Source organism: Culicoides brevitarsis, chromosome 1 (genome assembly GCF_036172545.1).
Source record: "Culicoides brevitarsis isolate CSIRO-B50_1 chromosome 1, AGI_CSIRO_Cbre_v1, whole genome shotgun sequence".
Taxonomy (NCBI): Eukaryota; Metazoa; Arthropoda; class Insecta; order Diptera; family Ceratopogonidae; genus Culicoides; species Culicoides brevitarsis.
In genome coordinates, this window is record NC_087085.1 from 15032568 (window position 1) to 15104656 (window position 72089).

A 72089-nucleotide genomic window follows, 5' to 3' on the forward strand; every position below is an offset into this window, starting at 1 on the left:
TCAATGAAATTTATAAAATGTCAGTTACAACGTATTATGAGGATAATTTCAATTCAAATAAAAAGGACCTGAACTTAATATTCAGGCATGCGCATTGCAATTTATTATTTTTCCGTTTTTAAAAGCTTGTTATAAGATGGCATCAAATTTTCAACATATTTGTAAATCTCTTCTGTTAAGTTTATTTATGATTTTTAAAATTTGTGAAAAAATTAAAAGAAAAAAAAATGAGAAAAGATAAATGAAATGGAATTTTAAAAAATTTTTCAGTAATATAATTATTTTTTTTCGAAAATACTGAGAATTTAATATTTTTTGAGTTGAAAATTGTAAAAAAAAAGGTTTAAAATTGTTTTTATATTTAAAAAATATTTTTGTCTTGGACCATCAAATATAATTATTTCGTTTTATGTCTCTCCCTCCAATTTTGGCGAAAAAATTTAAGGGATACGATTTTAAAAAAATAGTAAAAAAGGAAATTTTTTGGTTCATTTTGATTGAAAAACGATAAAAATGGCAAATTTACATGAAAATGAACTTAACTTGCTTTTAAATAATAAATTTACGAGTAACTTGACTTAATTTTTTTTTTTACATTTTATTTCAATTTAGACTTTCAACTTGAAAACACAGAAAATTAATTTCAAATTATAACGTTCAAAAAGGTCAAAAAGTAGCATTTAAAAAAATTTTTTAAAAAATTTTAGGCTTTCGTTAAATAAATTTTTAAGTTTCAAAATATAATTAAAAGTAGATTGACTCAATTGTGACATGTTTATTTATTTAACATTAAAATAAAGAAAACTCACCATTAAAATCTCCTTTATCATTTATTAAATTTTTCTTACCTCTTTTGTTCAATAATTCATTAAAATAAAAATATTAAAAATGCATTTCAATTGGATACATATGGCACAAAATGTGTTTTTATTATTTTCATTTTTTATAATATTTCCATATTAACTTAAAATCTTCTTGTACATTATTTATCATTAGTAATAATAATAATTTTTATTTTTTCCGCAGTATTATTTTCTTTTTTTTTTACTTTAAGTTTAAAACTTAAATAATTATTTAATAATAATTATAATAATTTTTTGAAATACGATCCACATTTATTAAATTTTACCTTCTAATATTGGATTATACATTATTTTTTTCTGTATTATTTTTAGTCTCTAAAATTTTAATCTGTTCTTTTATATATTCTAACTTAATATTTTTCCATAGTTTATTTCAATTTTATTTCTTCATCGCATATTACTTCAATATAACTACATTTATTAAGAGTACAATTATATATAGTAAATAAATGTAATATTTTTTTTCTTCAATATTTCAATATAATTTCAGTCATTATCAGGGTTTTCTTAAAATTTTGACGACTGAGTATCTTACATTATGTGAAAGTATTTTTTCTGTTTTGTACATAAGTGCCTTTCGAGGCTGATTAAATTTTAAATTTACATTTCAAGATTTTTTTAAACGGGATTTGAGCTTTATAAAAAGTTATTTTCGAATTTTTTCGTTAAAACATGTAATTTAGACCATTCCTTTGGACATCATTCGTACGGTATTCTTCAAAGCTTGACGTTTGTTGCAAAACCATATCCGGATAACTTCGCGCTCGTAACCAAGTTGATGTGCTAGGCCAGTGATTTCCGTTCCTAAAATAAAAATATTAATTAAAAACTATTTTATCAAAGAAAAAAAAATTAAAATTTACCTGACGGATGTGTATTTCGCTCGAAATGGGCATTAAGCAACTCCAATGCTTGCGGCGTGAATGACGTACGACGTTTTCGCTTCTTGGATGGCTCCACACCAATAAAGTCCGTTAAGTGATTCTGTCCCGTTTTGTAACTAATTTTGATGGATGCGAAACGAATGAGTTCATAATGCAATTTACAAAAAAAAAAAGTTGACAGGCAAAACTTACCGTTCCTCGGCTTCCTTCATCCACTTTTCTAACACAGGTTTTATTTTCTGCGCACTTTTGGGAGTGATGTCCAGCTTTTCAAACCTAATAAATGTATGATTTAATTAATTACGAGAATTTAATGGAAAAATTGTTAATAGAACAAAAGCCAAAATCTACAAATCTACGTGGTCTCTAAAAATGCCAGGACATGTAAAAACTAAAAAATAAATGAGAAAACTTGCAAAAACGCTCTTTTTTCCATTGAAATTTAAATTTACTGCCCTGGCCTTTTTAGATGAAACATATTTATAATAAAGCGAGAGAGAGAGTGAGAGAGAAAGGAAAAATCAAATAATACTAAAATAATAAAAAATAATACAAATACAGTGATTGAGGGTGGTTAAAGGTTATTGCATGCAACTATAGAGGTTAAATATTTATTTTTTAGAGTTTTTGTCTCTCTAAAAAAAATAAATTGTTAGAAAAACCAAAAAAAAAATAAAATAATAACAAAAATCCACTACAAAAATGCATTTTGTTTATTAATTTATAATAAAAAAGATGAATTTACGTACATTTGTTGCTGTGATGAAATCTGTGCAGCTGCGTACATTTGAGCAGCGAGGGCACTTTTTTGTTGGATGCGCAAGTAATGACAAAATAATCGAATAGTTGTTAATATTTATCGAAATTTGCGAAAGAAAAAAGGTAAAAAAAAAATAAAATTAATTATCACTTGATTGACTGTGACGAGAAAGAAAACAAAAAATGTCCTGGCATCCTCTATCTATACGAACAATTTATTTAATATTTTTTTTTCGATGAAACAATTAAAAATATTTGAACGTCGAAAAATGCGAGGAACATTGCGCATAAAATTCATCAAGAAAAATTTAAATTTTTCGAAAAAAAAATCCGATCCTTACCTACAAATAGCACTTTGACTATAAGCGGGACCTTCAGTGACCGACAGCGCTTGTCCCACTTGCGTTTGCGTCAAGCCAAGCGAGAGACGACGGAGCTTGAATGCCTTGGCAAACTCTTTGATCTCGTCCAGGTCAATGCCATCAACTACATTACAATTTGTCTGATTGATTGTTAGTTCATCTGGAATAAGAGAAAAAAGTGATCTTTAGCACCCCCTTTTATTATTCTTATCCTTTTTTTATGCGATGACTTCATCATCATCATCATCGTCAAACAATTCTCGCAAACACTTGTTGCGCTTCTATGGCGCTCCTCACAAAAATAAAGTAAATTTGAACATTCAAAATAAAATATTTATACAAAAAAAGGGTCATGTGAATAAAATAATCTAGACACACACACACACACACTTTGGGATCCTTTTATACCGGAAAAAACAGTAAAAATTAAAGCTGAGACAAAAACAACAAAATCCAGTCCTCTTCTTGCTGTGTATGTAATACAAAAAACGACTGTGTGCCGTCGAAACAATTTTTGTTTACAACTGGTGCACATTCTTTGCACATTTATATGGAAATTGAGACACAAGGAGGTTGAGAACCCGTTTTTTCATGCACAAAATAAAAGTAAAGAATTGTGGGAAAATTTTTCGTGTACGAGACGTTACTCGGTTTTTCTCAACGTTTATGTGTGTCTGATGTGCGGCAAAAGAGAAAATTTATAAAAAAAAGGGAAAAATAAAGTAAAAGCAGCACATGGAAAAAGAAAAGAGGAAAATTTTATACTTTTGGGATAGGTTAGTGCTCTTTATGTTTTTTATCCATGCCTGTGTGTTTTTAAATTCTTCTACTAATTTATGCTTTTGTGCACAGATTTCTTTATTCTTCGGGTGTGCTTTTCACTTTCGCTTTCGTCTCAAGGTGATTGTTGACTTTTATTGCTTTGACTATTTTTATGTGTTTTTCATGAAAATATTATGATGAGTTAATTGAGTTAAGGGATTCGATGACAAAAAATAAAAAGTTAGTTTTATGAGATTTAAAAAAAATATTTTTGTTTAAAAATAAAATTAGTTTTCGGAAAAACTAACGTATTTTTTAATTTTCAATGATTTTTCCGTCAGTTAAATATATTTTTTGCTTATTTTTTTTAATTAAATATTTTATTAAAAATTTTAAAACTAAATTAAATTAAATAAAATTTTTTGAAATTTTTAGAATTTTAGATATCTTTAAAAGAAATTTTAAAAAATTTTTTAAAGATTAAAATTTTTAAAAATATATGTTAAAAAAATACTTTTCAACAAGTAGATGTTTTAAAATTTACATTTTAACAAATATTTTTTTAAATTAAGGCCGTTCCAAATTTTTCCGATGTTTTGTCTTAAAACATTTTTTTTAAATAAAAAATAAAAAAAAAGTTTTGAAATACTATTTCATACAAAATGACAAAATTTTAACAAATTTGGGCCCTTTATGAATATTTTAGTAGTTTTTGTGGTATTTACATTGAGATTTGATGATTTAAAATTGATCTGAAAGTAATTCAAGTTAAAAATTTTAACAAAAAAAAATTCATAAAAATAACCGTCAAAAATTTTTGAAAAATAATTTTTAGGAAATAAAAAGAAAATTATGTAAAATTTTTTTTCAACACAAAAAATTAAAGTAAAAAAATTTAAATAATTTTTTGAAAATTAAATTAAAATTGACCAAAAAATGGTCAATTTTATGAAATTTAAAAATTAATTTAATTTTCGGCTTTTAAAATTAGGGGAAATAAAAAAAAATTTGGAGCGGCCTAAATTAAATAAAGTCAGATAATAAAAATTAAATAAAAAAAATTAAAATTAAAACAAATTATTTTTTTAATAATAAAAAGAAATTAATTAAAATAAAATAATTAAAACTAAATATACCTTGTTTTACTGGGTTTTTTATTTTTAAAATATGTATTTTATAATTTTATATTTTTTAATTTTTTTTTTAATATTATTATTTTTCTGCAAATTTAATTAGTTCTTGCATTTTAATACTTCTAATAATTTTTTTCTTGTTTTATTTTCGATTTTTAACAATTATTATCGAATTATTATGCAAGTTGCATTTCAATCAGACTGAAAATTTTATTAAAATATTTGCAGGAAATCTTCAAATTTCCTCTTCATCAAAACTTTAAATGTCAACTCTGATAATTTTCCGCCAGTATCACGGATATGACTGAAAAATGTTTGCACATTTCACAAATTATCTCACTAACATACGCTAATTATCCAAAACTTGTTATAATTATATCAGTCTGTCGTCATGTGACAGAAGAACAAACACGTTCATACATAAAATTACGACAAAATTATGATAAAACCAACATTTAATAATAATAATATCACATGCACGCAAACATTTCCGAAAGAGAGAAGATGATGATTATAATTAGCATGAAGCGAAACATTATTAGCTTGATTTAAAAGTTTATTCACGAGGTTGGCAGCATCGTCGTCGTCGTGTGTGTTTTATCGGTAATGCGATACTTTATTATTTTAGCACATTAATCGAGAGGAGAAAATGAGTGTAACATGTAAAATTTTAGTGAATGAAAAACGTTTTTGTGTGTAGCGCTCTTTCTATTGTAGCGCCGTCGGCTGTTCTATGTCAGCATGGCACATTGGTTCGCAAAGCAAGGAAAGGTAGGAAAAAGTTTTGCAAGGTGTTAAACACATTTTTTAAAGGTTGTCTCGTGAAACACACACGTTGCCGCCGCATCATCATCGCACTTGGGGAAACGCGTTGTAACACAAAACTTTGACATGACTTGACTTTTGGTACTTACTCGGTGAGTCGGAAAGTAAATCACCGCCAGAATTATCAGATCCAGCCGGTGACAAAGGTGGTTTGTGACTGCTACTGTTTGTGGGACTCTTCGTCATCGAGCTCGGCAAATGGTAGTTGGAGATATTGTGATGCCCGGATTGCGGCGACGATTGCGAGGATCGACTTGGACCCGCATTGTTGCCCGATGACATGTGATGAGGATGACTTTTCGTTATAATTAGTTCGCCATTTGTCGTAGGCAATCTGTCAAAGCATGAAATTAAAAAAAAATCAAGAAAAAATATTTTTTCTACTTACCGATTCGAGAAATTTGGTGAATGCGAGTCGTCACGCGACGAGTTTTGATGCATTGGCGAGCTCTTTCGATGATGTTCGTCTCGTTCGTCGCTGCTGCGCTCCGCAATGGGTGTCAAACGTGCCGCGCCTCCGCTGGACTTGACATCGAACATCGACGACAAATTATTCGACAAGTTTGTCGGTTGCGGCGAATGGGACTTTGGTCGATTTTGATCCCGATGATGATGATGGTGGTTGAGTTTCGATTGATTTCCCGCATTTCCTGCTGCCAAGGGGCTGTGACGCGCTGATGACAGATGCTGCGATGACTTTGACACTAACGACGATTTGTTCGATTGTTGTGACTGCTGATGCTCGTGTTGTGATTGGGCGGCTGCTGCTTGTTGTTGAGCTGCTGTAATTTGAGGGATATTAGTAAGAAAGTTAAGTCGATACGAAATCAAAAATGTTCTCAATTTCATAAAATATAATTTTTAAAATATTATTTGAGAAGATTATCGAATATTAAGTATAAAAATGTCTAATTTTCCATTTTTGCTTTACAAATTTATGGAAGTTTGACTAAAAATTTGGCAAGTGAAAAAAAATTTAAAATTTTTTTAACAACTAAACTAAAATTTTAACCTTTTTACAGAAGTTGTAACAAAAACTCAAGCTCAAAAATTAATTTAAATTAAAAATGATTTAATTTTGCTATAAAAATAAAAATAAAAAAAATAATTGACTTTTGAATTCTTCTTAGTTTTGAAATATTTTCTTCAAAAAAATTTTAAAATAAAAAAAAAATGTACTTTCTGAGCCATTTTTATGAAATTTTGTACATAAAAGAATTTTTGCTCAAATGCACAACTTTAAAGGATTTTCCGTCAATTATATTTTTTAAGGAAATCGCACATTTCATACTAAAAATTTGAAGAAAGAAACAAAAATATCAGTTGAACTTATGTTTTGAATTTTTTAATAAGTTTTGGTAAAAAATATCCAAAAGTTCCAAATTTACGACTTTTAGATTTTTTTTTTAATTTTACAATTTTATATACCAACTAACTGTATATTTTTTTCGAAAAAAATTATAAAAAGTTCAAATTTTATAAGTTTTTTTTTGTTTTTAAATTTTAAGTTAAAAGTGAGCAATTTTGCTATGAAATAAGAAAAATTATAAATCAAATATTTAAAAAAAAGATCATTTTAAAGTATTAAAAATTTTCAGATTTCAGAAAACTTAAGATTTTTTATAAAATTTAAAAAGTAACTTCTTACCAGCAGCTGCTGCTAACGTGGGTAAAATATTCGGCGGTTGTATCGATGACAGTAATTGTTGAGCATTATTTGATAGGAAATGTGAGTTAAGTAAGTTTGAACCTTTAAAATTTTCATATGGAAAGAAAAAATCACAAAATTAATAAAATCCAAAAATCCCACGTTAAAGTTTTCTATGGAAGACACACAAACTTACTATTGATAATTTGTGATTGTGACAGAGGTAAATGCGGCGGCAATGGACTCGATAAACTATCGGCACGACTAATCAACTGCGTGATATTCTGGAAAATTTGTTCCTTTGTCACACTCGATGCAATTTGTTGGCTAACTGGTATCGTTAAAATCGTTTGTGTGGTAACGCCTGAAAAATTCCCAAAAATTAAATAAAAAAAAATTTAATTTATTTTCAGATCTTACCTTGCGACGTCGGTATCAACAACTGTGCACCCTGTATCCCTTGTATCAACTGCCCCGAAGCCAGTATCAGTTGCGGCAATTGCGGGCTTTCAGCCGCCGGCATATTCGAATGTCCTCCCAAACTCAAGTTCAGCGGAGAATTCAACAAATTTTGCTGACCACTGGTTAAATTCGACAATCCCGGCAACTGTTGCCCTAACTGCGGATGTTGAAAAATCGACAAATTTTGCAACTTTTGCAAGTTGATCAAGTCTTGCACTACAAAAAAAAGAAAAAAATTCCAAAATTAGTTCAACGGAATGACGGGAGGCACCATTGTTCGGTACGATAGTTACTCACTAGTTCCGTTCAGCGACGACATTTGCGACGAATTTGAGTTGTTTTTGCTGCTTGACAAACTACTTTTGTCCGAATTCTGGTAGTGTTCATTGAAGATGTGATGCTCCTTTGGCTCGGGCGAGTTCCGTTGCGATTGCGGCGTACTGGCGTTACTTCTGTCATCGTCGTCATTGTGTTCCTAATAAAAAAGAGGCAAAAAAAATCTGTTAACATCCGAAAAAACATGATTTCCGTCAACGGGCCCGTCAATTAAATCATATTTTCATAAATTTATGAAACATTTTATCTCGCAAATTGTTTTTTGTCAGTAATTATGTCGATTATTGTTAAGTATAATTGTTTTACACGACACTGCATGCACCAAATACGATGTCACGTTAAAATATTCTGTAATAATTTCAATTTTTTTGCTTCGTATGTAGATCATTAATTGATTGACTGACACAATAATTTGCAGTAATTTGAAATGAATTGTAATGAGGAGCGTTTTTATCGTTCCAATAATGTCCAACAAATGTAAATAAGTTTTCATTACTGGTTTTTTTTGTTTTAATTATTTAATTTTTACTGAATACGAGCTCATTATGTTTTGTTTTAATTTTTTTTGCATTCAATTTTGTGTCATGAACCAAATTTTTTATTCATAAGACTTTTCAACCATTCATTAAATATTCAATCTGGCGTGTGTGTTTTTCATATTTTATCGATTTCTGAATAGAATATGTTCAATCAACGTTCTAAGTTTGTGTGAACAAAAAAATAAATGATCAAATACACACGAGGAAGCCATACTGGAGAAACATGAAAAAAAAAATAAAAACATGAAAAACAACAAAAAAAAAGTTGTTTCATCAGTCAAATAAAAAATTCAATGATTTTTCACACCATTTTTCCTACACAACAACAAAAACAACAACAACAACAAGTTTTGTGTGGCATGGCGTGCGATGTAGGAAAAAAAAGTCCGATAGTGATAGACGATGAATGTCCGATGAAGATAGACGTGGATGGATCAATATACCAATTTTTGCTCGGAGATTCTTTTTGTGTTTGCTTTTTTATTGCATTTTTGTGTCGACACACCTGCGTTGGCAGCGTCTGAGACCGTTCAGCTGCAGCAACGAACAAAATGGCTAATCAAATAAAAAAATGTCGAGTAATAAGATCACGATGTTCATTTCATTTTTTGTGTGATGAGATGATTTTTTTAATTAAATTCCTTGTTGTTTGTCTTTGTGTTGCAGAAAAAAAGCTTTTATTGCATTTTTCTGGATTTAATTTTTTTTTTATAAATTTAATTAATTTTTTCATAAAAGCTTTTTCATCGTAAATTGAAGAAATTCTAGAAGGTTTCTCTCCATCGCCATCATTTAGTTCTTTCGCAAGGCTTTTTATCTATTTTTCACGTACAAGCGCACACAAAAAAAGTAGGCACACATGCGTGCCACTACATCGGTTTCGGAGGAATGAAAATGAAAAAAAAGCGCGATTGCGTTACGTTGTACGCCGACACGAACGAGACAAATACTTTTTCCAACTGGAAAGTCGGTGTGTCTCACTCACATTTTCCGCTGTGTGTGTGTATGCGGTATTGTGTGCGCCTTTTGACGGAGAAAAAATTTTTATTTTCCGTGCATACGGGAGACACAACTATTTAAAAAAAAGAAATGAAAAGAATGTGCGCGGTTAAATAGAAGCAAAATCTCTATTTTTATACGTGCGACAGACACACACATGACGCAAAAGACTGACTGGGTGGAAATCGAAGGCGCGGTTTTCTAAAGTTGTTGATTTTTTTTTCGGCAGCTAAATTATATTTGCAATTAATCGATTGATTTTTTGCAATAAAAAAAATGTTGTTGACTGAAAAACTAAAATTAATTCTAAAAAAAACGGAACACACACAAAAAATAAATGCGAAATGATGAATTAAGCAAACAGCTCCTTGGGGCATGCAATTAATTTTACATCATCAATCTGGTTGGCGAATGCGAGTGCGGAGAGTAGAATTGGGGGATACTACTTGCATTTTTTGCGTATTTGTTGTGTTAATGGCATCGTGTTGGGTGTTTTTGGCGATAATGTGCAAATCTAATCAACTCCCAGATTTTTACGTTTTATTTTATCAAATAATTTATGCATAAATTTTAATGCGGAACCCCTTTTTAATGGAGAGATTTTTTTGTATCGCGGATTTTGATGGTAAGAGATGAATAATTTTAAGAGCAACGATTTTAAGCAAATATTTTGCAATTTTTGTGACATCATTAAATTTTTTGATATTTGATGAAATTCATAAATTGATTAAAGATTTTAAATAATTCTCGATGATAAGTTTGTCTTGAAATGAATTTTTAAAGAATTTCAAATGAAAAAAAAAAAATAATGAATTTTTTTTTGAATTTATTTTTTAAAAATTTTTTGACATAATTGATTTTTTTAAATATTTTGTCATTTTTGTAAGAATTTTCATTAATTTCTTAAAATAAAATAAATTGCTTGAAATAATATTTTTTTAGATGCTTTTTTTTTCATTTGTTTTCATATTTTTATTTAAATATTTTTTTTACATAAAATTTAAATTGTTAAATTTAAAAAAATAAATTAAATTAATTTTGTTCGAATAAATGCTGTAATCTTTAATTGATGAAATTAATAAGAAAGTTAATTATTCTTGAAAAAAAAAAAATTTAAAAAAAATAAGAATTTTTATTTTCATTCTCTTTGGAGCTTAAATATACTGAATTTATTCATTTTTAAATTAATCTTTAATTGAACGAAAAAAATACTTAAAAAATTTTTAACTAAAGGATCATAATTTAATTTGAGTAATTAGGCTACAAAAAGTTTTAATATCTATTTTTGTCTTAATTTTTGATAAAAGAGAAAATTTTAGTATGATCTTCAAAAATCATCAAAAATTCTTCTCTTTTATGACTAAAAAAAAATACTTTAATAATTAAGAACTTGACTTGATGATGATTAAAAATCCCTAAGTTCTAAAAAAAATCGGAATTTGACCAGAATTTTCATCAAATATCCAAGTTTAGCACAAATGTTTACAAAAATCAACTTGAAACTCTCTTTCTGATTTGTTGTTTGCCCAGAGAATCCAATTTCTCAAATGGAAAAACATGCAATTCACTTAAAAACGCACATAACTTATTTTCAATGCACATTTATAAAAATTAATATCGCGCAAAACATTTTAAAAATATGAGAACAAATATTCCCAAACGTTCAATAGATCAACATTCTCCTCCATGCGGAGCATCAGAAAAGGTATTTGCTGCTCACGTTGAGCACGAAAAAAAGGCAGCAAAAAATACAAAACATTCCTTGTCCCGAAAGTTGTTGTTTATTTCCTCCGAACACATCCATAAAAGTTCCTTGCTTTTATTTCACGGAACAGCAGCAGCAGCAGCGACGACAAGAGCAGCAGTAGCAAAACAATGTACATTCGCGCACACACATAATTATAAAAAAAGGCAAGAAAAATTGCAATGTACACAAATGCTGCTGTTGTATATGCAAATAATAAAAATAATAGGACAAGGATGTGCAAAAAAAAAGAGTACATGAAAAAAATGACCAGTAGCCACCCAATACAATTACTCCTACTTCGGCTTGCCTTTCGTTAGAGACATTCGAATCTGCAGCGATACACTCATTTATTTAAAAAGTTTGCAGGAGAAAAAAAAATTGCAAACCCATTCCATGCCGCTTCGTCATCGTCGTTGTGTTGTTGTTGTTGTTGCCCGAAAAGCATCATGATCGATGCATATTTTGTTCATCATTGCCTGCAAATGTACGCGTTTGTACGGCGATTGCATTAAAATTTATATGAGAGTTCTTTTTTTTTTCTCTTGTTTTGGGCGCTTTTTTTCGCAGGCGAATGTCCGAACGTTCATGCAGAAAATAAAAATCGTCCTAACACCACCACCTTTTTTCATTGCCAATAAAAATTGCGTACATTACGTAGGGCGAAAATAAAAATGAACCAAAAAATATACTTATAACAGCCTCTAGCTGGTGGTTATTTTTCCTTCCCACCATGGTTGATCCATTTTTTTATTGCTTGCGTGCCACCCAACTTAAATAAATGCGATTTTTTCCTCTCTCTCGATGCATTGTCGTGCGAAGGGATTTTATGGAGGAAAATCAGTTCATTATTTTTTTTGAAAACAAATCTGAGGATCATTTTTCTTATCAGAAAAAATAAGAAAAAAAAAAAATAATAAAAAATTTTATGTAATTTAATTTAATTTTAATTTTGAAAAATTTTTTTTAATTTAATTTTATTTGTATTTTATTTTATTTTGTTTTATTTTTAACTAAATTAAATAATTTAATTTTTTATTTAAATTTTATTTAATTCAATTTTTGTTTAATTTAAATATAATTAAATTTAATTAATTTTTTATTTTATGTAAATTTAGTTTTAAAATAATTTTAATTTTATTTGAATTTATTTTTTTTTTATTTATGAAAATTTTATTTAAATTATTTATTTTTTTTAAATTTTTTATTTTATTTTAATTTTTATTAAATTTTATTTTTAATTTAATTTAATAATTAATTTATTAATTTTTAAAAAAATTTACAAGAATCTTTCATCGAAAAAAAATCCTAAAAATACAATTTCCAACATGAAACCCTTCTAAGATTAACTTCCGTTCAATAATTAAATTCCTGCTGATCTCGTAGTTGGTTCTCTGTTCTCGTAAAAGCTCTTTCCAATATTTTTTCCTGTACATACGTCCTTTTCACATATAAATTTTTGGTTATTTAGCATTTTTTCCGTTTCATTTTACAACTTTTTTCAACGTAAAAAAAATTTACGAATTGAATGGCTCAAGTCCAGGCACACATGCACACACAACATAAATCCGAGCGAAAATAGTGTGAGTAAGGAGATTGTCTCCAACACGTTTATAACTCAACTCTCAACTTGCGAGAGAACAATAGCCATCATTGACTAGCCCTTTTTATTTTTAATTCGTACCAATCGACCTGGTTGCATTAAAATCCGATCTGTGTGCATTACTTTTTTTTCTTTTTTTTTCACAGGCATCAACGTAGTAACGGTACAAAATAAAAAAAATTGGAAAAAAAAGTGTACATGCATTGTTCCAACGTTATAGGCAGCTTATGATGTGTCTTTTGCGCGCATTATTTTTTTTTCCTATCCTCTAAACATGGGAAATTGTAGTGAGTGAGTGTGTGTGTGTTGTTTTAACCAGGAATCGCCACATGAATGCTTCGGTCTTCTGGCACGCATTTGAAATTCAGGGAGGGAATATTGCCAGAGTTTATGATAATAATGCAATCTAGTGGCAGCAACGCGGAATAGAATGCGAGAAAAAAAATTGTAAATAAAATAAAGGAACAGAAGTCAGTCGTCCTAGCGTGGAGGAGGATATTTCATGTAATATTTTTTTTTTGTACATTTGTAATGACATGACACACACAAAAAAAATAAATGAACGAGTCATGAGAGAGAGGAAAAAAATTGAATTTACATCATTGCAGAAAAAAACAACAACAACAACGAAAGAGCGGTCAGCACACATCACGGCAATGATGAACTGTTGTCAAGCGAAATGTGTACGATGGCACACGATAAACCTTTGTTGCAACACTTTTGTGGCCTTTTAGTGGTAACGCAGTTAATTTTTCTTTTATCCGAAGTTTTGTTAGGCTCAAAAAGAATTTTTGACTTAAACTTTTTGCTTAAAATTTCTAAGGATACTTTGAATGAAAATTTTGATTTTTAGCCCAAAAGTTAATAATTTTTTAATTTTTCAAACATTTTGGGCAAAATTATTGATTTTTCTTTAAATAATTAAATAATAAATTTTTTTAGGTCAAAAAAATTTTTTTTCTTATTAAATTAAAATATTTATTCCCAAAAATCATTAAAAATTAACTAAAAATTAATTTAATGAACATTTTTTGAATTGACATTTACAAATTTTGACTTAAAATTGACATTATAAAAACATTTATTAAGAAAAAAAAATTGATTTTTTCAGTAAAATTAAAAAAAATCGTAAATTATCAATTAAAAAAATAAAAAGTCAATTTCCAAATTTTTAACGGTCAAAATTCAAACTGACATTTCCTAAAAAATTGTCAAAATTAATTTTAAAAATTTAATTATAAATAATTAATTTTTCATAAATTTTCCATAGAAAATTTTTTAGAAAAGAAAACAGTTAAGAAAAATCAATTAATTTTGAGAATTTTCTAATTTTAGATCCTGTTCTGTTCGTTCCAAAGATGGCAGTGACCCAAGCTTATCAATTATGCGACTTTGGCAAGAATTGCCTTGCAAATAAACATTCACAACGGACCATCACAAATCAACTTTATTTATAAATAAATTATGCTCACACTCGTACGCCACAAAAAGAGCAGAGAAATAGCAAGACCTGAACCGAGCTGAGCTGAGCAAAAGTTCTTTACATATTATTTACGTATGGTACACGTAACTCATCCTTAAAATAATAAATTCATCATGTGCACACACACACTCTCACATGAGACACGCAACAAACTAAAACTGATGGCAAAATATCCCATTTTCCTACACCTCCTCACACTATAAACGAAGGTTAGGTAGACTAAAGCCACTAAATAAGATAACTGTGTGTGCATGGCCTTTTTCTCATATTGCACGCCGCGCACATCGGCATATCGGAAAGCTACTCACTTGAGTTTTAGAGACACAACAACGGCAGCGCAAGTCGTCGTAGAGGAAAATTAGCATATTTTCTGTTTAACGTCGCACATCACATTGTATCTCGTCCTCCGCACATATTATATCAATATCTAATAAAACGATAAAATAGCAGCAGCCAGCCCGTGTGTGTGTGTGTGTGTCTGTACTAAAGGACATACGATCGAAAGAGGGATAAGTTCAGGGAAAATTTTCGAAAGGTAGTCGTAGTTATCGTTTTTACCCCCAAAAACGAACCCCGTTCGACATCTAGAGATATTTAGTTTTATAAATTGCAGAATTAATATACCACACAGATTGTATATAATGAAGTGATGTGTCTGCAGCAACAGAAGTCGTATTGATCTTTATTATTCCTTGCCTTGTACTACGGACAACAGAGACGAGTTTCCTACGTACAAAAGTGGTTCGATTTGATTAATAAATTATGGAATATTTAATATACATATCAAAATGAAATTTGCTTTTGAGTTGGATGTAAAATTTATTAGCTCCGTATTTTCTCAGATGCGAAGCAAAAATGGAAGATTTGAAGGAGGAGAAATGAAGGGCTTAAAAAAATAAATCGCATAACTGCATTTTTTAACAAATTGAGAAAAATATTTTGTTTAATTCTATTTTTAATTAAACATAAAATTTTTAATCAAAAAAAAAATAATAAAAATTCAACAAAAATTAATAAAAAAAATCATTAATTTTTTAAAAGTTTGTTCAATATTTTAATATTTTTGAGCTGTAAAAATGATTTTTAATTATTTCTTCATTTTTAAGCTCATAGAGTAAATATATAAATAAAGACAAAATTTGAAATTTTATCGTTAAAGGATAGTTTCATGAATTTTCTGTCGAGATTAAGAACATTGATCCAATTAAATATAAAAAAAAAACAAATTTTTTACAGATTTCCAATTTTAAGATTTTCCCAAATTGTTTACTTTAAATTGACTTTTTATGCAATAACAAAGCAGAAATAAACAAAAAATGATTTTGAAAAAATTTGAAATTTAGCTTGTCAACAATTTTTAAATTATTTCTCGTAAAATCATAAATTTAAAAAAATTAAAATTAATTTTTATTAAAATAATTCTCATTTAAAATATTTTAAAAAATCGAATTTTCGTTTAAAAGCTCAAATTTGTTAAATAAAAAAAATATTATTAAGTAAAAATGATAATAAAATTAATTTTAAATTAAATTAAATTAATTTTTATTTTCTGTCATATAAAGAATTTTTTTTATTTCCATAAAAATTTATCTACATTACGGTAACTCATTTTTTTATAAATTTTTGAAAATTTCTTTAAAAAACTCATCTTTATCTCATTCTTAATTAAATTCAAAAACTGCCGTTATGCGATTTATCCATCTGACCATTCAAAGGACTTGCCTTAATTGGCTCTTCTGGAAAACGGAATTTAGCGACAATCTTAATTAATTATTTTTTCTAATTGATAGTTTGAAGTATATATTTTCGAAGATGAAAAGCGATATTTTGTAAATTATTATTTTGACAACATTTCTCATCCCCCGAATTTATTTTGAGTTCAGAGAAAGAGAAGGAGCGAGAGAAATGCGATGCGTCTCATGTGTCATCTAGACAGCTTCCCATGCATTTTACGAAAGAATCATTTTCAGTGATAAATAGTCAGACATTAAATGTGCAATGTGCATATCTAATTGTTCAAATGTCCTTTTATTTTTACGTCTGTACCGAGCGCGCTGCACAAGAGACGAAAATATATGCACTTTTACTTATAATAGATGTCCTCTGTCTCTGTGTCTCTGGTCTCTAGCCCTGTTCTTATTATTATTATTATGATTATAAGCGATAGAAATGCATTTTGACTGTGTGTGTGTGTGTGTGCTTAAAATGTTTATGCTGTTTTAGTTTTGCATGTTTGCTTTGCATGTGTGTGCGTTAGAAAATGCCATCAAGAGAAATGGTAATGGCATTTCTCATATATTTGAGAGAAAACGACACATAACATCATTGGCTGGTTAAATATTGGGATCTCTTCGTCGTAGTCGTCGACGTTTCTCGTGTGATATTTGTTGTTTATAATAAAATGCAATTTAAGATATTGTCCCATGTTTGAGCCTTTTTGAATATGCATGATTTATACGGGCCGAACTGATGAACTGTGTTTGTGTGCGAAAAAGTGATACTTTCTATTCTTCTCCGAGCCAATATTCACCTGTCACGACGACGATGACGACGACGACACCGCTTATGATCTTTTCAATTATGGAAATCATCAGAGTGTGAGTTTGTTTTTCCATTAACGATAAAGTCCATTTGCCAGCTAATGCACATTGTTCGGTGCATGTGACACGAGCATCGAGCGACACAAAAGACAAGAAGATGAGGGAATAATTAATGAGACCTCACACTTTCTGTTGTTGTTGTTGTTGTTCGTGTGTCGGTCGAAATTGAAGAACGTCTTTTTTCAGTCGCTCTGCATGGCAAATTCAGTCACCCAAAAATATTGCACATATCTTGTGTGTTTTATTGCTTTTTCCGCCTAACCAGCTTTCGGTATATTATTCTCGGCAAACAACACAAAATGCATAGAAATACAATTAAATCCAAACACGGCACCGACCGAGCGAGCGAGAGAGAGAAGGAGAGAGACGTTCTTACTTATAATGATGATACATTTTAATAGAGGACCACTCTATCTTTTAGTCATAATTCTGCAAAGAATAATTAGTTCTTGCATTTCATTTAATTGCAGAATTATACAGGAAAGGACGAACACATGCACAAAACAAAAATAAAACCAATAAAGGAAAGAATAGGCTTTCTCCAGTTTAATTGTGCAACGGCAGCAGCAAATGCAGAAGCAGGAAGAAGAACAAAACACCTTTTCTAATAATCATCGTCAAAACACTCTAATGAATGCACAGTGAGTATATGATGCCATGCCGCAAAGATGCCAGAGCACCTTCTTTAGTTATGCACATGTTATAGTGCTTCACCTTATTTATATGCAAATGAACTTCATTTCACAAAATTAACTTGAAATGCTCTTATTAGGAGCGGAAAAAGTTTATTAGTAACTGTGTTTGCTGCTTTCACTGAGAAACAACAGACAGACTTAGAAAATACTTTAAGTTAATTTTTGTGTGACAAAATGATTAGTAGCTAATTAAAAATTAATTGAAATTTTTTTATTGAGCGGATTTTTTTAAGTGATTTTTCGATTTCATAAAATTATTTTAGGTTAAATTTTTGATCAATTATTTGAAATTAATTAAATTTTTATATAATTTTTTTTAATTTTTATTTAATATTTTTTTTTAATTTTATTTGTAAAATTTAGCTAACATAAGTTAATCCAATTTAATGTAATTTATACATATGATAATGATGATGATTATTCCAAAATAAAATTATAAAAAAATCTATAATGAGTATCTAATTAAAATTAATTATAATGTTTAAAATTAATTATTTTTTATTTAATTTTTCAATTTCATATTCTGGCAGCATCATTATTATTTATAATATATACTTTATGATACATTAAAACATATTTAACATTTAAAAATGCCAAATATAAATAAAACATAAAAAATAAAAAAATTATTATTATTTAAAAAAAAATTAAAATAAATTAAAAATAATGTTGAATAAAATTAATAATAGGTATTATTTTCTGAGAAAAATTGGAAAATCATCAGTTAATATTTTTATAAATTTTTGCAATAAAAAAAATAATATAAAAAAATATTTTTTAAAATTTATTTTTATTTGTTAAATTTTAATTAAATTGTTTAATGTTTAATATTTGTTAAAATTATTTCTAATTATTAAAATATTATTTTCTAATACTTAAAATATTTTTTTTTATTTAAAACTTTTTTTAATATGATAATTTTCAAATCCTTGCGCCAATATGAACTGAAACTGTTGTGAATGAAATGTACTATTGTCATGAAACAAAAAAAAAGAATTAAATAAGTTATTTTAAAACTAATTAAAAAATTAAATAACTAATTAAAATAAAAATATTCATTAATAAATTTTTTAAAAAATTTAATTTTTTTTTTCTTAGAAATTTGTAAAAAATTAATAATATAAAATTTTATTTAAAAAAATTAAAAAATTCGTTAAAATCGACAAACTTTAACAATTTTTTCAATAAAACACACATTTCAAAAGCAATTTTTAAACCATTTTTAATCATAGCTAATAATCTCTCATAATCGGCATAAAAGAGACACACTGACAAGCTTCAACAAATACACTGATTATTATGATAATCAGCAATGGATTGACGAGTTTTCATCATCCTCATCATCGTTCGAAATGATTCAATGGCAAAAATGAGAGATTGTGATTTTTAAATTTAGCGGATAATGTGATGTGATGACGATTTGCGTGAATCAATCTGCCGTGTGCGTTCAAAAATTGATAACTTTTCGACGTGCAACAACGACGAATAAATGACAAACTTTGTGCTCATTAGACTGACAACAAAACAAAATATTAAATAGCTCTTGTTCTTTTGGAGCGGTCGTCACATCGTCGTCGTGTTTTGTTTGGCAAACAACATGCGAGCGAGTCTCCGAGTAGTTTTGTAAATTTAATCAAGTCAATAAGTTTGCAAAAGTTTAGTGATGATGTCGAGAACAGTCGCGCGCATTTTGTGCGAAACACAACAATGCATCGGTGAAGGACATTCGAGGCAGTTATTTATGCGATAATTTAATGTTGATGATAGAGAGTGATAAATAAATTAACATAAAATAACTTGTTTGTTTGGCGTTTATGAATTATTCGATGATAGGTAGCTAATGACGTTTCCTTGCTTGTCCATTGCACTTTTCACGGAGCTGTAAATAATTAAGTTAAAATTAATCAGGATACACGGAACGACGCGCGATGCATCGAATAATCAACATCCCGAAATATCTATTTACCTTTGCTATTTTCCTTAAAACGAACGTTGTTGTCTGAATTGCCATTTGCATGTCTTTTCACATGCATAATTAAGACTCAAATTTTCTAGTTTTATTTGTACGGCACAGACGATATTGACGTTTAACTTAACTTTTTAGCAGTAGATACCATAAAATAAACATAAACTTTTGAGCGTAAATAATGCAAACGTTCATTAAAGCCATTAAGTACTCTATAATAATGTCGTGTACATGCACGAAGACCTCACACAGAAAATATACGAAAATTTGTTCAAACTACTTGTTATATTTGAAGTTTGACATTAGAAAATTATCACAATAATACTCTAATAATTAATGACATGTCTACGGCAAATACGGGCAAGACACGAGCAAAATGCAGCACTGATTACGAATTGACTTGTACCACGACCTCCCGCGTTTTTATCGTATTATCAACGTAATTTGCATGATTCATGCGAAAAAAAAATTTATGAAGAGTATGAGGAACCTCATAAAAAAAAAGAAAAAAAAAATTAAATCCCTAATTTATTTTGTCCAGTCAATATAAATACACACTCTGTCGTTCTGGGGAGACACACTCATTCACCCACAATGTACATTTACGATCCATTGTTTTTTGTTAATTAATGTTTAATCAGCGCTCGAATCCATTTCTACATCGTAGGTACCTATAACGAATATCTACATACATGTCCGGAGTAACACACGTGCAATTTGAAAATAAAAATATGTTTTTTTTTTGTTTATTTTTATTACTACTATTGTACATATGCCGCTTGCTATATTTTGATATGCGAGAGACGAAAGACAATGTTGCTGTATAGCGGAGCCATTTTTTATACTTCTTTTTATTTTTATTTTTATAATATTTTTTTCATACATATTTTTTTTTTAGTCAAAGTATGCGAGAATAGCGAACATAAGTGCTGCCGCTATACACTTCATAAAAAAAATAAAAATCAAAAAAAAAAATTGAATGTACAAAAAAAAGCTTTATAGCTTTCCCCATCATCATCATCACCATTGCCATCGTCGGTCCAGTGTCCAGTCATGCAAACAAAAATTATATATGTAGATTTTTTTATTTTGATTTTCTTTTAAAAAATAAAAAAAAAAGTTTAAAAAAAAGTATCACAAATAAATTGAGGGGGTAATATTGATATATGTACGACGGACAATGGAATTGTTAAAAAAAAAATTTTTTTTTTTGGCGAATTGTTCATTCACTCGGGGTGATTTGTGCAATTTGAGAAACCGTACAAGCTAAAGCTAAATAATGAGGGGGACCGTAGCTGGCTAATTTTAATTGCCGAGTTGACTTTGAAGTATTTAAAATATTTTGTAAAAGGTTGTTGTTGCATATCCACACCTCATAATTTAACATATATTCTTAAAGTTTTTTTGTACAAATGTACGCAAAATGATATGAAATTGCAATTCTCATTAAGTAATTGTACAATAATTTGTATATTAAAAGCAATAAATAATTAAAAATTATGCACGTACACCGCATTGAATAATATCGCGAAAAGTTGAAATGAAACATGAATATCGCTGTCAAAAAATATACAGCCAGTTCTGCCTCATATCGCCACGCCTTTTAAGGCATAAACACTTTTGATAATAATAATAAGTCGGTTTTGCCTTCAGAGTGACCGTTTTTTCTTTTAAATTCTTGCAGAAATTAAAAAGAAAAAGAAAAATACTAGACACCCTACTTTATTAATGTTATTCATTAAAATATGATATTTTTCACCTTTTAAAGTTATCTTATACGAAAAAACATACATTTATCCACAGACACACTCATTTAACAATTATTGCAATTTATAAGCTGTGAGATGATTTTTAATTATTATTACTCACTCATATACATGGAAAATATGTTACCTTTTATTTATGTTCGGACAACATATATGCACACACAGGTATGTAGGAAGAACCGAAGAACCGCTTGCATATCATAAGTCATCTAGTTATAGAGCCCCAACACACACTGGATACGTTTTAAAAGATAAGTTATTATTTATCAAATGAATGGAAATAAAATATATGTAAATATAAATTGTTATATCTATAATTTTCATATTTAAGTTGCATTGATACTACCGTGTGTTGTGGTGTATTTTTAAGTTATATATTATTGAAATTTAATTAAAAACATCGTAGATTGTGTTTCTTCCTTGTATTTCCTTGTGAATTTATTTTATTTTAATTATTTTCATCATCATCATCATTCAACATGTAAACTAGTAGTAGTAGTAAGCAATGCGGCGCGGCACTACGTCAAACATCGGAATATAAATATATTTTGCACCAAAAACTTATTATTTATATTATTATTATCATAAAAGACTGATATTTTGCGAACGTAATTTTATTTTAATGTAACTTTGTTTAACATATAATTGAATTAATTGAGTATGAATTATAAATGGAATAATAATTTTATAAGAAGTACCGATTTCTTCGTGTTTTGGGTATAATTTTACTCGTTTCTAGCAAAATATATAACTTAAAATGTAGTGAATAGATAAATAATGTTTGTGTATAAAATATGCAAAAACCTACTATTAATTTATTAGATTCAAAAGAACACCTAAATTATATTATTATTTGTAACTCTCTCTCGCACTATTTTACTTCTAAAAGCTGCGAGAAATTTTATTTAAAAAAATAATAAATTTTTATGAAAATTATATTTTATTTAATTATATTTTTTTTAGTTATGGATTACATTAAACTTAAAAATAAAAATAAAAAAATAAACCAAAATAGGATTTTTTTATAAGATGGTTTTAAAAAAACGGTTTTTGGTTTTAATTTTATAACTTCTATTTTAAATTTTAGAATTTTTTTTTTTTCAAAATATATTTAGAAATCATTTATTTACATTTCAAGTTTTTTTTTAAATCATAAATAAAATAAATCTTAAAAATCAAAATTTTATGTAAAATAATTATAAAAAAAACAATTTTTGCGTTTTTAAAAAATTTTACTTTAATTAAAAAATTAAAAATATTTGTTTGAGATTATTTATCTATTTAATCATATTTATAAATCATGGATTGAAATTATTTTTAAAATTATTTATATTAATTTTTAATTTTAACAAATTCTTTTCATTTAAGTTTTAGCAATTTTTTCGTAAAAATAATAAAAAAAATCATCTTATGAATATTTATTTATTTCTTTATATTATTATACATTTATATCATTATTCATTGTTTATATATCATGAAAAAATTTAATAAAACTTAATAAGTAAATAAATAAAAATGAATAAGAAATACAAAAGAAAAAATTCTATTTCCTATTAAAATTATCTATTTTTATTAAATTTCAGTTTATAAGTATATAAATATAAATATATATTTTTTTTAAATAAAATATATTAATGATAATTTTTTATAATTTATTAATTTTTATTCTATTTTTTGTTAATCAAATAAATAAAATAATTATAATTTTTTTTCTTAAAAATGTTTTGTATCATTATATAACTCAATATAATTCATAAAAAGCTTATTTTTACTACAAATTTTTGAATAAAAAATAAGATTTTACTTTCTATTTGTTTTATTTAAAATTTCCCGCAACTTCTAGGTAAATACATTAAATTATAATAATATCGCGTATCAAAATAAACTTCACGTTGTGTAATAATTGTAATATGAAACGGTAACTCTTGAGTTAGTATATTTTAATAATAATGTGATTCGCAATAAATAAGACAAATGTCAATAAACATCACGAAAGTTCATTTAAAGTTCAAAATCTCCTCTGAGAGGAGGTCAATTATATTACTACAATTATTATTCATCGAAGACAAAAATGTTGGAATTCCTCCCTTAATTGATGAATTACGGTGTTGTTATAATAAATGACTCTTAAAAAACATTCGCATTAATTTGAGATTTTTTTTTTTACATATTTTTAGGTAAAACCACAGAGAAAGAGAGATATAAAATATATGCATGTGGCCAATTATAAACTAAATAAATGATAAGATTACATTTTATTATTTCTGCATTTTTTGCATGAATTTTATTATAAAATTGCGTCTTGTATTACACACATTCTATAAATGTTTCATATTATTGCTACTGTTTCGACTCTCTCTCTCGCTCGCAATTTCTTACAATTCAGCACAAGAAGAAGCAGAAGGAACAAAGTTAAAAATATAGTATGCATTATTTAAATTTATTACATATTTATGTATGCAATAATCGAAATTATATATTTTACTGAATTCAATTTTAATATATTTTAAATGCATGTTGGCATACGGAACACACAGCGACTGCACAAATAGTTACACACATCCAAATCTTTTTGCCAATAAAAGTGTTTCAATGTTACATTCTTGTTGTTTGTCTTGATTTGTGAATGTGGCTTTTCGCATATCACCGAGGAGGCAGCAGCAGCACTCACTTTAAACGAAATTTCATGTGTCGACTACGAGATATTTATACTTTAGTAATTCCAACTACTACTGATGTTACATCGCTTTTACAAGCCCGATAGAGTGCTAAAACAACTGCTGTACAGTACGGAAGCCTACACATAATAATATTCATTTTGTTTTAACTTGATTGAATTAAATACACTTAATTAAAGAAATGAGAATTCAAAATGGTTGAATGAATTTGCTTGATCTAAATTGCAAGATTTATTTATCGATTAAATTTAAATTTTCCATTTACTGTCGTTTCGTTGTTGTTGCTGCACTTCTACACGGGGTCCAACATCTATTCTCTCCTCGCTCCTTGTGTACGACGTGTAACAGTATTTGCATTCTATGCACTCGGCACAATAACATGCAATTTTATGACGAAGATAAAATAACATAAATTTTGAGGAAAGGGTAGAGTACACTTCAGACTACTTGCATGCGCGCGGAGATATCCAACTCTCTTTTTGGCTTATCAAATTATGCATATTGACTTCGCTGCTGCTGCGGGGACACCTTCATTGAGTGACCCTTCAGTAGTGCTACATCGAGTGGTTTTCATACCACTTTCTCAATCTCTTGCAATTATACTGCATTTCTATTTGCACATCCTTCGTCGTCGTCGTTCGTCGTCCCTAATTTTAAAATATATACATGTATACAATTCCAGCAAATTTAGATTTACATATTTTGTGTATAGGTACGTGGGTATGATGAGGTAAAATCTACAACATTCATGCAGGGGAATCTAGATAGACGAGCAAGCACAATATAATAATAATCCTCATTTCTAATTAGGCTTGTGGATAGTTATGCAAACTACGGTTATTTTCGTCTATCTTACACATTGTTATAATGAAGGAATATTTTGTGCATGTACGTTATTATGGAGAAAAATTAGGGGATAATAAGATATTTTCTGTAAAATATTCCAGAACTTTGCATAAAATAATTCCAGACTTGCATTTTAGGTTGATACAATTATCGAAAATGTTTTAAATTTCTTTATTTTTGAAAATTTCAGAAAATTTTTTGGAAGAATATCTTATATCAAACTTATGAAATGCAAGAACTTTCAGATTTTTAATTATTTTTTTTTTATTTAAAATTTTTAAAAATTCTTAATTTAATTTTTTTTAATTAAAATATATGTTTAAATATTTTTTATTAATATTCTAATTAATCATTTCATATTTTAAATTATTTAATATTTTCTTGAAATTCTTAAAAATTAAAAAAAAAATATTAGATTATAAAAATTATGTTTTTGTCAAAAATTTTTTTTTTATCGAATTAATGTAACTTTTGAACAAAATAGACATTATGATATAATATACAATGAATATCGAAAAATATTTTTATTATTTTTTAAGTTTTTCCAAATAGTTAATCTTGTCACATTTTTGAAAATTCTAAAAAAAAATTAAACAAAAAATTTAAGATAAGCGTTATAAAAATTATATTTAAGTTAAATTTTATGTGAATTTTGTAAACTTTTTTTTATCTTAGTACAATTTTCTCTTAATTTTTAACTTTTTCTCTTAATTAAATTTTTTGAATTAAAAAGTGAAGCAAAGTCTAAATAATACAATCGATATACTTTCTTCCTAATTTTAACAAAATCTGTACAACCTTAAATATTTTCAAAAATTGTATCGTCTTTAAACATTTATTTTTATACCAAGAGAAAAAAAATTCTTGCATGCAAAACAAGTTAATAAAATACAATAATAATGATTGATTTATTTAAATTCAATCTGCCAAATTATTTTTGGATGTTAACTTGCATTTTACAAATTCTTACGTTTTTTTCCTTCCTTATTGCATTAAATTTAAAATAAAATCATTTCATTACATATTCAATGACGAAACTATCGAATTCCTTGAATTTCGATCTTGGCAAAATACATTTAATAATAATAATATTTAAATCACAATTTATATTTATGAGTATTGAACTTTTACGTAATTTATTCGGAAAGATGAGTTTTTTGGTACGAAAAAAGGATTGATCCTGTTGTGTATTTATTTACTTTTCTCATGGCATCCGAGCCTGATGGTCAAAACTATTTATTTATAATTTTCGTAACATTACATAACTTTGCCATCTAAACATGGTAGGTATCTGTGTGTGTGTAAAGTAAAACTTTTCGTTATTATTTTATTTTTTAAGTATGGGGGAGAATTTGATAAAATTTTCCTATAATTTATTCGATCCTGTTCCCATTAAGTTTAGTACACAATATAATTTGTTTGCAATGCAATATCTTTAACACACACATACCATACATACATATTTCAGGTAAATCTCTTTTAATAGACATTTACTGCCCACATCAAATTCAAAATAGTTTATATAATTATATTAAAAGGTAAAATAGCCAACAAACATTTTTTTTGTGTGTTGCTGGAAACTTGAAGGAAAGATATCAAATTTTGTTTGTTTTTAACATAAATAGTATCTGTGCAAAGTTCCTCAAGCAAAAACATCAAGAGTACTCAACTACATGTTTCGCATATATATCATATACAAATTTGTGCGTACCTACTATCTTATCTAAAAGTATGCTTCATTCCTTTTATTGTTGTTGTTGTTGTTCCTGGTATTGTTCTTCTTGCAATATAATATAGGATGGATAGACTTTTGAAAAAGTTCTATTGTTTAAACGTCTTATTAATTGTACATATACAGGGTAGAAAGTAGTTTTCGTCTAATTTTATGTAAATAGTGCCACATTGCCACCCTAACCACATTGTAACATCATTCATTGTTTGCCATAAGTTTTCCAGAAGTGGACTCTTAACAATTTTACATCAAAGTAATAATAAAAACTCATACCTTTCCTCATACTTTTTTTTTTGTTTTGTACATTGTTATTGCACTCAAAACTTGTTCCTTTTCTTCGTTGTCGCCGTTGTCCTCGTTCATTGTCTTTTTATAACCATTTTGGTCACATCAACTAATTTTTTGTTTAATATGTCAACTTAGATTTTTTTTTATTTTAATTCAATAAAAAGTTTTGATAACAAAAAATGCAACTTAAATAGGGTATGCGAATGGTATGTACCGTACCGTACCGCAAGAATGCGTTTTTTATAGTATAAGAATTGCAAAATTAATTTTCATGAATATTTCTTCTTTTAGTGTCAATAAATAAATTAAATATAAAATAAATAAAAATTAAAAGAAAGAAGAAAAATTAAAATTTTCTGACTTAAAAAACTGTGTACCGTAAAATTTCAAAATTTGTACCGTAAGTAGTTTCGCCAAAATACTTAATAAATTAAACAAATTTTAAAAATTTTTGAAATTCTAAAATTTGTTTGATCAATTTTTTAATAAATGTCCCTCATAAAATGAATGTTCTTCAAAAAATATTTTAAAATTTGTACCGTACGTACCGTTTTTTTTTTCAAAGTACGGTACATTGCCTTCTCTGAACATAAATCAAGAAGAAAGGACATTGCATTTTTATGTTAATTTAAATTGATGACTCTTGTCCATCAAACATGTATCTGGTCTCGAAGTCAAAAATCCGTATGCAAAATCCATTGTAATATGATTATCATTATTTATAAATAAATAAAGACAAGAGACATGATACCTATAATAAATCTACATCTTCTTCTCTACATCATCATTTTTCCCGAAACAATTGTACTTTTTAACAATTTATAAACACAAACATGAGAATGACATTCTCTGCTCTCTCTCTCTCTCTCGGAAAATAAATTTACGGGGGCAGAGAAGAAGAGGAGGGAGTTTGACAGGCGGTTATAAGTATTAATGGGCTGTATTAGCAATGAAAATGGGCAAAAGAAAGCATATATCATGTGTGTGTGTTTGTGTCTTTTCTAGATAGTCCTCGGCAAGGACATGTTGCTGGATTGAATTAATAAATTTTGAATGCAAATGCAAATATTTTACATGCAATGTTATTCTTGCTCGATCCGAGTCGGACTCGAAGTCGAATATGGATGGCAAAGGATTAGAATCATTTGTTTGTCTTGTTTAGAAATTTCGTATATATGAAACATTTCTAGCATTATTAATCATTTTATGTATATATTTTGGTCAGTTTTTTATTTGTTATCTCAAAGCACCATGACTCAGAGAAAGATTTTATCGATTTACTCCTTTTGGTGCCGGATATTTTGACAATCGGCAGTGATAATGTGCGTCTGACTCATGATTATTGCAAAATAACGTGCTACTTTGCAGTAACCATTTATTACAAACAAGAATAATATATGTTATGATTTACAACAAATATATATAATAATAATAACATTAATAAAATACAAAGTTCTTTTCTCGCTCTTTCTCTCTCTTTAAACTGTTTTTTAAAATATACATTAATATATTATACTACTACGCGCGTAACTGCCACGTATAAATATTTTAAAGAAGGGAATCAGACTCATAATGGTAATAATAATAATTGCCATTGCTCTGCATGTTTAAATATATTATATAGCCGTCAGACGTCTTTTTAATTCACATTTCATTTCACGATATATCGTGAAAATTAATTATTATCAAATTGAATTTCATAATTACAATTACGCTTCAATATATAAAATGAACGTATGTGAAGTAGCAACAGCAGCAAACACGAAAGATTCATAAACGGTTAATTTTTGTTGTTGTTGTTGTATATTTATTATTTATAATTTAAAATAAAAAGGAGTTTTTTTTATTAAATGATAGTTCATATATTTTATATTTCAAAGTTAGGAATGGTCATCTTGAAAATATAAAATAAAAATAAAAACAGGAATAATAATATAATAATAATGGCAACATTGAATGAATGGGAGATATAATTGTAACAACACACAAAATATATAATATTAATATAATATACAAATGTATACTAATAATATAAATAAACGAGAGAAAGAAAGAGCCAGAGTCAGCAAGATATTGAATGAAATGATATGTTTATAGTAGTCCGTATATTTTATAATATCCATAATAAATTATAAATAAATAAAGTTTTATGATATTTTAACTCATTAATGCATGATGTGTAAATGTATACAAATATATATATGTATAATATATATAAGCGAATGTTGTTAAGAATAAGTATGTGAACGCATATAAACTTACAAGGGAATTAAAGAAACGATCTTTGTGCAAAAATATATTTTATCCCTTAGGCTAATTAATGTTTAATAACTTTTAGAATGTTATTATTTATTATATCATATATGATATTATGATATATAAAAGTAATAATTGGGACATTTCATCTTTTTTTTTACAAGAAATTTATATTTTAAAAGCGATTAAATCCAATTTTGTCCTGTACGAGAAATGTTTAAAAGTTCAAACCAAAATTTAAGTTAATTATTATTTTTTTTATTTTATTATTATTTTAAATGTTCAACCTCACACCTATAATGAAAAAAAGTTTTAATAATAAATCTTGTCGGTCTCTCATGTAGAAAATAGATAAATGTAGGAGAAAACTCATCCTAAATTTCCGAAAGTGCCGTACAATAACCCCTGACGCACAAACACGTATGAGATTTATGAAAATTAGAACAAGTGTACACACAATCAATATAAATAAAGTAAGAGTTTGCTAAATGATGGTCAGAAAACTTTTCTTATTCTTGTAACATATGAACATGTTATGCAGGCAGGTTTGGTTCATCAATGTGTGTGTGTGTGTGTCTGAAACACAAAGAAACCCATGTCCGATGTTGGAACAGGGCAAAACTTAAAATATATAATGCCTGAAGGACATATAAAACTTACATATATTCGCATGAAATAGATTCAACTGAAGTTACTCGATTAAATTTTGTCGGAATAGAATACAAATTAGGATTCATGTTTCATATATTTATGTAAAATAGTGTAATTTTATGATGATGAGAGCAGAAAAAAAGTTGAAATTAATTAAACTTACCTCTTTTACGCTGCGCTTCTGTGGCTCAGGACTTCGGTTTCTGTCATCGTTGTCACTGTGGGCGGGCGACAAGTGAATTTTCGACGTGACACATGCCGATTCCAGCTCCTTCTTGATCGAGCCAAAGTTGAGAGATGATGCCAGAGATGGCATAACGGTACCAATCATCACTGCTCCTTCACAATTATTACTGTTATTATTTGTTTCAGACTCTTCAAAACCTTCGGCCATGTCAAGGCTGCATATCGGTCTGAAATAAAAAAAAAATAGTTTAAAAAATTATAATTTCATTAAATCTTTACAAGTATACACGACACGAGATCAAAATTAAAATGCAACATTGTTGCTAATTATTTTCTAATGATTACCGCGTCTAATAAGAATATTATAATGATGAGATATGAATCATATATTATATTATCGACGATATTTTTATTACACCTGGCAACCGCTTTTTATTCAAATCTGACGTGCGGCTTGTTCTTAACCTAACCTTTGAAAGGTAATTTATTTTAATTTTTACTACAATGTATCGCGCGAGAGAGAAAAAATGCACTTTTTATGCATTTTATATGGAAACCTGTTAATTAATCATTGCGCTAATCATCATAATCATTAATTTTATGCGTGTGTAAGTAAGGCCGATGCAAAAATCAAAAATGTTTTCGATTATATAAATTTTTTGAACAATAAGAAATATTTAATATTGTACTAAAGTACAGAATTTCATAAGATATTGTATATTTCTGTATAAAATTAAAAAAAAATATGAGAAATAATTATTTTTCTTCAAATCATTGACAATTTTTCATTATATTTGTAATCATTATATCATTATAATATATAATAATGTATTAATATATAAAATATAGTTATATTTTTTTATAGGTTTTTATAATTTTTCATAAAAATTTAATAAGCAAGAAAATTTTGACTTGTGAACTAATTTTCCAGTAATATTAAAAATTATAAATTTAAATTATTGATTAAAAATTTATTAACTAACACTTTTAGTTAATGATTTTTCAAAAGTATCCGAGAAAATAATTTCATGAGCCGTACAAAAATAAAATTTTCTTACTTTATGACTTTTTTAATTAAAAATTTTAAGATTAAACAATTTTTTTTAATTATGTATATTCAATTTTAAATATAATTATAACATATAACGTAATAAAATTAATATTATAATATTTTATACAATATTATCATATTTTATCTCAAGCAGCAGAGCAGCAGCATCAAGATGACCGAAGACAACAACCAAAACTACATTCAAAATTTTCTCAAAGAAATAAAGCTGTTTAGCGGTGAAGAAAAACTTAAAACAATCAATGAAAGCATCGATTCAGCGGTCAATTACAGTGAACATTTATACTACTTGAGAAAGTTGTGTGAGAACGAAATTGAAAATCTAGCAGATGAAACTGAAAAGAACAAAAAAAAATAGAAGTAAAAATGCATCTTGATAAATTGAGCGATTTTAATCGTAAAATATTAATTCTAAAACACGCGAAAAAATTTCAATTAGTTACAAAAAATAAAAAAAAACTCATTTAAATAAAAAAAATTATAACAACAACAACTACAACAAACAATATAAAAAATAATAATTAAATATTAATAAATCCGATTTTTTTTTAAATAAAACTAAATATAAATAAATTAATTTTGATAAACGTAAAATTTTAGACAATAAATAAATATAATAACATACATTAAATTTTCTATATTTTATTATTTATTATCGTATTTTAAAAAATATATAATGATAACACTAAATTTTAAATTCCATGTACTTAAATTTGTAAAATTTTATAGAAAATTTTCATTGATGTTAGATACTTAATATAAGATTTTTACAAATTTTTCAAAAAAAAAAAAAATCGAAAACATTTTTGATTATTGCTTTGGCCTAAGTAAACGTATTTCGATAAAAAAAATTTTTTTCGTTATAATTTTCTGTTCATTAGGAATCCGAGTTGTAATAGTAATGAGTAGTTACTCTCGAAGTTGTTTCCTTAATTGACGCCGCCGCCGCCAACAACAACAACAAACGGAACACGCATTCATCATTAAAGGAACGCGCAATTGATAAATAATAATAAATTGCATATAAATAAATAATGAAAACGAAAAAGAAAACTGCACTTTTTTTTAATTATTATCTACATAATATGATCGAGAGATGTGCCTCGCCTTGCTCGTAAATAGCGCGTTGAGTTGATATATAATATGAAAATTAAATTCAATACCGGAGCAAGCAGACAAGATGAATAAATTGGCAGCTCCCATAAGTAAAAATATTTTGTACGAATATTCGATACACTTTTTTTTCGTTGTTGTTATGCATACACAGACTTTTTGCAGAAACAACGAAAAAAAAAAGAGTTTATACGGACGCACATTATAATATTTAATTAGAGAAGTCAGAATCCATGTAAAAAGCCGATCGAATGTACGAATGTATGTTGCATGCGTATGGCAAAAATATGCAAGCGTTAATTTATTACATTGTTCTTCTTATCGTTTATATTGAGTTAAATATATACATTTTTGCATTATTGCCGACGACGTGCTGGAGACTCGAAACATGAGTTTATGCACAGATTTTATTGAACTGGATTACGAAAAAAAAATTAAAATAAAAAAAAATAATAAAAAAATGAAAGATTAAAATAAGAGGGAATGAGGTACTTTTCAACACTCGCAACCAAAATGATACTTAGCGAATTAAATAAATGTTAAGATGAAATCAGGTTTAATAAATAAAAAAAATATTTTTTTGGAAAGGCCTCCAGATATTTTCTTTCCTCGCAAAGTTATCATCAAGTCAAAAAGCGCAATTTACTTAAACAGAATCGCTCGATTATGTTCCAGATGATGATAATGATGAAAATACTCTCGTAATTTACATTAACATCCATTATATTCGATATTATTAATTATTAAATTGCGGTATTTATCTGTAAAATATTATTTTATAAGTGCATGTTCTTAAAATGTATCGGAATTTCGCGAACATTTTTCATTTTCAGGTCAATATGAAAGTAACTTAGATAAATAATTAAGTATATTTTACTGCAATAAATAATGAAAAATAATTTTTATTGCAAAAAAAAGTCAACTTTTAACTTTTTAAGTACGTAATTAACTATTTGACCTCTATACGGGTGTAATTTTTCCTCTCTTAATTCCTCTGCAAATTTGCATCTCTACACAATTTAATAAAATTTTTTATTATTATTTTAAATGTAAATAAAATTATTAATTTCATGACCTGTATTTAGTTGTAAACCTTGTGAACGTGTGATCTGTGTTTTGTTATTAAACTGTCCACTTTGTCTTTTCACACATAATATTTTTCACTGTATTCGTATTTTTCGTGCTAATAATAATTTTCCTTTGTGTGTGTTTACAGAAAAAAAATTAAATCTTTGTGCATTTTGGAAAATTATATTATTATTTGTTTATAAATTTTCACTTTTCTTCAACAATATAAAATAATAATGATTCTGTTCTGTCAAGATGGCAGTGGGATGATGTTGATTTTATATTAAATTAAATTTTCCACTGGATAAATGATGAAATTAAGTTAAATTATATATGTTTAAAAATTATTTGAGTGACTGACCATGACTTGGAAATGTTTTTGAAATTTTTCCAAAATGATGTCAAGTCAGATGACTGACTGGAAAAATTTTTTTTTCTTCACTTCAAGAAGAACAAAAAAAAATTAAAGCAGAAAAAATGCACAAAAAAGCACTAATAAATTATTGCGTATCTGTTTTCATCTTTTTTCCGATATTTTTCCAATTATTTATTAGCTGCTTGTCTCATTCCTCTCCTCCATATACGATAAATGTACTTGCGTTGCTTATAAACTTTTACATTAACATATTATCAGAAAAAACATATTACTACTTGTTTGTAATAAAATAAATAAAAAAAAAATGTATTTTGTACGCCACACACAGAAACGCACACACAGAAGAAATATAACACATCACTTATCATGCACCATATGCAAATACGGGCAAAAGTAGCCGTGTGTGGTAGCTCAATGGAAGCTATTTGGATGTAAAATGCAATTTAAACTTGCAAGATACGTACAACAACAACAACGTACGAAAAGAAGAGATAAATGAAGAGAAAGAGTGAAAGAACGTACAAAAAACACAGAAAACATTAATTCAAATCTCTTGTTACGGTAGGCGAAGCGGTCATCAGGTTATCCGAAAAAAGAAACTACACACAATTTGAATCAGCACTTAGACAACAAGAGATGAGGAACGTTACATGCGTTTTGTTTTTAATTCTCTGCAGAGCAAATGCTGCTTTGCTAATGAAACAACAATTTTTTTTAATTTTTAGGCCGCTTAAATTTTTTTTCTGCTTTTGTCTTATTCAAAAGTCAAAATCCAATGGAACAAAATTTAAAAAAAAAATGAAAATTTTATCAAAATTGAAAATTTTTTCAAAATTGAAAATTTCATTAAATTTAAAATTTTATTAAAATTAAAAATTTTTAAAATTATTTTAAATTTTTAAGAATTTTTTATTAAAAAAAATTTAACATGATTTTTTTTTCTCTAAAAATGTTTTCAAAAAAATTAGTCGAAATATTCTGAAATAAATTTTAAATTTTTAAATCTCAATATTTTTATCATAAAAACAACTAAAATATTCATTAATGACCAAAAATTGTTCAAATTTTGTCATTTTGTATGAAAAAGTATTTCAAAACTTTTTTTTTTATTTTGCCCCCCCCCATTTTGAAAAAAATATTTTGGGACAAAAACATCGAAAATAATTTGGAACGGCCTTATTCCCTTTTTTATATTTTTTATTGAAAAAAACATTTATACAAAATTTTTTAATCGATTTCATATCGAACACATAATCCTAAACGCAGTGAAGCGATAATAAGCACTTTAACTTGGCATAATATACCATTATTTATAATTATTTTTATTATTATTTATGAAATAATAGAAAATGCAAAGTCAACGGTGCGTCGCCTATTCACGGTCTTTAACAAACAATAGCTAGTAGTCGAAAAAATTTTTCAAATTCAACCCTCTAAAATATAATTTTAAAGTAATTATTATGAAAATTCAGTGTCTCAACATGTGCACGATCTTCAGTCGTTGTTGTCGTTCTCTTCCTCGTCAATTCAATAAGTGATTTGGCATATAAATCGATATTTATTGTATTATTTTGTGCATTTGTGGTGTACATGAGTACTGCAGATTTTAGCAAACATTTTGGTGATAATAATATAATTTATGGTTTATGCAAAAACCTTCCTTAAGCTGCATATATGATGCCGGCCATGCTACTTGCACTTTCTGTATATCATTAAAATAAAAGTAATTCCGAGTATAATCACCCCTTTTGAATTTTATATCAAGTATATGTATGTGTGTGGTCCGAACGAGTGTTAGAAAAGGGTTAAACAATCGATATTTTTGATGAGTTTCAAAATTAATCAAAAAATTTCTAATGAGCAGTTTTCAAGTTTTTTTTTGAAAAAAATTGAGAAAATGAGACCGGATGGTCTGTAATAATAATCATAATTTTTTGTATAAACTCAATAAATAAACGTTTTCAATAAAAACTCTTATTGTTCCGTTAAAAGGATCGCCTCCCCTTTTTTCATTTCATTAAAAATTATATTTTATAATCATAATAATAATGAGTGCGTCTACAAAATAATAATAATAAAATATATATTTATATATATAGAGAAGTATTGGACAACTTTGTTATTTCTCGGTCGATTCGTCGTTATTGTTGTTGTTTTGTATGAATTTCCCTGCACAGCAGAAAGTTTAGAGTACAAACACACCCTTGAATGATAATGTTATTCATAAAACTCTTTCATCGTTATATATATTGCTGTTAAGATAATAATTATAATTATTTTTACGATGAAAATATACAATAAAAAATAAATTATTATTATTTTTATTTGATCAAGCACACTTAATATTTATTTTTTTATATAATGAGAACTTTTTAAAAAAAATTATAAAAATTACAGGAACTTTTTTTTCAACCATATGGAAGCAAAAAAAATATATATAAAAGATCTTACACATAAATCATTAATTTTTGGCCTTAATTCAACACATTTTTAATGACATTACCATATTATTACTATCCGCATTTACCACTCAAAGCATATTTCCGAACGACAATCACCATAAGTTTGTACAAATTTGCTACATTAATAAATTAACTTATATACACACACAAAAAAAGAATAAATTTTCATATGAAATACAACTCGAATGTATAATTTTTAAAAAAAGAGAGAGACAATTAATTGATATGGTCATTATTATTAATAATAATTATCAAAACTGGAACTAACTTAATTACCCATTTCAACACTGACTGCAACCATGTGTGTGTGTGCGAGAATAGGAATTATTCCCACACACAAAAAAAAAGTAAAATTAATGATAAGAATGTTGTTGAGTCCTTTTTCACATAGAATAAGTATAAAAACAAGTTTAATTTATACATATATAAATCAATAAAATTTCCAGAATAATAAAATAAAATATATATTAATATTGACACCGAACACATAACCCTTTATTATTATTTGAGATATTAATGTTTTACATTTTTACGAGCATTTAGTATTTTTTTTTCTTTTGAGGTAACTTACTTAACAAACACTCGTCATTATTAGTTTTGCCTACATGCGATTTGTGCACCGCGATATAGTCCAAACTGCATTTAATGATACAAATTAAAACTGGAATACAATGTTGTTTGTATTAAATTATATGTGCTGCATTTTTATACGAGAAAAACGACGACGACGACAACGAACGAGCGACTTTGATATAGAAAGAACAAATTACACACAATTTTATAATTTGATATTTTATATAATTTTATATTGTAATGATATATGACTATCGTATAATATATATATATAAATATAAAATAAAATGTAAATTACTTATTCAACTCTTTTAATGTGTAGAATTGAATACACAGAGACTTATTTTTATTACTTTACTCTTTTTATACGCCAAGTTGTGTATGTGGCTCGGACGTTAATATCATTAAAAACATGCTAATTTATATTATACATGTATCATTATTAAGTGTACATAAGTTGCTCATTATAATTACTGCAGAGCAGCTCATGCCACACACAATTTAGACACTTAAACAAAATGAATTTATCGATTTTTTTTAAATACTTGGTGGCTGATATCATGTAAAAGTCCAGTTTACACGAGATTTATTCAGTTTGTTGGAAAAAATAAAATATAATAAATATAGGAAAAATATCAAGAAGCGACAACTAATTATTTATTAACACAAACGAATTAAAAATAAAATTATAATCAAGTCGTGACGTTATTGCTCTATTAACAACTCTGTATCACACAGTCAGTAACTAACATTCACAGTATTAGAGTGTAATAATGAGTTTATCGCGTCCACATTATTATTAATATTATTTGTAGTGTACAATACTCGTTATTGACGTCGTTGTCGTCTGTAGTAGCCGCCGCCGCCTCGTGCGTACTTTCGTACGAAAATCATTAAGCTATGTGTTAAACATCCTTGAAAAATAATTATTCTTAATTAATATCATTTCATTATAGTCATTAGCTGACATAACAACAACGCAACGCGAACCAAGAACAAGACCAAAGTAAAGCAATGAAATACTTTTTTATTTTTTATTAAAAAAAAATTACAAAAAATTTAATTTTTTAATAGAAAATTATTAAACTAAAAAAATATTTAATAATTTAAAAAAAAATGCAATTAAAAATATTTTATAATAATTTAAAATAAATTTACTTCATTGTCTCAAAAATTATTAAAGCAAATAAAATTACCTTAACTTTGAAAAAAAATTAGATAAAAATATTTTTTTCATAAAATTTCTTATGAAAAAAAAATTAATTAATTTAATAAATATTAATATTTTTAATAATAATAATTAAGATAAATTTAAAAATCGGTTCTAAAAAAATAAAAAAAAAATAAATTTAAATAATTTTTTAAAAAGTTATATTATAAAAAATTAAATATATTATTTTATAACGAAAACTATTAAAATTTAAAAATGAAAAAAAATTATTAAATTCGTTTAAAAAAATTAAATAAAATAAAAATACTAAATAAAATAACTTAGTTAATTTATTTAAAAATGTATAACAAAAAATAAATAAATTAAAAAAAAATAAATAAATAAAATTTAATTTTTTTTTTACCAAAATCATCTCTTAAAAAAATTATAACAAAAAAAGTTAAACTTTTTATTATAAATTTATATAAAAAGAGAGTCGCGTGCCATGTCGACTTCTCATCGCATACAGAAAATACTCAACATTCTTTCTTTTTATTATTATTATTATTTCCCTTTCGTTGGTAAGATTTTAACGTTATACTGAATGAACGTACGAAAAATCCCACAAATAGTTTTAAAGAAAGAGTGAGAACGAGGAATGCATGTGGTTGGGAAAATAAGCAATGATCATTGTTGCTTCACAATTATCACATTGTACAAATTTTTCGTCACTTTTTTTTCTACAACATTTTTTTTTTACTTTGCATCATATATAAAATCATTAAAGTGCACTAAAAACCGTTCATAATACAAATTAACGTTCCCCTAAAAATAAAAAAAAAAAACTAAAAAAATCTAAATCCAGAAAATCAAATTATTTGTGCAAGTGTTAGAAGTACTCGTTCGATTTTTTTTTTATTTATTTTTCAACCCATTTCATAAAGTACCGTGGCATTGCAGGAGGCGGAGGAGGATTAATCAAGGAGTGAAGAAGTACATGCATGAACATAAATTAATTTTATAATTTTTTCCTATTGTTCGTCACTAAAACTTACATTTCGTCAAATTTTTCACTTTATCGGGGTCGTCAAACGCTAATTCTGCATATTTCCTTATATATTATAATAAGGCACCCATACATACAATTACAACAAAACAACATTCATTTCGGGAGAAGAAAAAAAGTACGTTTCAATTCTATGCACAAAACATGTACTTATTAAAACAGTAGGCAATAAAACCCTTTTCATTTCATTTAATGAACCCTTTTTATTATTATTTTATTTTTTTTTCTTTCTTCAGCATTAATTGAGTGCATACAATTTTTACTGCTGCCACGTCTGAGTCAGTGTTTCATATAATTATGTTAAAATATAATTGTGTGCATTGCATTATTTTTCATCGAATAATTTGAAAAAATAAAAGGGATCATAAAGATGATATCGCGATTGGATATATACACGCATGATGACTCAAATACAACGAAAAAAAAATCTAATTATGGTGTTCGTATTGATTTTGTGTTTTATTGTAAATCAAGCACTTTGTGTCGTGTCGTTGTTACGAGAGAACAACAATAGATCCTTACGAACAAAAAAAGACCATTGTCTGTAAAATAAATCTTTCGTGTACCTCAATTTAACCGCATAACTGCTCTCATAAACGAACGCTCGCATTGTCTCTGTTCCATCCAGCAGCATCCCATCCACGACAATAATAATATGACACATGGCTTTTTACCTTTTGTATATCAATTTTTAAGTGGCACACAACCACACGAAGGCACCTACATTAAAATTAGGTGCGCTAAATGTGTCTAATAATAATATAATAAAATGATAATAATAATAACACAACATATATACAAACATCATGCATTCAGTGTTTTCCCGAGAAATAATCGTAACCAACAAGATAATGTCCTGTTTTCTATATTCAAACAATAATGTAATAATAAATGGCAAGTTTTGTGTGTATTTCTCGACATTCGCAACCAAAACATAAAATAATAGCAACAACAACAACATATATAGTTATGAATGAAAAGTTTCATGGCTTTTGTTTTTCTTCCGATGTGGTGCGTGCGTATTATTATTAGTAGCGGCAGGAAATATCTATTGTGGACGATACTCCGGCATTAATCTTATTTTTAAGCAGGATGCGAATGAGGGTCTGAAGGTATATTTAATGATGAATCAAGGTATAAAGTTTAAATTTTGCGTTATCTCGCCTTTATTGTAAACTTTGTATAATGATATCCGTTACTACATTCATGAATATACTTTTGCTCATTATTATCATTATTATATTTGTTCTTCTTATTGTTTTTCACGAGCCTTTTATACGACACAAGAGAATATATATATCATAAGTTTAATCATAAATATTTACAATTTCATTTATTTATGTTTAAAAAGTATCATTATCAACACCATTTATGCCGCAACATACATACATACATATAACATTGGAAAAAATTTTCCTGATTATAATGATAATATTAATATATATTTTTTCTCTGCGTTCACGTAGGAAAGATAGGAAGGAGAAAACATAGCCTTTATTATTATTATTTCGACAACAAACAATTAAAAGGTGTAAAATTAAAACACATAATATACCCAAACATAAATTATTATAACTGTATGGCGCGCGCTTTTCGCTCATCATAAAATATTTGCGTACACATTTGAGTGGTGTTTTTGTTGATGCTTGCTGCTTGCTTGCTCGTTGCCTTTTGTATTATAATGTTTAACATTATCATCATCATTATTATGCATCATAAATTTATGTTATAATATTTTTATTTAAGCATCAAGCATATTATCAACAGAGAAAACGCCGCACATACTGCCAGTGTCACACACCCGAACACATCAGATATGCGGAAAATATGCGGGTATTCTTCACACTTGATGATAATAATGTGCGTACACACACATTTTATGAGGGAAATATAAAATAAAAGGATGATGACGTTCGGTGATTTAATCATTTAGATGGCGACTGATACATATTGTAATATATCATAGTGTCTGTAGTCTATCGGTAAGTCACATCATCAAATTTTATATTACTTTTTAGGTAGGTGCAATGGGCAAAAATGTATTAATTTTTCATAAGGACATAGTATTGAGTAGGAAAAATTAATGATTATATTTTAATGTTTTAAATATATATTTTTTGAGTGAAAATTAGTTAAAATTAAAAATTTTATTAAATTTAAAAAATAAATTAAATTAATATATTAAACAATAATTATTTTTTAATTAAAATTTTATTTTTCTAAAATAATTTTTTAAAATAAATTATCTTTAGTAAAACTATTTTATGATTGCCTTAAAAATTTAAAAAAATATTTAAATTAATCAAAAATTAATTTTATTTAAACAAAATTTAATTTTTTAAAATTATTTTTTTACAAGAAATTTTAAGTAAAAATTAATTTTTGTTTTAAAGTAAATTGTTAAAAAAAAATAACATTATATATTACACAAAAAATAAATTTATCAATAATGCATAAACATAATAATTTATATAAAATTATTAAAACAAATTTAATGTCAATTCATTTTTTTTAATTTTATTAAATTTTTATTGATTAATCAAAAAATAAATTAAATTTAATATTTTTCTTACTTTTTTTCGAACGAATTGTCAAAAAAAGTATAATTTTAAATTATAAAATTTGAATTTATAACATAATTTAATTAACTTTAGTTAATTTTTCAACAAAATCAAAAAATAATTGCACCTGATGTTAAAAAAAAATTAAATAAAATAAAATATTTTTCCTCATTGCATCTGCCTCTCGATACTATATTCTAATAAATTGTTATTATAACGATGCCTGAAGAAGGATGAATACCTGAGAACAGTGGTAAGGGACTCCATACAAATAAAATATAATGCAAAAAAGTGGCTTGATGAGTCACTCAGTACTTATGACGCGTGTTAATGTTAAGATAATTCGATTATGACGGATGGGGTGATCGAAAGGGTTCTTCTTAAAATGAATATCTACAGTAATCTAGGGGTGTTTCTTACGAAAAAAAAAATTAATCTAATTTAATTCTTTGAAAAAATAATTTTTAATCAAGATTCAGTTCATCCAACAAATTGTCTGTGCGACGATAGTAATAATAATACATAATTAGTAAAAATTGTCTCTCCTTTAATTTACTCCTTTTTCTAGATAAATAATTTGTAAACTTCTATGTAATTTTACAAAATAATCAAAAAAAAAAAAGTTTCGATTCCATCCCTGTTTAATACATTTACACAGGAGGACATACTTAAAAACTTTTAAAATGGATATTAAACATGAAATTCATTTATTATAATAATTTGTATGTTTCTGTGCAATTGTACGACAATGACGATGAAAACGACGACGACGACGATGTGGTAATTATAAATGTTCCTTATAAGTTATAATAATAATAATATGAAGAGAACCCCTTGTAACAGTCAGAAATATATAATTAAAAACGTATTATATATTACGAGTGTGTCTGTATGTATAAATTATATTTTGTTACTTGGTGCTGCTGATGATGATGATGACTACGACGAAGCTGCTAAGAAGTGTATGAGAACGATGATGATTATAAATAATAAAATATATATATATGAAATGAAGACTCATAATAATATAATGAAATTGCATTCATGCGTTTTATTTCTGAATCTTTTTTTTTGCTGCAACGTGCGTTTGCGATAAAAATTAGAAAAGGCAAAAAAATTAATATTAATAACAAAATAAAAACAAAAACCACGCCTGCTCATCTTGCATATATGTAACATATATTATATTATATTTTGATAAATGTTTCACTTTTTATCATATATACGTGCATAAGTTCAGGAGAAGATAAAAAACAAAAGAAAATAAAAAAAAATAATACTTTTAATTAAATCAATATAATATATTAATGTATTTCATGTAAGTCCAGACCAAAAAAGGGTTATGATGATGGCGAAAAGTATAAAATTAGTTATCCAAATTCATTTATCATTATAATACAGTACAAAACACAAGAGAGACGAGAAGAAAAGGAGCATAAAGCGTTAAAATCGATAAAATTATATATTATTCCTTTTGCCATTCATCTTAAGCAGCACTGTTGTCTTATTATTATTATTCTCATTATTATAATGAATGTTATAATGAGAGATGTTCCCTTTCCTGTTTTTGTCATATTGTACGAAAAACGAGCTCTGTAGGTACATTTCATTTATTTATTACATTATTCATCATCAACATGCAAATGAGCGATTCGCCTGATACAATAGATAGATGGATCTTTATCATTTTGTATGTACGTTACACGAAAAACCTTTGTGTATATATATATGTTTATGTTATACATGCTTTTTGTAAGTTATGTGACGAAATAATATAATAATTAATACAAAAGGACGCACATTTCTTGAAATGAACAAAGACGAAGACGAACTTTTTGTCATCTCTCGTACACATTAATTTTAGTGGTATAATGAATAATGAGATAAAGGTCGAAATGGTACGAAAATATAATTAGGACTGTCCCCAAATTTTACGAAATTTTACAGAAAATGCTTAAGCATAGTATTAAAAATAAATTTAATACAAAAAGGGAACAAGTTAAAATTATCTCGAACTGCCTTGAACTCGTTTTATTTTTAAAAAGTGGTCCAGCAAATGTTTTTCCAGTAAATGTCACAACACCAATCAAAATAATATAATAATAATATAATATGACGAAAATACATAAAACACGTGGTTGGCAAGATAATTTTCACTCAATTTAATTCTCGTATTTTTTTCCGAGTGCATTTATTTAATTTTGTATATTTTGCAGTTACACACAAGGTTCATACATATGTTTTATTCAAAAATTTTATTATTTGTTGTTGTTGTTTTATATTATTATTATGAATGTAGTACCTGACACACCAATCATTCCGCTCTGTCCGCACGATGCGAGGAGGATACCGCTTAAAAACATCTTTAAAATTGAAAATCTGTATAAAATATATCGTGTATGATTAAATAAAACAGCACCGCCGACCGACCGACACAGAGAGCAACAGTCAACAGGCAATTTTATTTTATCTTTCACATTTATAATGCGAGCATTTTTGTGCTGTTTATACAATATTTATCCTTGTGACAAATATGCCGCGCGTTTTCCACAACAACTACTACTTTTCCGTGTTTTCGCCGAATTTTAAATGCTTGGAAAGTAATATTATATTAAAACAACCACCGAGCATGTGGGTCTGTAGATTATTTTAAAATAGGTGGTATTTTCATCGCATTTTTCGGTAAATTGTTTTCGTCACTTGTACATAATTTACGAAATTGCCGGACCTTTTTCAATTTGAATTTTCTTCGAGGATCGCCGCAAAACAAGGAAAGTCTCTTAAGACACATACGCAAAATAAATAATTAAAATGACTTTGCAGAAAATTACTCTCATTCCCCTTTTTGTGATGAATAAAATACAATCAATCTACGAGATAATGCGTCCGAAAATTCTAATTGAAATCCCATTTTTGGACTGGAATTGATCAATCAATTTCTACATAGTGAATTGAAAAAGAGAAAGGATGCTCATTTAAGCACAGCTAATCATGAAAAATTGAATCATCAAAAACAGATAATCGTCTTCCGGACCAAATATCATTCTTATTTTTATTTTTTTTTTCCGTTGCCTCTGTAATGTTATGAGCAAAATGATAATAATGATAATTATAAGAAGGGTAAATTATATAATAATAAATACGGAGTGGAAGAGGAATTAAAAAGGAATTCATTCCCTTTTCCTATTCTGACACACATTTTTTTCGTCTTTTCGTGCTCTTACTCTCATTTTTTCGGTGATTAATTACACTACAAAAGAAAATCTATCATTAGTTTGTAATTTTTCGTGTTGCCCGTTTCATTATAGTATTCATAAACACCCAAAATTAATGGGAAATGAAATACGCGTGCAGAATATTTTCTCTCGTATTCATGGAAATTATAATAAAAAAAAAATATGGATGTTGAAAATATGGCTAAAAAGCTCATTTCAACAATAAAAAGTTTAAATCAAAAAAATATGATGAGCAAAAAAAAAGGATAATAAAATCACATAAAAAATTAATTAATTTTTGCTCAAAATCACATAAATGCTAATAAAAAAGGATCATTATATATTTTGAAAGCATATTATCGGCATCCATTAGAATAATTCATATAGACTTTTGAACGAGGAAGACGGAGAAAAAATCTTGCTCATTTTCTTAATTACGTATTATTATCTTTTTTTTGTGTGTAAAAACGTAAAATAAATTATAAAAGGACGAACGGGATTAGAAACGAACAGACAGATTCATCCGATGTTATTAATTAAAGTAACGCGCAAAAATTTTAGGGGTTTTTTATGAATAAATAATTAGGACAAAAGTGTATCGAAGAGTGAAGAGTTTCTTTTAAATTAATTTCGTCGCTTGCAAATGTTCTTTTAAGCAAAGTCAAATTGATCAATTAAGACAAAAAATTATGCATTTTGAATTTTTTTTCATAAAATTAATTTAATTAATGAATTGTTTGAGATAAATTTGTTAAATTTATTTATCAACTAAAAATTGCATCATATTTTAAAAAAATTATTTATATTTTATTTTTAATTTTAAATATTAAATTTTTAAATAATTTTTTTTAATAATAAAAATAAAAAATAAATTATCGAACATCACCTGCAGTAAAAAATTCTTTTTTTATTTAAATTTTATTTTTTATTAAAATTAAGAACTGATATTTTAAAAATTTTCATTATATTAAATTTTTATTTAAAATATTAATTTTTTGAATAGTATTTTTAGATAATTATTTATTAAAATAATAAAAAAAATTATCAACATTTCCTGCAGTGAAAATTATTTTTTTTAATTTAATTTTTTTCATCAAAATCAGGAATTTAGCTTTAAAAAATATTTTTAATTATTTTTTTAAATTTTCATTCTAGATAAAATCTCGAAAAATGTGGTCGCCCTATTAACACCTCTTCATTCGGTTAATTTTCACGTCTCTAATTTTAGTATTTATAAGTTAAGTAGATCACAAACAGCCACAAACTCACATTATCGCATAATTCAGAGTAACACAAAGCCGCCACAAAGTCATGCACGTTGAGCGATGTGCTCTTTTTACCTTCAAAACTTAACACAGTGTTACTCCTTTTTAATAGCTGCTAGCATTTCACACAACAAAATTTGTTGCTACACTACATTTTATTCTCATCTCATGGCATGGCATGGCAAAAGCGTTTTTCCCATCCATTCACATCGCATAATGTTTTATATTTTATATAAATATAAATTTGTACAATATTACTACTCTCTCCTAGTCAAAAATATACACGATATAAAACATTTCATTCACCAGAAAATAAAATCATCTGTGTCTCTACTACTACTTCGCGTTATAACACACCAACATAATACACTCGGCAGCGCAGTGGATACGCTACATAGGCCATACTCTCGGCAATATTATGGAAAAATGATTGTAGCACGTGGAATTTTTGCGTGGAAAAACATATTCTCTGCCACACATATTTTATGAACGCCAGGCAGAAACAACAACAACAACACGGGCATGCCATGAGTACACGAAACGACACCACCAACAACAACAACAATGTACTAGGACTCTTCATTCATTGATTCATTCACACTTTATCTCTGTGTGCCTGCATGTCGTACAATATGAATATAAAAGCGTGTTTTTCATGAAAATATTTACTATTTTGTGATTCATCATGTGTTTTTTTCACTTTTGTTTTTTTTTTCGTTAAATACCGTTTTTTCATTAGAATCTAAATCGAGTAATTATGGAAAAAACTGCGGTTATATGGAATCTCCGGAAAAAATGGAATTTCATAAATTCCTTAAAAAAATCTTGATATGTCAAATATTTGTAAAATTTCCTGAAACATTTTAATTATTATAGTTTTAATTAAAATTATTATATTATTAAAAATTATTTATTTATTATTAATTAGGTAAATTATTATTAAAAATTATTTTTATATTATAAAATGTTTTTTTATTTATGAAATTAGGAAAATTAGATTTATTTGATTTTTTTTTTAATATTTTTTTAAATAAAAAATTTATATTTATTTAAAAAAAAAATCAATAAATTATTTTAAAAATTATTAAACAAGATTAATTAATCTTGCAATATTTATTTAATTATCTTGAATATCAAAACCGACGGATTGATTATACCAAACGAGATAATTATCAAAGATAATTTTTATAACTTTGTAACTGTAATTTCTGAACTTTAATTCATTTTAAATTACAACAAAATAAAGTTTTCCGCAATTTTAGTTACATTCAAGCTCGATTTGTTTCATTTAAGGTAATAAATAATTATACACATCTTATTAATTTTATAGATGTTTAATTTTTATCTGATCTCGTGTAACGATTATTAAGAAATTTAAATTATCATTTTATTATTTTTATCATTTCTTATTAAAAATAGCAAATTAAAGCAAATATTTTTTTATTACTTTGTAATGTTTGAAAATAATTAAATTTATTATTTAACTATAATTTGTAATTTAAAAAAAAATTTATTTTAATTAATTTTTAATTTTGTTAATAAACTGCACTTTGTACCTAATTTGAAAAAATAATTATTTTTTTTAAATTTTTAAGTTTATTGATTAACTGCACTTATAATTATTTTTATTTAAAATAATTTTATTTTATTAATTTTTTATTTAATTATTTTTATTGACATAAAAAAAATATAAATCAAACTTTTGAATTTCTTAAATTTTTATTAATTATTTTATTTTTTTAATAATTTTAAAATTTTATAAATTAAAAAAAAAATCACTTACCTCAAAAAAACTTATTTCTTGTGATAAACAGTAATTTTGACGTTAACGGTACTTGGCGCGTTCTCACTTATTTCAATAACTTATTTGTTCTCTTTCAAAAAATCTTCATGAAAAATTAACGACAAGCTTTTGTTTTTGTTACAATTCAATCAAGATCAATTAACTTTTTGTGTTTGTGTGTCTGTTTCTCTATTGTGTACAATTTTTATAATATTCTCCTTGCTTATTTTTTTATTGTACTAAATATTATTTCGTTTCTTAATTATTATCACTTGGCAAACTTAAATGTGCTGTTCAATAGAATTCTATTAAGATATAAAATGAGTTACAATGTGTCTCTCGCTCGGTGTCTCGCCGCTGTGGATAGATGGATGGCGTGTTGTGTGGCGGGCGGCGTAGAAGAGTTAACTGTTCTACTTGCGATCAACGTTGCAGACGACACAACAACATTAACTTTAATTAATCAATAAATTTACCCTCAAATAGAAAATTTTATATTATTACTATAATTGTGTATTTAAGTAGCTGCTTTGCTGGGTGTCGTGTTTTGTAGAATTTTTCGAGTGTACACGATGCACGTTGTCGTAGTTGTGTATAAAATAATAAAATAGTGACTGTTATTATAATTATACTTGATGACGATGATGATGAGTTTTTGCCGCTTTTTATGTGGACTCGTGTACGGACCCAAACCCAAAGAACAATACAATTGTGTCGTTTAATAATAATTTTTGTGTTTGTTTTGTTTTTTTTTTCCTTAACTGTTTTTCTATTATTTATTATTTTTTATGTGTTTATCAAGCAAAAAGTTATTTGATTGTATTTAATATTTTTTTTATTATTATTATTTTCTCTGTTTATAATAAGGACGATTAATTTTTTTTTTTTATTTTTGTCTCTTAGCACATTTCGTCCTTTTTAATTTATTATATTTCTTTTATTTTTGTTCAAAATGATTAATTAATTTTTCAACTTCACTTGAAAAAAAATTATTTCTTTGTCCACACAATTTTTTTAATGATTCCTCATTATTTTTTAATTATTTATTTTGAAAAAATTCAACTGAATGTATTTAATATTTTTTTTTTAAATATTTCCTTGATAATTTTTAATTATTTATTAATATTATAGAAAAATAATTTTGTGTAATTTTCAATGTTTAATGCTCCAGATTCGGCAAGCATATGACATTTGAGGCGCCTACTTTGTTATGATTATGATGATTATTATTATTATTTTGTTCCGTGTGCGCGTTGCTCACGACGACTACTGCACACTTTTTGTAGGAGATATTTATAAGAGGAGAGAACATCCGTTCACTATGATTCAAAGTCGTTAACTGACTATTAAATGATTTTTAATGTGTATAAAATTCACGATATACAAACTCTGTGCGACGACGAAGTACCGTCATACGGTCCAATACGACACCACACACCGAGTACGAGCTATGAAACGCATTGTGTGCATGTAAAATATTAAAATAAATGTACAACCCGTTGTTCTGTGTGCCGTTCTGACGCGTATGCTGATATTATTTTCCATGATATAATGTTGTGTGTATTATAATAAAATAATGATGTATAGCGAAATCAGCATACAGATACCGCTATAGTGCCTTGTCTTATTTCTGCATGCAGGACAACGACGACGACGACGACTGAAGGCAATGTACAAATGATAATATGTTCTCATTAATATAAAATAAATTCATTTCCAACTCCCTGACTCTCTTCAAATTTTTGCTACATTTGTTCGGAATGCTACACAGGCTCCATTCAGACTACGGCAGAGACAATACATAGGATTGGTCTCCTCTTGTCTTTATGCATGTGTCCGTACACACGTTTTTCTGTATCAATTTTAACTCTTTCCTCCCCCAACGAAGGGCGTCGTTCACATGAAAATTTCTAAAATTTTAAGAGTCAAGTTTCTTACCGCATTTTTTTTTTTTTTGTAGATTCAGGAATTTTTTTAATCAAAATGTGGTAATTTTTTTCTTCAGAATGAGTTAATTTTTTTTTCTTTAAAATAAGGTAATTTTTTCTACGAAATGCGGTTATTTCTTTTTCTTTAAAATACGGTAAATTTTTTTCTTCGGAATGCGGTAATTTTGTTTTTCTGCAAAATGCGGTAATTTTCTTTTTACTTAAAATTCGGTAACTTTTAATTTATTTTTCTGTGAAATGCGGTAATTTTTTTTTTTTTCAAAATTAGGTAAAATATTGTTTTTTTTTAATAAAAAGATAAGGGTCACCTGTGAACTTCGTCGTTTAGTTTTCTTTTAAAAGCAAAAATTGTCCTTAAGTACCAAAAAATTTTCAAAATAAATGTGATGAGGTATGCAATGAACTTTACTCGCAATATTTGTAAAATTTCCTTATTTTTCACGAATTTTTCCATTAATTTTCATTTTTTTCTGTTCCTAAACCTTCTTCTAGTTAAACCTGATAACCTGCAAAAAACCTTATAGAAATTCGTAAAGTAAAATTTGAGTTATTTCATTTCAAAAATTATTTTGAGGTTAAGTTTAATGAAGTAAAATACCTTTATGACCATTACCTTTTAAGACTGTAGTAACCGTACAGAGAAAATACAATTATAAATTTATATTTGATTATTATGTACATTACGTATACCACAAATACTCACTACATGCCGCTCTCTAGCCTTAACTGTACTATCAGGGGTTTTCCGTATACTCTGTACGGCGCATTTTTATCATTTTACGTCTCCCGTACGTGCTTCGTACGATTCCCACAGCGAGCACGAGAAAAAATATCCACGCCGACTGTCTACATTTTTGTTTTGTTTTTATTCTAAAAGCGCGGGAAAATTATTTTTCTCTCTCAATTTTTCCTCTATCTATACAGCGTTCGTTTGTATTTCGGAAAAACGCGTGTATATGTAACATAAACAAAAAAAATGTGCCGGTTGTGTTTTTATTTTGATCTTTTTGTTTGATTTTTAATAAAAAAGTAAAATAAAAATGGACAATCAAATTGTTGAAAAAAGTTCGAATCGATTAGCTTCGTTACCATGAGAACTCCGTGCAAATTGTTATAAATTTATATAATAATAGCCCAAAAACCGGACATAATTTCTTTGGCATCTTAGATTTTATCGAAAAGTTTCTTCTTCACTTCTTCTGTAGGTAGTTATTTCCTTTATAAATTCATACAAAATCCAGGTTTCCTCTGTATTTATAAAACTTTATCTCTGCAAATTATTTGTCGGACACAGGATTTTGAGGAAATTTCCATATATAGTTTGTACATACATCAATTCTTTTAATTGTTGTTGTTGTTGTTATTATTTTGTTTGTGTAGCTGTACGACAATTAATAAAGGGTGGGAAGCCTACTTACAATAAATTTTTGGGAAAATTCACCTCACCTCATGTACTCGTGCGAAATGCAAAACACAACAAGATTACTGAAAATTCTCTCTCTCTCTCTCGCTGCATGTCCTGCGCGCATGCCCGTGACTCGTACAATTTTTTTACTTCTTATTCTCAAGCGTTTCTCCTTCTTTCGTGGCAATGCAATCCTGCCGTACGTTCATGCAAAATGCAACGCACTCACACCCAAAAATAGTGGATGGACAATGTTATATACGACGATCGTGCGTATGTGTTTATATGTAAAATACTTAATTTTCTATCATATAAGCTCTCATGTATGCGACGAGGTAGGCTTGATATGCATTTTGATTATCATTTTGTTTTGTAGGCTTTATGCACTTTCGTGTATGAGCGTACAGAAATTTTTAATATAAACAACACGTTTTTGTAACTGCACCTCTTTTGCTTGACCATGTGTGTTCTCGTACTCATGCATGATGTGGTCTCTCTATCAGGATTATAAGAATCTGTATATGCCGACACTGGACCATACGATATAAGTTCAAAATATCCTCCTTTTTATTACTTTACCTGACGTGCACGCACGAGTTATCGAAAAACTGAGAAATCAACTATCCATTGTCGTCCTTTGTTGTTGCATGAACGAAGCATTTGATTTCATTAATTATACTCCGACTAAAAGTATGCATGCTGTTCCTTGCATTGCGTTTTCACGATCTGTGTACATAAGAATTAATTTACTGGTTTAATTTTAAATCACAACTCTCTTGTAATAGGATTAAAACATTATTATCTCATTATTACGAAATTTCTATTCACGTTCGCTGCTAAATATAGCCACATATTATTTTATTTCGTTTTGTATATGAATTTGTATTTATATAGAAATAATATATTTTAGGCCAAAAAATGATGAAAAATGTTTTTAAAATTAAATTAAAAAGTATTGAAAATAGAATTTAAACAAAATTAAGATAATTTTGATTTTTTTATTATATTTTTAGAAATTTTTGTAAAAAATATTTAAATTTTTCGGTTGAAAAAGTCTAAATTTGAATTTTTATTACTTTTCAAAATCTATATTTTTATCATTTTAATTTAATTAATTTTTTAACAACTTTCTAAGATTTTAAGAAAGTTGTATAATAAAAATTTAAGATAATTCTAAAAAAATTAATAAATATTTAAAAATTAGTAAAAAATAATTTTAAAGCTACTTTTGAATTTAAGAGAACATAATTTCTCTTAAATTTTTGACGTTTTTTTTTATTTTTAAACAACTTAAAGTTGTCTTTTGAAATATTTTTTGATATAAAATGATGATTTAAAAAAAAATATATATACATAAAAATACAAAATTAGGTAAAATTTCAAAATTTTCAGTAAAAATTTTTAAAATAAGAATTACACACAAAAAAATTTAAGATAACGAGTTTTGAAAAGAACAGATTTTTAAATTCTCTTAGCATTATCTTGCTTACATTATATCATATTTTATTTAATAAAATCGATTTAAATCTAATTGTATAAAACCCATAAACTTATATTAAATTAAAATTATTTTAATCTAAAATTAAATTCTCTTAATTCTATTAATCTAAAATTTTAATTTGGACGTTACCTATGACGGGTAATGCACAAAAATTATCAAAATCTTAAGAAATTATATTAAAAATCTTATTTTTTAATATTTTGAAAATTTATAAAATCGAAAAAACTTTTGTATCAGCCTAAATAAAATATATTAGCTTTGTACGAATGTGAAAACTCAATAATTCTGCACATAATGTTATTTATCGTGCAATTAAGTGTTTGCAAAATGCTAATAAACCATTCATGCTAATGATGTTTAGAAGTAAATTATTAAAATTATGAAATAATTTAATCCTTTTACATTAGAGCTGATTAATTTTAAATGCAACAACGATACAACTTGCATATAAATATTCATAATTTGCATATTAAATAGTTTTAAACTCGTCATAACAAACTGAAAAGTGTCAAAAGTCAAATAAACATTTTGATTTATTCACAGAAAAAAAAACAAATAAAATAGGATAAAATTGGTACCATCATATTTTTTTTACAAAGTAACCAAAGTTGTTCTAAAAGATATTTTATTAATACAACATTTATAAACAAATAATATTTTCAATTGATACGACTACAAATTGTATTAATTTATATTTTGTAGCATTTTTTTTATTGAATTTTAAAGTAGGTAATTTATTAATTTTCAATTGATTTCATTTGAATAAATTAATGCAAGATGTATCATATATACATAATATACGTATATCATCATCAATTGATACTGCGAGCCCCTTCTACAAGTAATTGTCGATTTATTTTTATTTTAGATGCGGTGCCGTCCCTGACCATAAAGACGACGACTGAAATCAAAACTCTTTAAATTAGTGTTGATTAAAATAAAATATAATGTACGTTCGTACAACATTCATTTAACATATATATCACAACAATGATCTCAAATCAATTTAAATTATTATTTGAATAAAAAAAAATGTCAATATAATTTCCATGAATTTCAATTGGTCACATTATATTTAGTAATACTTACAGTAGTTACTAAGCACCAATAATAAATTTTCTTCGTGCACGCGTAAGAACAGAGACATTTTGATTATCTTAATGTTATTTATGTGTTTTTATTGAATGTTTGTATCAAAAAAGTATATGAGACCAGTATCTTTTTAATTTATTTCGTCACATGTATGCAACTGGTACCATGTGACAATTGAACGCACTTTTATCTATATAATATAATATAATAAGTATCAATAAAATCAAAGTTAAACAAATCATCAACATATATACGAATAACGAACGTTAAATGTATGGCAAACATTTTCAATTTAAATGATTCCAAATAATTTGTAATCAAATTTAATTGAACTCATTTACTTTTGGATTGTTTTTATTATTATTATGTTTGGCAACGCTTTGTACACATTTCGAAATGACGCGACCTCCATCCAGCCTTCGCACCGAATATCGAAGCGTATTAATCATAAGTCAATATTTAAGACTTTTAACAATTTTTAAACACACGCAAAAAAAAATACATTCGCGAAAATTTTATTTAATGAAATAAAATAAAATGATTATTTGCCATTTTAATTTTCGGCAATTTTGTTATCAATTACAATGAAAAATTGAATTTCAAAATTACGTGACTGTTTAGTGTTTCGTCAATGTCCTGTAGGTATGTGTGTCGTGTCATCCATTAGTTGTATTTAACTAACCATGATCATTTTGCACGGGAGCTGGCAATAACGCAATTTATTTACATAGCTGATTTTATTGATGGACCATAATGTAAAATGTTTGTATATATTAACAAAAATGTAATAATCATTAATATAATAAAAGAATAAATATTGATCTAGATTAATATTATTATTATTTTACAAACTATAATATTATTAATAATTACATTAAAAAATAAAATATTTTATACCTGCAGGAAAATATGTAATAATAATAATGCAAAAATAACATTACAGATAAGAATTATTATTATTATATATTTTAAATTAAATTCATTATACATAATATATACAATAAAAAAAATATTGTTGTAAAAGTTTTCCCTTTTTTCATTATTTTTCTTTTTTTTTGTATTTTTTTATTAATTAAACAATCAATTAAATTAATCTAATCAAATTCAAATAATTTTTTTTTTATTTTTTATTAATAAAGCTTTATTTCAAATCAAACAAAAAAAAATTGAATAAAAATCCTAAATTCTAATGTAATTAATTATTATATTTTTTTCCATTCGATTTTTTTATACCATCACAAAAAAATACAAACAAACAGATAAAAAAAAAATTCCTTCTCAATTATTTCATTTATTTTCAACCAAGCTAATTTCTCTTTAATAATAATAAAAATTAAAACGATACAGGCTCTTGCTATAGCACCGTCAACAAAAAGATTCAACTGGCGCACTTGAGAGCATTTTAATAAACTTTTTTTTGGTTTTTCAACACACTAAACGCTATAAAAGCGCTTGGTAATTTCGCTTCGGTCAACATCTAATGAGTATAATGAATATTTTGTGCTTGTCCTTTTTTTAAAAATGTACAAAAAAATATATAAAATAAGCAAGCCATGATAGAAATAATGTCATTAAAACAGCATACACAGGTAAATACCTTTTAAAAGCCACTAAAGTAATGTCGTTTCAATATTGTTGTTAGAATTTTTCATGTGTCCATAGCATCACAAGCGAACGAACGAACGCAAAAAAGTGTGGAAAAAAATTATAGAAGCTGGAAAAAAAGTAGAGGATTAAGTAAATGGTTGTTTTGGTACTTATGGTGGTGTGACGAGACAAAAATTACAAAAGACATTATAAAAATGATGATGACACGCCTTCTCTCTATACGCAATTTATTTTGCCGCTGACGTCGTCGTCGTCGATGATGATTACGACACGGTCCAAAATAATGTCGAAACAGTATTTAAAAACGTTTAAAAACAACACGACGAAAGGGTTGTACTTAATTAACTTTAAAATAAATTACAATTTCATTATTTTTGTGTTCTATATTTTTTTTATACATTTTTTTTTAACTACAATTAGGACACCGACGACATTTTTAGCGAGAAAGGAGAAAAAAAAAATGAAAGAGGTCGATTAATTTATAATTTCCTCTTACTCGTGCAGTAAGTGCCTTCATTCAGGTAATTGACTTGAAATTACATTTATTTGGTCAACACTTATAAATTATTGCCATGGAAAGTCAGATCTTTGAGAGAAAGGCTGTTACAATTTTTTTTTAATTTTTTTTCAGACTTGAAAAATCAAGAATGCTTAAAAGGAGAAAAATTAAACAAAAAAGTTATAAAAATCTTAATTTTGTGACGATGTTTTTAAAAAATTTTTATGTTTTATATTTTTTTCGAAATTAAGTGTTTAAAAACTTTTTAAAAAAATATTTTAATTAAAAAAATGTTTATCTTAAGATCTTTGAAATTTTTTATTTTAATTTTTAAAATCATTTTCATTAAATTATAAAAAAAAATTAAAATATTATGTCAGAATTTTTTTTATTTATTTTTGTTTATTTATTTTTGTTTATTTATGTTGAAATTATTAGGCAATATATAAAAGACAAATTATTAAACATTATATTTATAAATATAATATTTATTAAATTATTTATTAATTATAATAATTAATTTATATAATATTTATTATAATATTTATAAATATAATGTTTAATATTTTGCCTAATATATAATGTGTTATAATTTCAACAATTCAATAAAAATTAAATAAAAAAATTCTGACATAATATTTTAAAAATTTTTTTCATTAATTTTATGACAATAATTAAGAAAATGATTTTGAAAATTAAAATGAAAAATTTCAAAGATCTAATGATAAAAAAATTTTTTTAAGTTTAATTTATTTTTTTAACTTTTTAAAACACTTACTTTCGAAAAAAAAGTGAAATTAAATAAAAAAATGTTTAAAATAAATTTGGATTGGCCTAACGAGATTTAGCATAAGAAATTTTACATCAAATCCTTTTCCAATTTTCTTCTCCTTCAGGTATTTTGTTACTATATTCATCACTATCAGTAATTAACACATTCTTGTCTTTTAATTTATTTCAGAATATTTCCTGTTTGTTTCTTACACTTTCTGTCGATGCGACGACAGCACCATACTGTGCGACTACAGAGATGGACAAATTAATTATATTCACAAAATTATAAAGATTTTTGGATAGTTTCCTCCTGTTTGTCAGTTCTTTATGTTTTTGATGCTTTTGAGTGTGAGGCAACGACAACAACAACAACATCAACGATGATGATGATTGAAAACTTAATTTAAATAAATTGATTACAGACATTCATCAAGCAAGAATCACAAGACGAGTGTAAGAGACTTAAGTATATGGACTTTGGGAAATTGAATAAACATCATGGGGAACATGTATCTCACGAGATTAGATACGAAAATTTTTGCGATAGAAAGGACAAATCTTATCGATGATACGGTACCGCAAGTGACTAAGCCGATCTTTATATGCAAATATGTTCCATAAAACTGTCAACTTTTGGCCAAAAATATGAAATGCGTCACAAAGAAATTTTAAAGAAAATAAATTGAACACAGAGAGAGGAAACGAACAAATCACAGGACAGGAATATTTGATTAAAATTTACACAATTTTACAATAAACATGGCACACATCATCCATATTCATCGTCCTTTTATTCTACATCATCTTCTTATTATTATTATTACGATATTTTGTCGGAGGTAGAATGGAAATTTCGTGTGTGTGTGTAGTCACCTTTATATTTACTTCAAACTTCAGATCAAAATTTATTAAATGAAAAGTTATTGCAATAAGTCAGGGGATGGATGCTGGCCGTGTTACTGGATGCCTGCCTTGTCGTTTTGTTTTAAAGAACATAATTATAATTCTATCTATTTTACACAAACTATATCATCGTGTGATGTTGTCCTTACAACATTACTCATCATCTATCTACTCGTAGCAGTAGCGGCAGCAGCAGCGCTCCACAGTAACAAGGCAAGGTAACAATGTTCAGCAAGCCCAGTATATTAACGTGATTGGGATGGGGGATAAGCAATAAGTTTAAGAGAGAGAAATAATAATATTGTAAGTTTCGTGTGTTTTCGGGTGCATACGGAGAGGAACAAGAGCATGGTGGACGATAACGGCACATAACTAACTATTTAAAACGTAATATTAAATTTTAATCAATATTCACAAAACTATATGTGCGATGATGATGATAATAGTAATAATAATAATGTACGTCATTCCAGCACAGAGATATTCAAGTTCATTCATCAGAGCAAAGTAGAATTGAGTCTTCGATCTTCAGTAAATTTTATTTATTATTAATATTTCAGAATATTATTTTTAATTATTTAATTATTTTTAATTATTAAAAATTTATATTATTATAATTTTTTTCATTATTTTAATTATTAATAATTTTTAAAACTATCAGTTTAATATTAAACTATTAGAACTTAACTTTTAAACTAAATTAATTCAACTTTTTTTCCGTGAAATGATTCAGAGAAAAAACTTTCAAAAAACTTCGTTCTAGAAAATTGGGGTGAAGTTTAATTTGCCCATTTTTGATATTAACTTAACTTGCTTTAAAAACGTAGATCTTTAAAATTTGAAAAAAAATTTTTAGGATTTATGATTAAAAATTTAAATTTTTATTTTTGAAATTTATTAAGAATTTAGACTTAAAAATTTGAAATAATGAAAAAAAAATAATTTTTTCAATCAAATTAAAAATGAAAAAAATTAAATAAAAACTTTTTTTAAAATTAAATAAAAAAAGAAATTAATTTAAATAATTAATTTTAGGATATTTTTTTATTTTTTAAAAATTTACATTTTTACAATTATAAAGGAAAGAAAGTTATTAACAGAATTCATAATTTTTCAACAAAAAATTGAAAATGTATGAAAATATTGAATTTTGAACTGATTTCAACGGAATTTATATCTTTTTCAAAAGAACTTTGGTCAAAAATGTATTAAAAATTTATCGATTTCTAACATTTTAAATACTCAATATTAGATATACCTCTTAATAATTTATCAAAAAATTATATGGAAGAAATTCGAAACGAATTTTGATTATTTTAATGACTTTATTTTTGATCTAAAACTTTTTTCTGATATTTTCAAAACGTATTCTGAGAAAATAGAAGCTGAATAAGTTATTTTCACTAATTTGTGTAGATTATGATTTCTCTGTCTCTCGATACTTGTTACAAATTTATAATTATTTTTTATTTTTTTTAATTTTTAGACCAATGCTGATCATTTTTGATCCAAATAAGATGCCAGCCAGAAGTTGGAATGCTCCGATGCATCGATGTGCAGTGCAGCAGCAATTGAAACAACAAAATAATAGAAAAGAGTAATGCATGGCACAGAAGAGGCTCAATTTATAAAGACCAAATAACAAAATACCTTGAGTTGTTAGCAAAATCTATCTACTGGTACATTTACTTGTGCCTCAGAGTCGCATGAGGCATACAACATCTCCCCCTAAATATTATGTTGTTGCAAACATTATTAGAAAATAGTGAAGGCAATACAAAACATCTCATATAAATTAGTATAATGTTATATTGTTTGGTAAGTTTTAGAGTCCGGTAAAATGTTATAAACCACCCTTCAAACTGTCCACCCACATTTTGAACATTGTCTCTACGCATATTTTGTACATATTTTCCTCTCTCTCTCCTCTACATGCGATATGCAAATAATACGGATCGAAGGAAGGATGGTGCACTACCTCTTACTTATTATTATTATTATTATTTTGCCTTTCTCTTCATTTTGGGCAAGAGTTCTACCGCTTCATCCCATGTCCTCGCATCCGACACAAAAACCGAGTCCTCTTACAGACGAGTAATGATTATTATTGTCTAAAACTGGACAAAGTCCCAGCACAAGGTTGTTCGATTTCGATTTTCGGCAGAAAACTTTCCGTGTTTGACCATCGAGCGTAAAATGAAGTTCTTCTGTAGCCGAAGACGAGCGAACGCAGTTCCGGAAATTGATTCATTCGAAGAGGAAATGCACGCTCGCCACTGACCTACTGCCTTGCTCGACTCAATTTTCCAGCCAACAAAGCATTGAATAGATGAAAGAGAGTGATAGCCGCACGAAGTGATGGATAATATATGAAAACTCCGCACATTGTGTACTTTGCCCATATTTTGCATAACAAACTTCAATTACAAACACACAAAACTAAGAACGAAGAATACAAACGATAATGGGGGCCAAGCAAAAGACACAAACATTTCATCTACCTTACACCATTTGCATTAAAATCATTTTCTCTGATAATAAAATGTATGTGCGGCACACGAACGTACGAAACTATTATTATCTCATTCCAGTATCAATGTATAAAACCACCCATCATTCCTCACTTTTGGCCAAAAATACAATTTTACGACGTACAGTTCTTGTGTATTTTCATGCATTTTAATATTAACCCATTCCCTTAACGAGTCCTCCTTCCTCATTTCCTTATCACTCGCATACACATCAGTCTTACACGAGAACGCACTATCCCGTCCCGTACCTCGGTGCCGGCGTAGGGCATGAAATCCAGCCGTCTACGACGACGAACATTTATTTTGCAATACAAACCAACCCAATTTCTATTAAAGAGTACAGTACACCACATTAGCATATTCTAATTTTGTACTCTCTGAATTTGAATATAATTAATTAATTAAAATAGATTTACAATTCTGTGGTTGAGGCCAAGCAAAAGTGTGTGTGTGTGTATGCTTATATGCCGGATTTTATGTGATACAATAAAACTGTATCTTTTCCTCTCTCGCAGCAGCAGCAGCTACGGAGACGACGACGACGACGACGACACCGAATACTGCCCAAAGATGGCTGGCTGGTTTAGAAAGGATGAACCATGTTATTTTATAATGTTTATACATATTTGCTTGTAGTCACACAAACACTCACACACAAAATAATATAATAAATTTTCTGTGCAGGACTTTGTGTGGATGGCGCGCTGTGGCAAGACGAGCACAATTGATACAAATTTCGAAATGAAATGAAGGAATTATAAATGATTGTTTTTGTTTTTATTAAACTCTCGCAATGTGTGTGCCTGTGTGTTTGCGAATTTCAATCAAGAAAATGATGATGAACAACGTTCTTGTGACATGATTCATCGTTTATCAGATAACTCTCTGAAATAGTTTAAAAGAAACTATAAAAAAGTTGGAAAATATATTAGTCACTAAATAAGGCGAATGCAATGAAGGAAAATGTTTCATATATGTCAAAAGGTTTTAATTTTAAGATTTTTTTTACTCGAAAGTCAATTAATGCTAAATCATATCTCAAAGTTTTGGTCGATGTCATGTGTTTAAATCTAAAACACAAAAAAAAAATAATATTTTAAAAATTATATTATATTATTATTTTCAATATAAATAATATACTTACCTTATATATTAAAAAATCAAAATTTTGAATTCTAACGTTAACATAAAATAAATTAACAATTTTTACTAAATTTTCCAAAGTAATATATTTATTTATAAATATTATTTTTTATTTTTTTATCAGAAAATGTTTTTTCAAGATATTTTATACATTTTCTTCATTTGAAAAAATTAAATTTATTTTAACTTTTTGTCCCCATTTCAAAAGCCGAAAATTAAATAAAAAAAATATATTATTTTTAAAATTTTACTTTGTTTATCTTGTTGAATATTAAAATGTAAAAAAATTTTTAAAAAACGAAATTTTTTAATTAATTTTAAAATTTATTTAAAAATTATTTTAATTTTTAAAATTTTTTTGCTTATTTTTAACTTGAAATATTATAAAATTTCAAATATAAAATTAATTATGTAATTGTTAAAATAAAAAAATATGTGAATTGAATAAAAACTGATTAAATCGTCATTTTGCATGAATGAAAGTATTTAAATTTTTATTATTAAATTAAAAATTAATTAAATTTATATTTAATTAAAAATTAGTTAAAATAAAAAAATTAAAAAATTAACTTATTATTTGGCCTAAAAACTGAAAACTGATAAAAAAAATATTTAATAAAATGATACTTAAAAAGTTTGAAACTATTTAATATACAAAATATTATTTTAATTTTTTTTTAATTTTAATTTTTTTTAATAATTTAAATCCAAAGCATTAAATATTTTTTTTATTAATTTTTTTTTTCATTTTTTTTACAAGAAAAAAAAAATAAAATTAATTTATGGTTTAAAATAAAATTTAATTTATGGTAAATTAAATAAAATATACTTACTGAATTTGAAACATTTTCGCACATTGCATCTGCCCTAAACGCTTTGCATCTCATGTACTCTACTAATTTTATTATTATTTTATCCAAACTAAAACCAGTTTTTAACTTTTAATCAACAGCATTAAAAAAGTAGGCAGCAGCCACTAAGACAGCCTCGAACAGGCAATTCGCTACAATAATTGTCCATAATATACTTTGTAGTTGTCGATTCATGTTGTTGCTGCTAATAATAATATTAATAATACTAAATGAAATGATTATAAAGTCTGCGTGGTATTTAATGTATCAAGTAGTAGAAGTGCAGTTGTCGATTCGCATTCCGCTCATTTAGCTAATTGTAAGTACTTCTACGAATGCCGTAATTAGCAATAAAAAAGTAAATGGCTTTATAGACAACGAACATGATTTATAATTTTTTTCAGAAAAGTTCCTGCCTGGTGTTTTATTGATTGCTTGAGCGATACTTGACACAAGACAAAAGAGATTTTCGCCTTTGTTGCCCACAAACAGGCAAAGGAAGACCAAAATCGACATAAATAATTACACAAAACGAAAGCGATTTACACACAGAAAATATTTTTCCTTCTGTGTGTGTGTGAAATCCGACTGCATCACGCGCGTTCATTCTTAAAAAGCTAAACCGCAGCAAACCACAAGTACTTGTGCTGTTATTTGCCTCTGTTGCACTGCTCGCCATCCGAAAGCACACACACACGGCAGCATTTATTTTGACCATCTGTGGGCCCGAAAATGTTTAAATATTTGAGGTAAGGCTAAATGCAATTTTGTTACGGGAAACGTTATAAGTGAGCAATATGTCGTGTGTATCTCGTGAAATTCGGTTCTCGTCCCACAAGACTTTCTAATCTATCTTTTCCTCTCCTATAATTTGATATATTTTTGCGTGTACAAACATTGAATTACTAATTCCATTAGGACAACTTTTTTTTGTGTTCTTCATTTATTTTCATTTTTTAACGATTCCACTTTTTTAATTGCCAATCTACGCGAATGTATTGCACATTTACATAATCAAAGACATCTACATTGCATTAACCCTAAATAACCCCTTTTTCCGTTGAATAATTATTATAAAGTAAATACTAAATACGACGATGGAGAAAAAAATATCGAAAAAAGAAGAATTTAAATTAAGTGTGCGCGCGAAACAATAAAATTGAGTAACAGTAGATACGAAAAACGATGTAAAATGATAAAATAAAGAAATAAAAGAATAAATACAACAAGAAGAAAATCAAAATAATAATAAAAAAAAAAGTTGTGTGTACAGTCACTCATTATCTGAATTGCCACAGAAAAGTGCTGAATGATAAAAAAAAATACACAAGTTGTATGGTAATACTAAAAGAAGAAGAGCCCAACATTTACATACAAATTTAATTGAGGTTTAATTATAAAATTATATTTTGTTTTTGTTTAAAGTATTTACAGCTTTTATTCCTTTTTTTTATTTTATATAATTAAAACGAGTTTAATCATATTCAAATTTATTCACGAATGACAATAAAAGCAGGCGAGTGTTGACTGTGTGTTCTAGCACCACAACCATCTCCATCTCCATACCGCCATGGTACAAAGTATCTCTTCTACAGTACTCTAAGCATTTGTACTGAATTAGAGATGCTCTGTTTTTAATTGTATTTTTTTTTATTTTCATAACGGACGAACATTTTTTTAAATATCAAACAAAAAAAAATATTGAAAACTAATTATAATAAAAAGAAAATGCAAACGACGACAAAAGCATGCAAAAGTACGAATTTCGGTTCAAATTAATTAAAATTCAAATTAAGAATCAAAGAACGTGGAGAGAGGAGAAAAAAAAACCTTTTTCAATAATTATTCTGGTTGTTGTTTGGTTGATGTAAAATTATTGCACCTACTGCTAAATACTTTGATGATGAGGATGATAAAAAAAAATCAAAAATGCAAGATTTATTCTCTTTTAATTTTTAATTCTTCCTAAGTATTCAGCCCTTTTTTTGTTTATCAAGATTTTCGGCAAAAGCAACAACGTCGTTGCGGTAGCAAGTAATCACCACATAAAAATGACAACATAATGTTTAATAACTAATACCAACACTTTCATGAATATCAAATTAAAATGCGCGTCAAGCAAATTAATGTAATTGCTTCTTTTTTTTCTCTCATTTTTGTTCGCAGTTTCTTCATGAGGAAAAAATTATCATTAACATCGTAACGACGAAAGAGTATGCCTCCTACTTTGTGCGGCGTGGAATTGTACGGAGAAAGTAGCAACAACGTAACGACGACGGAGCAAAGGAATAAGACGTCCAATTTTAAGGAGATTTAGTTGTCAGCGTGTCAAAATGTCGATAAATTATTATGAACGGCATAATATTATATATATATATTATTTTTAATGGGGTCTTGCTTTTAATATAATTTTAATAATTTAATGTTGCTGAGGTGCAATATTCGGTCAAAGACCTTCGAATCGGTCAAAAGACCATAAATTTCGATCGTTTCTTGTCCCGAGGATAATTTCAGCAGCGAAGAAAAATTTAAATGAAATAATAAGTCAAGCATTGTTCCTGTTTTGCGAACCTTTTTTAAACTGAACAGAAGTAATTATGTTCAGAATGCACCACGAATTATTACGCATATGTATATGTGCATTGCGAGCGAACACATGTAATTAAATTCACAAAAGTTCCTTTATTTCTTTAATTGCTTGCTTTTTATTGTGTGCTACTTGAACACCCCTATACAAACACGCAAAAAATGGGTTACCACTCGATTCATTTTCACAAATAAAAGACCGCGTTTCCAATCAAATCAAATAAGCTTATGCTGTTTTATCGGGTATTTTTTGCATGGAGTTACTTGGTTGGTTGGTAATTAGGGTATAAGTGGCATAAAGGGTAGCATTTTTTCTATTAGAAGGTTTTTTAATACTATTTTATTTATTTTTAGGTAATAATGGTCAAAAAAAATGAAAACAGATGATATAGCGGATACCAAACTCTTTACCAGAACTTTTTGATTGAAGAAGATACGAGTTGAAAGAATCTTTTCTTCCAACTAGAGAGGATGAAAACTGCCGGATCGCTTTCGGATGTTTGGAGTTGCAAAACCTATGAAACAAACCATGAATGCTAATTTGGTAACAAACAGGATAACGAAGCATCAAACTTTCTTTTGTAAGAAGAAGAACTACAGGTTTTAATCTACAAGGTCTTTGTAAGATCTATATTGACCTAAAGTATTGTCGTTTTGCGATGTGCAAGCCTGACAAATCTGCGAAGGATCTAAGTAGTGCATAATAAGCACCTCAGAACGGCATTCAATCTTTGCTCAGACCCAATTACGTTTTCACAAGTTACCACAAACGACATGAGGCCGACGACCAAGCAGTAAATTGGCTAAAGAATCATGATATTGCTTTGTAATTTTGATAATGAATACATACGATAGTACTAATAACCACAAACGAAACCCATGAAATGACTCAGATTAAGACTATTTGCGAAATTGACACTCACATTTGGAATCTTATACGTTTCAGAACTGAGCATGAACCCAATTCGATTCGCTCTCTGTCTCTTTGAATTACTACTACAAGTTACTAATACAAAGCTGGAAGACTGCGAATCAACTTAAGTCAAATCGCTATTGTTGTTACAAGTTCAAATAGTTTTCGTAGGTAAGTTTGAGAATGCATCACGGCGGTCCGAAGACCTTTTGAGAAGGCTTAAGAACCTGATATAATTGGAAAATTCAACGATGAGTTTGTGTGAATCGCAAAACAATTAGCAACTGCGTTGCCTAAACCTTTGAAACCCATGATAAATTCTCCAACAGGATTTAGACTTTGAAACTATTGATTAGCAGCGTTAAGAGTTCGTAAAATTGATTCTTTTGTATGAAATTGATCTCTGAATGAACTAAAAGATGTTTTAAGAATATGAGAATTATAAACTCAAATAATGTTTAGTTAATTTGACATCAAATTTTGATGATCAAAATGAAAAGTTACAAAAACCTTCAAGTCCTTAGCGGACAATCCCTTCTTCAAACCTAAACGCAATCATTTATAGCTTGGTTTCAGGCAAAAAGGGTTGCGAATAAAAAAAAAGTCGTACAAAAAAATGTGGTTACTTGTTCGCACCGATGTTCCTTCTTCACATTTACTTTCGTACATGCATATCGCTAACCATTACCGACGATTGCCTTGCTTGCTGCAAGTTTACTTAACTTCATACATACGAAAAAAAAATTTTGTCGGTACGCACAGACCGAATATTATAGTCACGTAATTAGGTGATTAAAATTGGATCTCGTATCAACTAACTCAATTTGCAATTAAACATGGTATTTTCTCTAATTACGTCGATTCCTTTTTTATTCGTTCAACGTTGTAAAATTATGTAAAGGTGCACGACGTTCATTCAGACAAGAAGGCATTGTTTGCCCCTGTCTGGAAATTAAAAGTATAAGTAGGTGTAATGAATGTGTGTTTTATGGGTGCATGCAGAAAAAAAGTAAATTAATTGGATCTCTATTTATTTTCATGTGTGTCTACAAGTGTCGGAGCAAAAAAAAAATTGAATGAATCCTTTGTTACACTTCGGGTTTATTAGAGGTGTGACACGACACTTGAGTTGAATTCTAGTCGGAAACGAAAAAAACAAAAAAAAATAATTAAGATGCAATGAATGACAAGAAATGCCAATCTCATTTCGCGGAAAAAGCGAATGAAAAAAAAACGGTTTTTACATAAGTTTCATCATTTATGCACACCAATGCCTCAACTCACTTATTTAACACAGGAGTAATATTATAATTTTAATGTGTATAAAATACTACAGGATATGTTACCGGTTTCCTCTCGACATTTCATTATTATTATTATTGTAGAGCCGCACAATTCTGGCAAACGACAAACGCACACGTAGTATACCTGCTGCATTCGTTTTTTGTGCAGTAACAACTTCTAGTAATGTTCTAGCAGGCGGTTAGCTATCTCTGATGTTGCGAGTATGTGTTGTAATAAAAGACTTATTATAATTTTCTCTGTGGTATTTTTCAATGCTTGAATTTTCATATTATGATAATGAGTTAAATTAATGCAGCCGAGGTGTTTATAACAGACGTGAGACAGACGGTTTGCAACTTGAATTATTATCATGTTCCTCGTTGAACGTAGTAGATACGGTAACATGATACATATTATAATTTTTTTTTCGCATCCTACTTGATGCCTGATTATAATTATTTTCACAGTCACACAACAGGAAAAAGTTACAGAAAAGGTTTGTTAATCGTCTGGATAGTCTCATGAGGGAGTTTTTCCGTTGTAAAAATTTAATACAATTTTTTTTTCAAAAGTTAAAGATCTGATTAAAGAGAGAGATGAGCAAGTAATCCAGATTATGAAAAAATAACAAATCTAAGTAGTGTGAAGTAAATCAGGATATGGTGCACTTGACTCGGTGCATGTTACAGAAAGAAAAGCATCAAAGGGCATTAACAAAGAATGATAATATCATTCAGAAAACAAAAGGTGCTTCGTTTGGTGTAACACTTCACTTTTCATTCATTCCCGTCATTTTACTTACTGAAGTTAATTTTAGCGAAAAAAAATGCGTTTTAAAAAATTTTGTGTCTATTCTTTTGGATTTTTTAAGAATTTTATAAACAAAAAAAAAGTTTTTTAAACTAAATTTTATGAAAAAAAATCTTATAAAAATTTAATTTTTAAAATTAATTTAATTTAATTAAATTAAATTAATTAAACATTTAAATTAAAGTTTTATTAATTTGAAATTAATTATTTATTATGCGAAATTAATTTTAAAATATAAACTTTTATTAAATGATAATAAAAAATCAATTCAAAATTCAATTTGAATTATTTGATTAAAATCAATTGATTCAAATTATATATAATTTATTTAAATATATATTTAATTTTATGAACATTTATTAAAAAAAAGTACAAAGATGTTTTTATAATTATTGTTTTTATTTTTATCAAATTATTTTTCCCAATATTTGTCAAATTTTATTCTTTTTAATTTTTTTTTTAAATAAAATAAAATAGAATTGGATCAAAAATAAATTTTAATTTGAATAATTAATTTAATTACTTTTTAATTAATTGTTTTTTAATTTACTAAATTTTTAATGAATTTGTTTTTATTATTTATTAATTATTAATTTTTTTATAAATTATTTATTTTTTAATTATTTTAATTTAAATTAAAAATTAATAATTAAAAAAATTGATTTTTAATTTCATCGAACAAAAAAAATTAATTTAACTAAGGATTGAATAATTAAGGAAAATAAAAATTCTAAAACCTTTTATTAAAAAAATTATATTATTTTGAATTTTTCGAGTTAAGAAAAAAACTTGTATAAAAAGCGCTTTTGCCAGCATCTTACCAGTACTAATTTTTTCTTGTAACTTTTTTTCCATTTCATTCTCTTTTTCACATTTGACTCCTCATTCATTCTTCTTCCTCTATATATTTTTTTTCCAACACATTCAGCCGTGTGTGTGATGTTTTAAGTGGAAATTGTTGATGCCATTGTGTTGAAAATTTTATTTCTTGCGGCAAATTGTTCACATTGTATTTTCACAATAAAATAAATAAACTTGTTGTATTCCTTACACTTCTCTTTCTCCATTGTCTTGCGTTTGCTCGCATGTCGTACTACATTTTTGTCACATGTTTCTTTATATTTCACACTCCTTCTGACGACGGCATTCACGGCACGGCACGAAGGTAAAAGAATGCACAAGAACATTATTATTAATGTAACATATGTTATAAAATTTATCAAGTGGACAAATGCAGGAAAAGAAGAAGAAGAAGAATGATGATAAAAAAAAGTAGAAAAAAAATCTTTGTTGTTATGATACGATGATAGTTTATCCGAGATTTTCCCCAAGGGAGCAACGTGGCAAGTTTGCATTTCATTGTTTGTTTCCTTCTTCAAGTTGCCAACTGAATCGGTGTCAATTGAAAACTTTTTCGAGAGTTCCACGTGAGAGATCAACGTTTGCTTAGTCACAAAGCATAAATAATGTACAATCATGATGACCTTTTTCCACGCAAGAAAGACACAAGAAATGCACACACACACTGGATTCTGCGCCATCCATCCATATTATCACAATAAATTGAATATATTAACATTGTTATTATGCTAATTTTTGTCGTCGTCGTCGTGTGTGTGTGATGTCGTAAAGTCCCGTGTGTTGTGTCTTTGGATATTCGTTGGTAAAACGTGAATGTTTTCGACATTTTCCCGTTCTCCAAGCCCATTCTTACCATTACAAAGTGTTTATAAAGCGTTGTACGGCAGGGTTTTTGTTGCATTCAATAATAATAACAATAAAATGGAATAAGCAAAGGACAAAAATCATGCATGTGATGCACATCGCATACATGATGCACATTCGCAAAGTGCATAGATACGATAAACAAGTGAAGTTGTGTGCACATATCGAAGGGGTTGTGTGATTTTCTCGAACGACGACGAAGGTAGGATGCAAACCATGAGGCAGAGGTACTCCTCATACTCCGCTTGATTATATTTTGTTCAACATTTTAAACAAAATTACGTCAAATCTACTCACACACGACGAGCATTAACTTCGTATTCTAAGCAAAAAGGCCGAAAAGAAGGATGGTGATGCCCACTTTTGCCTCCTCCGGTGTCTCCACAATGAACGACGTACATTTCACGTGCGTGCCTGTACTTATTGCCTTATTGCTTCGAAAAGTTTTTGGAAGAGAAATTTAATATTATGCAAAATATTATAAAATTAGAATAGAAATTTTGGACTGAAAATTCATTTAAGCATTTAATGAAATCAGAAATTGTAATATCTCGTTCTCTCGGCTCTTCGCATACATTAAAACGCATATACGCAAGATAAATGTCACATTTAACCCTTTCTCAAAATTCACACACAAACACACCGAAACGCTTTTAAATTAAATATATGTGAAACAAGTCATAACTTGTCCTTCTTCGCCAAAACCGAGCACCAAACGCACACACAGTTGAGAGATCACATCACATCGGTGTCAAATCTCACAAAAATAATTCCCCCCCACAAAATATTATAATAAACACATGCATTTGCCCAAATCGTTTTGCAGCCGGAGATGAGTTTGAATAAAATTAAAAATTATTTCACCCTTGTCCTGTGTGTCGTCGCACGACAACGACCATCTAACCGACACGCACAAATGATGAGACAACAAGTGAAGTTGAGAGAAATTTATTAAAATAAAATAATTATAATGCAAAAATCTGAAAAAAATGTTCAAAGTTGTCATTTTGCGGCATGAAAACGCATTTTTATCCCTTTTAATTTTTTGCGTGTTTTGAAATTTCTTTGAGATTTTACAGATAAAAATTCAAATTTATTATTTTTGGAAAATTTGAAGTCTTAGCTTTCAAACTTAAATTTATATTGTTTTGATCAGGGTCGAAAATATTTTAATTCAAAAAAAAAAAACTTTATGCTTTTTCTTAAGTTAAAATAAAAATTAGGTTGATTTTTGACTTAAAAGCTTAAGTTAAAGACTTAAGACTGAAGTTATAATTTTAAGCTAATTAAGTCAAAATTAAAAACTTAACTTAATTAAAAAAATTATAATTAGTAGTAATTAGTAATTGAATTTTCGGTCAAAAAAACAATTTTTCATAAAAAAAAATAATTTAAAAAAAACAATTTTTCATTAAAAAAAAAATTTAAAAAAACACAATTTTTCATAAAAAAAAAATATGTTTTTTAAAAAATAAGTTTTCAATTTTGACTTAATTGACTTAAGTCTTTTAACTTAAGCTATTAAGTCAAAAATCAATTTAATTTTTATTTTAACTTAAGAAAAAGCATAGTTTTTTTTTGAATTAAAATATTTTTGAACCTGATCGAAATAATAAAAAATTGAGTTTGAAAGCTAAGACTTCTAATTTTGCATTAAAATATTTATTTATTTTTCATTATTTTTTTTAATTTAAAATTTTTTCGACTCTAATTCTTAAGACACTTATAATTTTAATTTTTTTCAAATTCCGAAATGTCCTAGAAAAATCGTAAAAAGTATACTTACCGTTGAAACAGACGTCAAATGATTCCCCGAACATTTTTTTCGTGTGATGAATTACATTCGCTGAAATACGAAACGCTGGAAAATTCTGCTGGATGGAATGAGGTAATTTTCTTCATTAACTTTTTTTTATGTCATCCTATTTATTTATTATTACTGCAGGACGACAAGCGATGGAGTTGATGACGAACGATGCTGTGCTAAAACCTAATTTGCATAATTAATATGCCCGCGTGCGATGTGTGACGGATTTATAATGTATGCAATTTTATTTACTTTTGATTTTCGGGTGATTCGACTCGACTGCCATGCCATGCGAGAGACATCAAAAAGTTGGCATAAAATTTTATGGCGTTGTCCTCAAAAATTACATTCATTATTACACTTTGCAGAATCTTGTTAAAAACAATTTGCATTTTCAATGTAGTATAGTACATACAATTTAACAAGAAGGACGACGAGCTATATATATAAAGTTTATTATAATGTAGTTTACTTTAGTCTCCTTTTAAAACAAAATGCCAAAGTATTTATATTGTAAACCATTTTAATTATAAATTGTACTCCATCATCCATATTTATCCCAAATCTCTCTGTGCACACAGACAACTATTTTTGTGTACGATGGTCTTAAGACATAACGATGAGCTGGTGTGGTGATTTCTTATGGTCTTGTGCCACAGATAGATAGACAACAATGTCTCCTACAGCTTTTCGGAGAAAATAAGTTGTTTTAGGAAAATTCACCAAACACACAGACAATAAATTGAAATGTGTCCCCGATAGTCGGCTCGGTACCTGGGCCTTATGTACAACATACATATTTATTAATATAATCACAGAAATTTAATATAATGGGAAAAGTGGGATGAGATGAGCTTAAAAACACCTATATAAAATAATGTGGGCTCACACAAAATGACAATGTGAATGTAAAATCAGGAATTTTATGATTTTGATGTTTC

At 27.1% G+C, this 72089-nt stretch overlaps 1 protein-coding gene across 3 annotated transcripts; it reads right to left on the bottom strand.

Moving 5' to 3' along the window:
• Nucleotides 1-1295: 1295 nt before the first annotated feature.
• LOC134837016 (POU domain, class 6, transcription factor 2) lies at nt 1296-48597 on the bottom strand. 3 transcript variants are annotated; one of them, XM_063852322.1, is made up of 13 exons: nt 47768-48597; nt 30044-30293; nt 7996-8173; nt 7657-7914; nt 7433-7600; nt 7237-7338; nt 5977-6370; nt 5678-5922; nt 2848-3028; nt 2497-2550; nt 1940-2023; nt 1727-1863; nt 1296-1667 (listed from the first exon to the last, which is right to left on the bottom strand). In XM_063852322.1, the coding sequence occupies exons 2-13, from the start codon at nt 30272-30274 to the stop codon at nt 1543-1545; spliced, it is 2157 nt and encodes a 718-aa protein (XP_063708392.1). In that variant the 5' UTR covers nt 30275-30293; nt 47768-48597; the 3' UTR covers nt 1296-1542. The 3 variants fall into 3 exon arrangements, with proteins under 3 accessions (XP_063708392.1, XP_063708393.1, XP_063708394.1); XM_063852323.1 differs by lacking the exon at nt 2497-2550; XM_063852324.1 differs by lacking the exons at nt 30044-30293; nt 47768-48597 and having other exon boundaries at nt 7992-8039.
• Between the last annotated feature and the right edge of the window lie 23492 nt (nt 48598-72089).

Bases quoted from the DNA above. Each gene is read 5' to 3' on its own strand.
- LOC134837016 (XM_063852322.1), bottom strand. From the start codon at position 30,274: ATGGCCGAAGGTTTTGAAGAGTCTGAAACAAATAATAACAGTAATAAT. The intron at 2,551-2,847 runs GTAAGGATCGGA...CCAACAAAAAAG, and splicing joins AGTCAAAGTGCTATTTGTAG to TGCCCTCGCTGCTCAAATGT. The intron at 2,024-2,496 runs GTACGTAAATTC...TACATTTATTAG, and splicing joins ATTTCATCACAGCAACAAAT to GTTTGAAAAGCTGGACATCA.